The sequence below is a fragment of the Saccostrea cucullata genome, unplaced genomic scaffold, assembly GCF_032062105.1.
Source record: "Saccostrea cucullata isolate Sc308-1 unplaced genomic scaffold, CSIRO_AGI_Scuc_v1 ctg30, whole genome shotgun sequence".
Taxonomy (NCBI): Eukaryota; Metazoa; Mollusca; class Bivalvia; order Ostreida; family Ostreidae; genus Saccostrea; species Saccostrea cuccullata.
The window spans coordinates 6,334-78,422 of record NW_026930705.1 but is presented as its reverse complement, the minus strand read 5'-3'; the positions used below and the strand labels follow the sequence as shown (position 1 = coordinate 78,422).

At 32.7% G+C, this 72,089-nt stretch overlaps 3 protein-coding genes across 4 annotated transcripts; 2 read left to right on the top strand and 1 right to left on the bottom strand.

The window, feature by feature from the left end:
• Positions 1-16,562: 16,562 nt before the first annotated feature.
• Positions 16,563-40,293, top strand: LOC134229736 (uncharacterized). Its single transcript, XM_062711522.1, has 31 exons — positions 16,563-16,713; positions 22,139-22,847; positions 24,953-25,047; positions 26,396-26,512; positions 26,717-26,832; positions 27,072-27,136; positions 27,275-27,426; positions 27,603-27,875; positions 27,994-28,344; positions 28,454-28,561; positions 28,655-28,684; positions 29,275-29,390; positions 30,513-30,710; positions 30,809-30,874; positions 31,183-31,291; positions 31,449-31,532; positions 31,645-31,708; positions 33,424-33,535; positions 34,636-34,691; positions 34,814-34,937; positions 35,027-35,133; positions 35,564-35,666; positions 37,348-37,498; positions 37,830-37,905; positions 38,048-38,114; positions 38,352-38,437; positions 38,524-38,650; positions 38,756-38,797; positions 38,894-38,950; positions 39,062-39,086; positions 39,199-40,293. Exons 2-31 carry the CDS (start codon positions 22,189-22,191, stop codon positions 39,690-39,692), a joined length of 4,230 nt encoding a protein of 1,409 aa, XP_062567506.1. The 5' UTR covers positions 16,563-16,713; positions 22,139-22,188; the 3' UTR covers positions 39,693-40,293.
• A 245-nt stretch (positions 40,294-40,538) lies between these two features.
• On the bottom strand, positions 40,539-44,455 carry LOC134229707 (cysteine-rich secretory protein LCCL domain-containing 2-like). Of its 2 annotated transcripts, XM_062711478.1 has the most exons (6): positions 44,233-44,453; positions 43,847-44,071; positions 41,604-41,722; positions 41,394-41,491; positions 41,214-41,283; positions 40,539-40,702 (listed from the first exon to the last, which is right to left on the bottom strand). In XM_062711478.1, coding segments are annotated over exons 1-6 (666 nt in total). In that variant the 5' UTR covers positions 44,386-44,453; the 3' UTR covers positions 40,539-40,701. The 2 variants fall into 2 exon arrangements, with proteins under 2 accessions (XP_062567462.1, XP_062567461.1); XM_062711477.1 differs by lacking the exon at positions 40,539-40,702 and having other exon boundaries at positions 41,210-41,283; positions 44,233-44,455.
• An 11,158-nt stretch (positions 44,456-55,613) lies between these two features.
• Positions 55,614-68,319, top strand: LOC134229714 (neuroligin-4, Y-linked-like). Its single transcript, XM_062711487.1, has 11 exons — positions 55,614-56,007; positions 57,347-57,505; positions 62,799-62,943; positions 63,110-63,295; positions 63,558-63,769; positions 64,565-64,706; positions 65,136-65,249; positions 65,868-65,950; positions 66,079-66,211; positions 66,352-66,487; positions 67,395-68,319. The coding sequence occupies exons 1-11, from the start codon at positions 55,801-55,803 to the stop codon at positions 67,651-67,653; spliced, it is 1,776 nt and encodes a 591-aa protein (XP_062567471.1). The 5' UTR covers positions 55,614-55,800; the 3' UTR covers positions 67,654-68,319.
• The last annotated feature ends 3,770 nt before the right edge of the window (positions 68,320-72,089 follow it).

The following is a 72,089-nucleotide window of genomic DNA, read 5'->3' as shown; positions in this document are numbered from 1 at the left end:
CATGGTCATTGTACCGGCCATAGAACTTACGAAATCATGACTTTAAACGATACTGCTGATATTCTTGTTTCAGCAACTTGTTATGTCAATAATCATGTCAATAATCATTATAATGTCAGTAATCAACATGCTCCCGCGTATCGAGTCAACTGTATATAAACCCCGCATGCAGGTGGTGAAGGCATATTGCTGCATAAGTAAGGGCAGTTGGCGATTGAAAAGTTAAAATGGATGGTATAGATAATGACTTAAGATACAGTAAAGATAACAGATTTCGACAATCTCTTTTAAAGTCTGCAAAGTAAAGTCTATCGCCAATAACATGTCTTGTTAGCAAACCCAATCACTCGATTAGTTGAATGTTAACTTTCGTTTTTCATTCAATTTTTAGGTCATTGTTTTCATTCAGATTTACCTAAGTATTTTTTTCATTAGCCCGATCATGACAGGGAGCAAAAGAGGAGCGTAACCGGTAGTCAGGGAATGCTTTTTCTCTTGATCCCACCTCTGATGGCACTTGATCCCGGCTCTGATTTTTTTTTATAGATCTGCTCCCAATTTATACTGTCCTAATAGACGTTTGAGCTTGAATACTGTTCATTATCTTTATATATTATAGAATGTACTTGAGTCTTTTTATTTCATTTGTTTCTAAACATCCCTTATCTGAAGTTTTATATTATATATTTAAAAATGTAATTTCCTGAAATTTTTCACTTAATTAGGATACTGTGAAAAAAAAAGTTTGAATTTTTTCTCTATAATCTGCAAGGATTTTTCGATTTTATATTTAGAAAATATTTTATTAAAATCGATTACATATTTTGTTATTTCGAAAGTTTCAGTCGTGATTAGGATAAAGAGATAGTTCTCAGAACCTGAAGATCGATAACTTTCAGATTATCATAACTCTTCTATGTTTCAAAAATAGTATACTCTCCTCTCCTAAACAAAAATAATCAATATTTAATACTGTATCTGAACTTTAAAAGAACATAAAAGAATGATATTCTTCACTAACTTACTCTTTTGTTCTATGAAAATCCAGACTGACAAAAGCACCGAAAAGTTGGAAAGTCAAGAATGTAATGATTTTATAGAGTCTTAGAAAACAAGTGGTGAATAGTGGAGGGAAAATCCATATCAAATAACGGACCTCTGGAGAGTTTAGGAGTCAGTGAAGAGATGCATGGTATTACCTTTCCTCTCACACAAGAGAGGCTCCAATTCAGATTCACCAATCAGTTTCTGTGATGCATGTTTCTAGGAAATAATAATGCATTTTGTTCCAAATAATTTTTTATACCCAGGGATTATCTTTCGGATGAAACATATGGAGATAAAGAATAGTATTCAAGATGAAAAGTCCATAAAACAATACAAAATAGGAGCAGAGCAAATACAGGATAAAATATAAAACTGATTTAATATTCAAATCACAATGTATTTGATGGAAAACTGAATCACGCAAAATATCCCTTCATTTTTTTTGATTGATCAAAGAATTTGTTGGAAACATGTAGTCTCATAATTTCAAAGGTGTGTACAAAGTTAAACTAATTGAGTAACGCGCATTTGCGAATTATGATAATTTAATTGTTTGCATTCACTTTTTCAGATATAATTAATACAATATTTTCAAGAAGAAAAACAAATTATATTTACATTTTTTAACTCCCTGCCTTGTCTGCTATTCTGTCTGATGTTCGACACCCTGTCGGTGTATTTCAAACTGAAAAACCGTAAAAAAAACATCTAATCAATTCTCTTGTACCATTTATTTTGGAAAAAAAGTAATGCCCATCTTTCCCCCTCATTTTCTACTTAAATGTTTTTACAATAAGTCTTCGCAACCTAATTTCATTTGATAAATGATGGGCAATCAACATCTTTTTAAACATTCCATAATCTCCGTTAAGTTTATTCTGCTACAAGGATAGAAATTTTGGATGAAAAACTACAACCCTACTTTAATACCCCTTGTCTTTAGGTAACGAGAAGAGTATAAGATTAGACAACCAGAGACTTCGTCTCCATATAGTTGTAATGACTTCATCAGTAATGTAGAAAGTCTTTCAAACTCGCAATATAACAAATTTAATGTGAATAGACTTGTTAACAGTGCATTGAGATGTACGTGTGTTAGCGAAGTCAAGGACATGTTCAATATAGACGATTCCTTTGATTCGCAGCTTCCTGTCCTCAATAAACAATAAGGTCTGCTTGAAATTTACGTTAAACTTTAATTTGTTCCCTTGAAACTTTGAAATGGAGTCCATACGCAGATCTTTCAATACCAGAATACAGCAAAGTGTTAGTGACTTTGAAATATGACACAACAGAGGCATTTGAAAATAACCCACCAATGCGGAAGGTTATCATTCCGAATTAAACCGTCCATGAAATTTGCCAACGAAGATATATACTTGTAAATAATAGCAACATCCAATAAAATAAAATAGTCTTGTATTACAATTTATTTTAATCTTCTATACTTTGCATTTTCAATAGACATTCCTCAACTATTGCCTCAATCATTTTCAATAGATATTCCTCAACTATTGTCTCAATCATTTTCAACAAATATTCCTCAACTATTGTCTCAATCATTTTGAATAGATATTCTTCAAGAAGGATATGGAGATAACGAACAGAATTCAATCTCAAAGTCCAAAAAACAACACAAAATAGGAGCAGAGCAAACACGGACCTCCGAAACATCAGAGGTGGGATCAGGTGCCATGGAGGAGTGAGCATCCCCTGCTGATCGGTCACACCCGCCGTGTGCTCCTTGTCATGATCAGGTAATAATAATAACATAAATAACATAAAAATCCAATGTCAATTCAGTGTATAAATAATGGACTAACAATTAGTATGAAAAACGTCAGTCAGCATTTGACTCAAAGATAAATTGTATTTGCTGACAAGGTCATTGTATGGACCGTAGAACTTGCGAAATGATGACTTTAAACGAGTCTGTTGTTGTCTCAATTATTTTCAATAGATATTCCTCAACTATTGTCTCAATCATTTTCAACAGATATTCGTCAACTATTGTCTCAATTATTTTCAATAGATATTCATCAACTATTGCCTCAATCATTTTTAGTCTTCATCTTCACCATATCTAAAACAAGGTTCTCTTCAGTGTCCGTGTCTTTCCTCTTGTTTCAAACATATTCCAGATAGTCTATCACTATTTTGATGTAAACTTAAAATCTCCTTTATTCATTGAATCATTGCCATTATAGTAATATATGACAATAATACCCGGATATACAAATATTATCTAATATAAAAATGTGCGTGTATGAAATGAAAACTTGAGATATAACAATTTGAAATCCACAGAAAAATACATTATCTTATTTAGTAAAAACTTTTATTTACTATGGTAAATAATTTGATACTATAATGAAATTAAGTTTTATAAACTATGTAATGATAAACTATAATACTTTTCTGTAATGGTCTGTCATACTAGATAACGAAATATATGAACAACGCATACTTTGAAATTTTTTTAATTAAAACAAAGTAAAATGCGAAAAAATTATTTATCCTTTCCTTTTCAGACATTACAAAAGTGATTTATTGTATCCACACTGGATTCCTAGATTTCATAAAATTCCTTACAAACGAAGTTGATAGTTAAACAAATAATCATCCAGCCCTTGTTCTTGCCCCTAACTAAAATTTAAACCGATGTGAAGAAGAAGCTTCATACGTATTGTGCTACAACAGATTTAAGAAAAGACTGCAAAGAGCTTTTTGAAAATCTAAATCAACAAACAAAACTTAACTTAAATTAACCTAATTAAAAAAAAGGTTTTCCTTCTACTCTCTATATAACCAATCCTCACGACAAATTAAAATAGTTTTGGACTATTGCTTCCTCAATAAAAATGAATCTCCTAAATATTCATTTATTGTGCTTGGTGATATGCTTAATTTCATTGTTATAAGTCGTTCCGATTCTACACATGAGTGCTCTGACATTGAAAGTAAAATGATGCTGTAATTCCATTGAAAACATCTATGTAATCTTTGGTGACTTTCTATGGACAATAATTGTGCTCCTTTTTAAGATTCCTTTGAAGTTTCATTTAGTTTTATCAAGTAACAATTACTTATTAAGCTACGCTTATTGTTAGGTCATTATTTTCACACTGAATATATTGCCTAAGGATTTTTCTAAGCCGCGATTATCACTCCTGGAAGATTCGCATTATATAACGGACAAATATAAATGTTATAAAATTTAAAAAGGGGGTTTCCCTTCAAGTAAGTAAAAAAAACCAATTTATTACATTGCACATAATGCTCAATTCATGATTTTATTATTGACGTTTCTCTGATATATACGTTCTCTTTTCCAAAAATAATCAACATTTAAAAAAGGTTCTTTGTCCTAAGAGGAATAATGAGACAGAACTCAAAAGCAAAAGGTATCGTCAAAACTCTTTAAATATTCTTTTTCCAAAAATGAATACCTTTTTTGCTCATTTATTACTGGATTTCAAAGAAGTTGTTTTATCTTACCTTATGCAAATGTAAAAGAATCAAACTGCATTATTCACTTACTCCTTTCTCCTTTGAAAATCCAAAACAATCAAAAGCACCAAAAAAAGGGCAAAAATCAAGAATGCAAGAATGATTTTATAGGAAAAAGGTGGTGAAAAGTGTAGGCAAAATCCATATCAAAAGACAAACCTCGGGAGGGGTTGTTTGTGAGTTAAGAAGCCTGGTAGCTCTCGTCCAACACAGCAGGCGCTCCAATCCATACCCACAAATCATTGTCTAATGTCTTTGATATCGAGAAATGATCATGTTCATGATGTTTTAGTTCCAATAATTATACTTTTCTGCGACCTTTGGATTATTCTTCATATAAAGTAAAACAGCTGATTATTTCTTAGGATTATGGCTTTATTAAAAACAAAACTGATTCATGCAGAATTAAGAAATCTTCCTTTTTACTCATGGTAAGAGTAGAAATAGATTTGGTGAAATATTTGTCATGAAATTTAGGGATGTCAAAATATTTCAATAAGGTTGTTTCTATTCTGTCATATCAAAATTCACAAATACAGATATACTCTTGGAAAAACACTGAAAACAAAATGTACTGGTAAACTTAAACTGGACCTGTTATAAAAAATGGTTCTAAAAATGACTTTCTCCAGAATAATAGGTGAATATTAAACTTAGATATATCGACCTCGAAAGTATATATAATTATTTAAGATGGGTTGTATTAAACTATTTCTCATTATTTATACAACCACTGATTATTGTTCACAGATTATTTGTTTGTTTAAATCGTCTCTGTGAGAACTTTTAACTTTACGGAGATGCCACTACTTGCAGGTGAGGAACTTCGAATTTAAACAGTACTGGGCATTTACATTCTGTGAGAAGCGAAGAATCTTTTTCATGCCAGCATCTACTGCGACAGGGGACCTCGAGTTAAGGAATCAGATTCCGCGTCCTATTGTCGGATTTGAACATCCGACTTACGGACCAACTCCTTACTAAGTGACACTAGAGCAATCGCTCTAGCCACTGCGCCACGCGGGCGACTTTGGTAGATTTGTATTGTATGTAATTTTTTTAGATCGATCACTGTTATTTATTTTTATCCTTTTCCATTAAAGAAGACTATTAATACAATGAAGCGCATTGAAGTGGTAAAATTTTCCGTGTGGACCAAATGTTCTGAGTCATGTTTTGAACGTCAGTTACAACATAATGACACGCCCATATTTTTAGAAACGAGAAAAAAATATTCGTCGTAATGTTTTAGGACACCCCAATCTTTGCGACAAGCATATGAGTTACACTGTAAAATGGAGCTTTAAAAATTTGAAGAGAGAGTTTGAGACTCCCTGCTTCTGTAAAACTCAAATTGCAACGCATATGTACATATTTTTGAACTTATCATATCTATTGAAGTTACCAAAACACATGTTTCGGTCGAACACGTGTTTACTCGGTGTTTATTTAGACCGACAATTTCATTGGCTATTTTATTTATGGAAAACCTGTTCTACAGGTATTCGAATAAACAAATTGACAGTTTTATCCATTTGTAAAGAAATGGGCGTGTCATAAGATGACAACAAACGTTCTAAAGATAGCTCAAAACCTTTCATTCGAACGGAAAATTTTACCACTTCAATGCGCTTCATTGTAGCACCTCATGACAATGCATGGCTACAGAGCGACAGAAATAATGTTTGACGGAAATTAAATCTACTTTTGAACACTATTGAATACTAATCAGAATATCCATGAATCCATGTCAAACACGTTTAGCCGCTGGCTTTTCTCTCAGTCTATAGATGTAATATTGGTCTGTACGATAATAAAGGGATTTATTTGATGTTTTCTACTCTGACTTTAATGTCATAAAGCTGCACGCGGTATATTTTCGCTTTAATATTATTTTTGAATTGTGGAATTAAAAAAAAAACATTAAGTGTACAAAGTTCTTTATTTTCTCAAATTGTGTCATAAAATTTATATGGTGTTAAGTGGCAAATCATTGCTTGGCGTCTCTAAATGACCTTTTGCATTTTTAAAATTCAAGAGTCGTATTTCCCGAGAAAGCAGCGTGATAGAATTATAAATGATTTAGGATTGAAAGAATTCTCTCTGGTTTGCTTTGACAACATATATCTTTCTCTCAATGGCCAAGAAAATTGAACAATGAATGTATAACTAAATTTTAACTCCAAGCTAACTCAATGCAAAAGAAACCCCTATTGATTCAGTCAGCCTTTCCTTCTATGAAAATCAAAAGACTAGGCACTTAGGAAAGGGAATAGGAAATATAATGAATCTATAGAATGTCAGAAAACAAGTAGTATCTAGTGGAGGGAAAATCTATATCATATTATGGCGTATGGGACCTCCAGAGAGTTACGGATTGAGTGTAAGGTGTCCAAGCAATGCCTCTAGCTGAGGCGTCCAGAGGCCCTACTTTTCATCAGCAGATTTTTTTTTCTATTTTGTATTCCTTAGTTTTAAACTTTGATCTCTGTGTGGCCGCGCCCAGACCCTAGTTGTCACTATTTTTTCAATATAGATGTAATCCATCTACCCCTTAGTCGTGATTTGGACAAACTTGAATCTACACTACCTTCAGATACTTCTATATCAACTTGATCAAAAAGAGCTTTGCTGTTCTTGAGGAAAAAAAAAGATTGTTTGCGTTCTTTCCTTTGATTGTTTGTTTCTTATTTTGAGTCCCAATCGGGAATTTTTCACTCATATAAAGACGGCACCATATACCGGCGAAGGGCTTCAAATTTAGACCTTTCCTTGGAACTCAGGGTGGCAACTTTTACTTCAAAGTGCCAAACACTTGGCGAAGGAACAGTTGCTACGACTTAGGCTAGTCGCGACCGGGGCTCGAACACGACCTATTGATTGACGGAGCAAGCACTCTTCTATATAAGCTACAGAAATATCCTGATGTTAAACTCCGATAGTGCACTTTGTTCCCCTACCCTCTCCCCCGCCGGGGGGAGCTTTCTTGAAATGACAAGGACAACAAACAGTCTGTCTAAAATATACATGTAATAGAGAAGTGGTGTAAATTAGATGTGGATACGTATACTTAAAAATTCAAAGGAACTTCTTAATATTTTAAAATGATTTTTTTTTACCCAATTCAGCAACATAAAAACTTATGACTTTCAACTTCCCCAAGAAAAATTGAAGTCTGGACCTTTTGATATCACTGACAGCTGCTTTTTCAATAAAAATGGAACTCGTAAATTTACTAACCTAGTAATCAGTTATTTGCAAAATTATTAAAAAAAACCCATACTATTTGTACTCAGACGTTTACATTAAAAGATTCTTGAGTTTCTGATTGACAATAAAAAGTTTTTGGAACAGGTCTTCCAACAATTGTACTTCCCACCTTGTAATCACCCCTTATTTGCAAATTTTGTATTCATAAGAAGCAAATACTTACTGTGGCTGCAACTCGACATTAAGATTTATCGGCGACATATTGTCAATAAAAAAAATGGTTACTAGTATTTCCATTCTTATGCCAAAACGATATATCCCAGTGAGCTTGAGATAAAAGATACCACAGAGTCTGACACAATCGTTCCATATTGGATATTTTGCTTGAAATTGACGTTAATGGTAATCTAACAACCAAGCTCTATGATAAACATGATGTATTTAACTTTTCAATCATCAAATCCCTTAAATTATGGAGCAATATATCTTTATCACCTGCATAATTCGATACGCAAGAGCATGCTCTACATATGTACAATTTGTATAACGAGGTAAATTATTTACAAACAGATTGATGAAACAAGAACTTCAACAATTTCGTTTAAGGGCATCATTTCGTATGTTCAATGGTCGATACAATGACCTTGTCAGCAAATACAATTTATCATTGAGTCAAATGCTATATTACATTTTTAAAACTTATTGTAAGGCCATTATTTACACACTGAATTTTCGACGAATATTTCCGTTATTTCCCGATCATGACGAGGAGCAAAGGCCTGGTGGGACAGTTCGGCAGGGATGCTTACTCTTTCATGGCACTTTATCCAACCACTATTGTTTTGAAGGTCCGTGTTTGCTCTGCTTCTATTTCGTAATGTTTAATGAATTTGAATTTGAATACTGATCGTTATCTCCTATTTTTTTCATTATGCCATCGCCACTGTCTCCAATTTCTCAACAATCTTCAGACATTTTAAAAATTGTGACAAAAATCATAACTTCGTAGAGAACTCGACCAGGTAGAGAGCATTTAAAGGGGTTTGAAATCTTTATGGTAAAATTTAACATACGCCATAGCCTATTATAGAACCATAGACCCCTTCCATAATATTTTGTCACAGACATAACTTTAGCGAGAGTTTGATCACTGTCTACACCTGCAATATTAATTTTGATGACAACTTACTAATAAAAAATTCTTGTAATGAAAGCCAATTTTAGAAATTATAGGGAAGATTTCAAAAACGATAAATGAGTCTTAATTGGAAAACCTTTTATTTAAATGGATACATAGAATAGCACATGAATTCCACTCAGTATACACAGCCCTCTATAATATTTACTCTAATAAATAAAACTTCTTGTCTCCTTTGGGGTGGGTTAGGCTGTTGGCGTACCCCTGGTATTTCTTTTTAATAAAATTCAATTTTATCATTAAAAATGTACCATTTATTCTTTAAGATATCTCCTATTTTAAAATACATATCTTCGCCATTTTGAACAATTTTAACAATTTTAAAAAGCGTCTTAGGAAAAGTAACTCTTGTGAACGTGTTCTAATCGGATTAAATTTATTGACTTCCATATATAAATTTTATCCAGAGGTTATATCATAGCGCCTATAGACGACTCGTGTTTGTTAGAAAGAACACGCTTAGCACCCGATCTCAAAATATGTCTAACAAATTTCTTGTTAAATGATTCAACAAAATTGATTTAAGTTTTGATTTCATAGAAGATAGCAGATCATTCCTCAGTTACATTGTCTTTTCAATGCTTGAATAATCTGATCTATTGCTGATTTTGTAAAAAAATTTATCTTTAACTTGAAAAGGGCATTAATAGTAATCTAACAAACAAGCTTTATGACAAACGGGATGTTTTTTATTGCTCTTTCGTCAACCTCTCATACTTATGCAGCAATATACCTTCATCAGCTGCATGCGGGGTTTATATCTCTCAATTGATTCAATACGCATGAACATGCTCTACATATGAATAATTTCTAAAGAAGTAAGGTATTGACAAACAGGTTGATGAACCAAGAATATCAGCAGTCTCGTTTAAAGGCATCATTTCGTAAGTTCTATGGTCGATACAATGACCTTGTTAGCAAATACACTTTATTATTGTGTCAAATGCTGACTGAAGTTTTTCCTACTAATTGTTAAGCCATTACACACTGAATTGTCGATTTTCCATTATTTCCCCATCATGACAATGGACCACGGCGGGTGTGATTGGTCGGGAGGGGATGCTCTCTCCTCCATGGCACCTGATCCCACCTGTTATTTTGGAGGCTGTGTTTTTTCTCCTATTTTTTTTTATTGTTAAATGGACTTTTGAGCTATCTTTAAATACTCCCATTTCTTTTGAAAGGAAAAATCGGTCAAATGATTCAATTCGAATACCTGTATATTCCATAAATATAATAGCCATATTTTATTCACCTATACCTATAAACAGTGTACAAAATTCACTTATACAATTTAAAAATCTTCAATTCAGTGTAACTCGTGTTGCTTGTCGCAGAATGTGTACATTTCAAAGTTCATTATGTTATAATTGACGTTCAACCATAAATAACCGCGCTTCATTTATGTGTAGTACCTATAAAAGTCAAAGTTCACTTAACAATAAAAGATCATTTTACTTTTAATATACCCTTTTAGATGACAAATTAAAGTTTACTTCACCTTAAATATTCCATGGGATAAGTTTACCTCATCATCAAATGAACTATCCATGTCAAAGTTCAATTCATAACAAATTGACAGCTAATAACATCTTGTTGAGGAATTTCCATAAGTATTTGTATGAATGACATATAACTGCTAAACTGACATTGTCGGAGAAAGGGAACGTTTCATAAGATTTAAAGGTTTAAGTTTGAAAAAGAATAAATTATTTTTCTATTGTTATTTACATTCAATGAGGATACTGCATGTCAAATTTGCAATATTCGGTCTTTTTAATTTTATCATATGAATTTCCGTTTGTTTTCAACAATTTTGTTTTCATTTTCATTCTATATTTTTTCTATTTGTATTCTATAATTTTTTATTTGATTGTATTTTTTTGCATTAGTTTAAAAATTATGAAGTTACATAATACAAATGGAAAATTACTACATGTAAATTGAAAATTATACAATTAATGAGAAATAACAAACTACAAATACAAAAAATGAGGTAGAACAAATAGAAAACTAAACAATGTGAATACATACATATACAATATGAATTAAAATTGTTCAATTCAAATGTAAAATAAAATGGTAAATAATTAAATACAAATATATAAAATAATAAAATGTAGAGATAACGGTCGTTATTCAAGCCCATAGGTTTATTTAAACAACATGTATTACACAGATAAGAAACAATGCGAACATAGACCTCTTAAATATCCGAGGTGGGATCAGGTACCAAGGAGGAGTGAACATCCCCTGTCGACCGGTCACACCTGCCGTGTGCTCCTAGTCATGATCGGGAAATAATGGAAAAAGTGTATTAATAATGACCAAACAATCTGTATGAAAAAACGCCATTCTTAATTTAGTTTGTCTCAATAATAGGTTGTATTTGTTTACAAGGTCATTGCATATACCATAGAAATGATGATTTCAAATCAGACTGTTTATAACTTCTTTCATCAACTGTTTGTCATTGCGTGTCTTGTTCAAGATATTGCTGATACTAGAATATGTTCTTGCATATCGAGTCAACTGAATTACATTAACCCCATATGCAGGTTGTAAAGGTATATTACTACATATAAAGCTACATACATAGAAGTAAGGAAAGTTGAAGATTGAAAAATTGAATTCATCTGGTTTATCATAAATTTTTATTGTTAGGTTCACGTTTTTTTCTTCTAGTAAACTTATGAAAAAAAATCAACTTCAGAGCACTTGTGTGTACAATCAGAGAGTTTTTTAAAACTAAAAAAAGAAAAATATCTTGCGAGTGACCAATGACAAAGTAAGGAAAATTCAACTGTCAATGCTTTCAAAAAGCCTGAACATAATTAATTTATCGTGGGGGTGCATATAAGGTATTGAGAGGTCGAACGTTGTGATATTTTTGATGTTGCACAGGCACCTTACGCTACTTATTTTTCTTTCAATAAAATTATACCCCTCTACCTATAATAATTCAATTATTAGTCGGAGTGTATTTTTTTTATTAAAAGAAAAAATAAGTAAGGTCATGTGCCTGTGTGATTTTGGTAAAATTTTGTGATTTCGGTTTTTTAAACGTTCATTGAAAATTTTAAGTACCCACGTCTGATAAAAATCACTTCCTAAATTATTATTATTGTACACAGTACTCCTGAAGTTTCTCCTTCACTGCTGTTGATATTGGAATGAGAAATAAATGATATGAAAAATTACACCATACAAATCAAAAAAATATAATTAAAATTAAAAAAATATACAATACACATGGAAAAATATATTATAAGTATAAATGAAAATCCATACATAACAAATGGAAAAATCGAATACGGAAACGATTGACATGCCATGAAGCTCTCCCTCATCAGAAATCGATGTTTATATTATATCTAATTACAGTGTTCCTTCCCCTTTTCAGAAATTGATCCAACTTCTTATCTAATTACAGGGCCCTGCCATAGTTGATCTTCATACAAGCATGGTGTAAAAAGCTGAAGTGCCTGTGTGAGTCCTTTCTATACATACACATGTATATTCATGTAGTCAAAAGGTTAGACCATCAACTTATATAACAAAGCACAAATTATAGGTCGATTATTGTTCTACACTGGAATTCTTAAACATTGTTAAAAGAGTTCATAATTGTTCATAATTATTGTAATTTATTCCAAAATTTAAGGATATATGAAAAAAAAATTGACTTTAAACGGTATGAATAAAAATCATTAGGTAAAAAAAAATTACGATGTTATCACATTACTGCTTCTTGACGATTTATGACGTGATATTTATGCTAAAGACTTTTACTTTCTGCACATTTAGTTCTACATACGGTATAACTTTAAACTGAAGCGAGATCTATGTTTAAATCAAAGGAAACTCACACGTTTACATAAACAAACACCTCCCTGTAACTCTTACTGGGAATTAGCAGTCGAAGAATTCGCAGAACGTCTTTGTTAACATAAATGTATTTGCTTTGTAAAATACAATCATCTTATGCAAATGTATCCAGTATCCTTTCAAGAGAGAAGGGAAATTCTACAATTAAGTATCTGTTTATTCACATGAGGCAGAAATGGATTTCTGTTTCTTATATTTAGCACAGACTCTTGCTTCTTCTTGTTGATGTATCAGGCATATGTTGTGTTCTATTATCAGATGTATATTGCATTTATAATAATAATGCACTTGTTAACATCAAGTACACATGTATTTATTCAATATGCCATCATTAAATTATTACAACATATACCTACATATGAAATTGAAAAATAAATATTCTCAATCGCATTGTGTATTGTCTGTACCTAAATCTGTCGTAATCATTATGCCTGTTTCAAAATTTATAAAAACATAGAACCTAAAACTTCGAATGATATAATTCCTCATAAACCCCATAAAAAGCACAATAATATAACAAGGACTATAGTAAGTTAAAGTTTTCATCGTGATCACTATAGTGTCAAAGTTATCCTTATGGTTAATCAAAGTTTTGAAAGTGATCACTATAGTGTCATAGCAATAACTGTAGTTAATCAGTTTTCATAGTGATCACTACGATAAATCAGTTTTTATACTTATCACTATAGCAAATCCAAGTGTCAAAGTTATCACTGTAGTAAATCAAACTTTTCACACTGTCATCATTATAGTTAACTATAGTATATTTTGTTAGGGTTAAGTTGTTATCATTCTAGAGTAGCTTCTTATTGTACAACATAAGAAAGACAGTTCGTTTTTATTTGACGCATTTATATTGATTCTTATAAAAACGGTGTCATCAAAACGCGTTAAAATAATATATCATTGTACAGTTTTTTTCATCGAATTATTTAAATAAAATTTTATGAAAAATGTATTTAAACAATATTTTCAATCAGAAAAATCGAGCAAACGCATTAAAAAGAAATTTCAAATGTACAGTGTTTCTGTAGATTCTAGAGAAAAATTCCACTTTCCTATATACACTTTGGGCAGCTTTGGGCAGCTATCCATCAGATATATCGAAAACTAGGATTTCTGATATCACAGAAAACTGTGTCTTCAATAAAAACGGAACTTGAGGAATTTTTCGTATCTTTTAATTGGTCATCAAAAAAAATACTTTGTTAAAATCACACTGACTTTATACAAAGTACTCTTAAGCTGACGAAAAAAAGATGCTGGATTTCATCATTCACAAGATTTTGTCTTCGGAGATGACTTGGTCAAACAACAAACCGTTGAAATAGTGATGGATAAGCCGACTTATTTTTGATATTCTTATAGGGGACAATTTACTTAAAACATACCTGAGAAGAAGGAATCACTTTCTGTGGTCTTCATCTTGATATTCAAATAATTATATCGACGGCTTTTTAACAATTAAAACTAGTTATATTTCCATTCATTTGTCGAATCGATATGTTCCAGTGAACTTGAAATTAAGTTTTAAGGCACCACAGAGTCTGTCACATCTGTTAAATGCTTAGATGTTTAACTGACCATAGATAATAAAAGCCAGTCAACAACTACTGTATAGGGGATTAATTTCACGGGTTGTAATTTTCACGGTTTTCTCTCATCGGACACAATCGCGGTTTCTTGAATTCGCGGAATTCTTATGTTATTGAAGTTACCTCCCTTGTCTATATCCGTTTAATCCATAGCTACATGTAAACGGCATTCATAATTGTTATGTCTTTATTTCACGAACAACAGGGTAGGTTAATATAAAATAGTAAGACTTAATAAATTAATTAAAACAGGTGCAGTTATCAAAAGTCCTTGACTATAAACATCAAATAACTTTCCTACATTCTATTACGATGAGTGCATGTACACCCCAAGATCTTTAATACATCGCGACGAAAAACCACTGGACGGTAATAAATTTGTTCATGTATGTCGACGAAATAATTTCCTTTAAAATCTTGAGTAAGTTCGATAGTTATTTGAATGATTTTTTGAAATAAAAATGTCGATAAAAACTATATAATATGCATGATAATGCAGGTAATGCACACACCGTGCGTGTTAGCATTAGTTACGCACGGGTAATCAAATCTCATGGCCCACTGGTTTTGATTGATGAAACATGTAGCGTTGGCTATTAAAAAGCCTTTTAACAAATACAGGTTATTATCTGTTGACTTGAATTAATGTAAAGCGTGCTAATTAAAATAATTGAATGACGAGTTTAATTACTGAAATGACCATGCACTGTGGTACATGTATTTAAATAAAAAATTTCCAAATAAAACATGGAGATTATTGAAAAAAATATTCACTATTTCTTGAATTCACGGATTTATTATCACCGTGAATATAGCGAATATTAACACCGCGAGTTATTTTCCCCCTATACAGTAATTTGTATGACAATCGAGATGACTTCAGATTTTCCATCGTCAACTTTTCTTTTAAAGTCCGCTATCACCTGCATGTATGTTTATGTCTCACAACTCATTCGTTACTCAAGAGAAAGCCCTCAGTCCCATCAATTTTTAAACTAATAATAAGGCAGGCTACTCATACATTTGTTGATGTTGCAGGGATTTTAACAACCTCGTTAAAAATCAACATTTCGTAAATTCTATAATCATTACAATGAGCTTATTAGCAAATATAACCTATTACTGGCTCGACTTATTTCATAACAATTATTAAGCAAGTATTTAACTACGTATTGACCGTCTATACTTGATCGATACTTATACTCGGGGCGTGTGTGACCGGTCAGTAGGGGATGTTTTCTCTTCCAAGGCACCTGATCCCACCTCTGGAATTCCCGGGGGTCCGTGTTTTTATGCCCTGTTCACATATTTGTATTGTTTGAAGATCTTATGGGACCGATCAGTGTTATCTTCACCCTTTTTTGGTGATGTCTGATATTCCGGTTATTGTTTTTCTGTTTTCCTCTTGTACAAAATTTGTAAACCTTAGAAACCTAGTGCAAACGAGATCCAAACAAAACGTGCAAGGTACACCATGACCAAATACTTTTTTTTGTTGTTTGTATTATATAAATGTTGGAAAAACTCTTTTAACGAACTTGTACATGTAACCCATATGTGTCAAATGCTTAAACAGTTTTGCAAAATACGTTAACATATACTTTGGTATTCGTGCAAAACCGATACAATGTATGGCTTTGACGCATCACAGAAATATAACTTGCAATTTCAAGGATTATTTCACTTAATATATAATTTAGAAATCCACTAGATCAAGGTTATCAGTGACCAGAGTAAACAACAGATCAAGAGATCCAAGCAGGGTCAGACTTGCGGTCGTAAGTGCCACGGAACGTCCGAATCAATCACATCTGTGTGATGTAGCGGATGAGCTAAAATTAAAATCTGACATACGCGTAAGCCAGTATTAACAAATTACGGTAATAGCCGGGTCAAGAGTAACCCGCACCATTCTCCTGCCAGCCAGTTTATACCCGTTGTCCGTGGTGTTAATTTTAACACGCCATTAATAGCCACATAAACGACAGACCTTGTAAGTAGAATTTAATCTTTAAAGGAATGTTGCACAACAACCTTGAGTAATCAAACACACGGCATAAGCTGGCGGTCAGTATCGACCGACTCAGCGATAAGGGATGGTCAGTACATGTAAACACTTGGTAAACGCATGCGTTAACATTTACCAGCTCTCCCTAAGTGCATCTTCCTCCCTGTGATTCTACAGTAAACAATTAACGGTTATCCTCAGTTATTTGGATGGTTTTATGTGGAGCTGGCTGTCCTTTCCTGTCCGCTGACTCTCAGGTAAGTCTTTGATTGTCCCTCACCTGACTAAATGTCCCCTAGATACAGAATCACTGTCACAAGTCGTGAACCCCTCAAAATCAACCTCCCATCAACAACTCCAAAAAAATTTGAAATATATGCTATAATTTTCATTACTTGAAGATTTTACTTGTACTTTTGTTATAAAATATATCTTAAACAACAAATATTTATAAATATGATTAAGTAACCGCTTCTCCTTGAACTGTTGAGTTGAATTTTATTTTAAAGAACATCTTGACTGCATCACTCGACATTGAGTTTATCCTGAACATGAACCGTACATGTATATAATATATATTGATTCTTTTGAAGCATGAAATTAAATTGCTTAATACGATTTTGTTTTTTAGCCCTGAAAGGGTCTTAGAAAATAATCTGGATTAAATATACAAGAAGAAAACACGTACCTTTTGAATTTTCATTTAAATACAATAGGCAGGTGTTTATGGGTTTAGCAAACATGAGGATATTTCTGTGAACCAGGTAAATAAAAATGGTACATTTCGTGACATTGACCAATCGTTTTTTCAGTGAATATCTTCGTAATGTAATGTATAGATAATATATAAGATATTTGAAAAATAGGGTAAATATGTTTAAATATAGAAAAAAATTTGAAATTTATTTGTGAATATTAAATGAACCTTGGACAATAAATGGAAACTAATCAATAACTCTTCAGATGCTTAATTTTTTTTTATTGTTTTGTATAAATAATTTTAGATGAAACATTAATGCTCAATAAAAAATAGGAGGTAAAAAAATGTGATAAAATTATTTTCCAATTTTTTTTTTAAAGTTATAAGTAATATTTTGAATAACAGGTGTAGCTTTTCTCGAAAGCTCCCGAAGTATGGTTTTTGTCTTCGTTTCATCATTTTATCTTCATTTCATTTTAAGTGATAGTTTGCATATAATAAATTAAATAAATGAACATTTTTCATCATTTGATTTTGATAAATCAAATACAATAAAAAATGTTTTCGTTTCATTTTAGGACTTTCAAAATTCCAGACTATTGTCCTCTACAAAAATTTGAATTGAGAAAAAAAAACGCGAGGATTAAATTTTAGGGATAATCTTGTTTATGAACAAAATCTGAAATTAAATTTAAATACATAATTAATATGTATTTACAAATGGTGATATGAATATTCATCATACCAGAGTTGACTGTGCGTGTACTAGCAAATGCTGCGTTCCGACTTCGTTCTCGATAAAGGTTGTATATTGTCCTGTCACGACCTAGCAAAATCAACAAAGGTTATAAACGAGGGATTACAAACACCCTCAGCATTGTCCGATAAACTAGAACTTGGGTACGGAATCGAAGTTCAAAAATGTCACGATTAAATGTTTTTTTTTCTTAATATACCACAATTTTTTTCTTGAATATGTCACATGATCAATTTTCTTTGAACTATTTTTAATATTTCAAATTTGAAATTTAACTTATATTGGTTTGATATAAACAAAGGCAAAGTTGTGAACTTTTAGTGACAAAGTGAAAGATTTAAATGTGATATATCTACCTGTTATTTCTCACTTCTGTCGTCATAGGTTCTGTGATGAAGGTAATGTTTGTCATCAGGTGACGGAGTATGCTCTCAATATGCTCAATATCTGTTGCTTTACTAAAAAAAAAAAAGAAACACAACGTTTGAATCAATTGTGAATGGTATACTTATCATTGTTTGAAATTCCCCCATCTCTAATAAACGGCATTGATTGATTTCTTTTTGGTGTAAAAAAACGTCAAATTAATTAAAACCAAGAGTTTATTCGTTTTGTAAATGACTTAATATTTTTTTCTGTTTTAACAAAACGAAACATCCGATTCGGAGTCTTAGATTTATGGTTTTCCAAAGTATCGGAAAATTCCAATATCTGCCGCCATATCTCGGATTTACAACCTCTTATGTCGCAAAAACAAAATGTCGGACAGCTGGTGTAGTTAACATTGTATCGGTTGTAAAATGTGAGAGGTGATTAGTCAAGTTATTGAGATATTTCCCCCATACGCTGCTATCTGCCTATTTTGATTAGCTCGTATCTCTATACTTTGGTAATGTGCATCAATCCCTTCATCTTCTGTCATTGTATGTAAGGATTTTGTACATTAATTAAGTTTCCTCCTGGTCATTAATACTGTTTATTAAATATTAACATTGTTATTAATATAATTTCACCTGTTCATTAAACAAGCTTCTTGCGTCTAAACATTTCTGACTAGACTCATACATATTTTTCAATGAGGCAGCTATTTCAGATCTTGTTCATATTAACAGCTAGTCAACAGACGTTTCGGATTATCGTATTATAAAAGGATATTTTTTCGTATATCTGTTAGAACCTGTAGCGTACCTTTTTATTAGCTGGACCCCTTGCTGCCTTCGTTTGATTATTGCTCTTGAAGGGGGAAGCTGTGTTCATGATTTAGAGATGGATGTAGGAAGTATTGTAAGTTTGCTTTGAATTCTTTGTATCTACATTTGCTGGCTATTTTCTGTATATCTATTTGTCCATCAGGAAATTTTTCGTCATTGAGTTCCTTCATATTTTGAGCCATTCCGTTCATTGTCATTCAGTATTGGAAACATTTTTCTTCAGGCAAACATAAAAAAAGTTGGTGTACACAATGTAACATTCTTATGATTATCCAATAAGATTACAAACCCTCTTACCGAAACTGACTGTAATCTTTTAAAAGACCCATAGATGTCCTTTTCTTACCCAAAACAATCTGAGAACTCTGAGGACCGCTTCTACAATCTTAATTTTTAAACGACAGACTTTAGTTAGAAGCAAAACAAACGAAAATTTATACTATTTCTAGCAAAATGTAAAATTAACGAAATTAGTGAGAAAAAAAATTATGGAACACTGTATGTGGTTGCTTTAAAGCACTAAAGAATAGTAAATGTCTGTGACTCAACAATAAGACTATCGGCCTTTTTTATGAAAACTAAAATGATCAGAAGCAGTGAGAGGGAAAAATCGTACATCCCAATAACACCAGGATACAAAAAATACTGAGATTCTCTACAGGCCTGGAGATCCATGGTTCACCCGAATAGCCTCATACTTTATCTGTTGTTTATACAGAATAAATGGCTCCGAGTTGAAGGTCGGGTGAAGCTAATGACGCATTTTCTGACCATTTTCATATCTCGCCATTAAAGCTAGTATATTTAATAAGTAATCTCATTTTATTGCCTGTGTGCCGTTTTGGGTATTTTCGTTGACAACTTGGCCGTGGCTCTCGATAAGAAGGGTACCTGACCGACAGAGGGAAGTCCTCTTGTCACGAAGGCAGGCTGATAAGTTAGGCCACTAAAACAAAGTGACAGGCAATGGCGAACACTGAACTGGACATGAAGTGGACTTAGGTGTTTGTTGTAGAGTTAATCGTCCAGATTATCGATTTCCCTTCCCACAATCAGCATAGTTGTCTGTCTGTTTGAATCTCAGTTAGCTTTACTTCCTTCCGTCTTGTATTCTAGTATTCATTATCAATGTATCTAAATCTTAAATATTCCATCGTTTTTGAAAGCAGAAAGTTATGTCGCAGTATGTTTGGACAGTCACTCACGTGCGCTGATGCTAGTATCATATAAACTGGAAATAGAAATGTTCACGATATCTATATCGTCATCAGTCGGTATATATTCATTAGAAACAGGGATTATGAAGAAAATGTATGGAAAGAAAGGAATTATTTAATATGAGTGGGCGATTGTTTTTATTGAGTAGACGCCACAGAATGTAATAGGTATTAATTTAGTTGATGGTAAATGGCCAGTTATAACATTAACCAGTAATTGAATAGTAAATGCGAACTAGATTTAAAGGTATGAAAAATCTCGTCTCTTTGTTATTCAGGTATAGTTATTTACAATATGTGTACAAGGTAGAGAAATACCTGAGATAAATAAGTAAATAAAATCAACTGCGAGGGACAATGTTCCAGTTTGGACAAACATGTGTACAGTGTAATTGTTTGGATACCCAAGCAAAGTACCCGTATCCTTAAACAATTTAAAGCCCATCAAAATAACAAAAGACAGTTTTGATTTTTCTGAATTAAGAAAAAATACTTAATTTTCAAATTGATCATCTTCGTGTATAGTCATTCCATTGACTACTAGTACAACTTTTAAGAGATAAAGTTACTTATGACATCATTCTGTTACGTAAATAAAGGGAAAAAATAAGGTAACAAAATATCTATGATTCCTATGGTTAAACAAACAAAAAAGTGAAAACTTAAATCTAAATTAAAACAAAATTTTATTTGATATTTCAGTTAACATCCTTGTATATGGTTCTTGTAAATTCTCAACAATTTGCAAAAATCTCTCAGGGATTTTAATTATTGATGTATGAAATAAGAAGTTCTCACCAAAGACAATAAACATAAACATTTCATCAAATGATAACATATATTTTTGTCATATTTAAGTACCTTAAATTCACACTTTTTAATTTTTTGTTCTAGAAATATTTATTTGAAGTTGTGTTATTCCAGGGTAATTTTAAATACAACTCTATGTCGCTGTGTGATAAAGTGATGAACGTGCCATACTTTAAGAAAATGTTGATTCTCAGGAATTTTATGGAATGGGTTCATTACATATAAAATCCGTATAATTTTTTTTTAAACAAGAGTATAACTTTTCTCAGGAGAAGTTTTGTTGGTCATAATTTCTTACATTTTTTAAAATAATGAAACTGAACACTAAATACTTTGAAAAATTATCAAATTGGACATGATGTTGATGCATTTTGTGCTATTAATGGCATTTCCTTCACTCATCTTCTTTTCTTGTTGGTGTTTTCTCTTTGTATCTACATTTGTGTCTCAAAATGAATCATAAGATGATGACTATATTTGTTTCTGTCTTGTATCTTTATAAGAATTTGTACCCCGTTGATTCTACATTATTCTCTGAAAGCGATACATACATCTTTTAGAACGACTAAACAATAAATGATGAGTCTCAACTCTTTGCTTGTCTAAATTGCAAACATTATACTTCATTCATGTCTGAATGTTTATGGTGAGAACTTAAAATATTTGTAACTTGGACTAATGACCCTTTAATGATATTATTGATACAAGAAAAAGTTGGTTAACTCACATGTTATATAGCTATTGATCACTCTTTTTTCGTATACGACAATTTCTGTGTACTATGATTGTAAATGAACAGGAATCATGGGTGTTCTGCCGACTGTTTCTTTAAAATTATATCAAGGACTGTTCCGGCATGAACCTGTGATTTTATTCTTTCTACTAATTGAAAAATTCATGTATTATGTAATGTTAATAAGGGACTGAAAGAGAGATTTTGCTACGTAAATGTTCTCCTATATATGTAATTGTATCTTCATTTTTCAGGTTTAAATGTGATACCGTCAAGGCGAGATGAGGGCTTCCGGTGAAGAAGAATGGCGTCCGATAACCTTATGCACTTGCTGTGCTTACTTCTGATTAGCTACTGTACATACTGGGTACAGAGTGTTACAGTATACAAAGATTGTGGGGGACGATTTTCAGAAACAAAGGGTGTCATCCATTCTCCTAATTTCCCAAAAGAATTTCCTACTCCTATACGATGTGAGTGGGTAATATACAATCCTCAGACAAGAAATACAGCTATCTACCTAACTCAGTTCTACCTCAAGGGCTTTGTCAGTGTTTGGCAATTTGAGCATTACTCGAACCATAGAGAGTACATTGAGCCTAGGCAACTTGCAACACTGAATGCCAACAGTGAAATCAACCGTATTGTGTCCAATAAGCCATACACTGTGATTCGATTTGCTGTCTCGGAGATAAACGATATCAATGTCCGTGTGTTGGACCACATAGTAGACGTGTATGGATTTAACATAACGTATGAGTTCCTGGATCCATCCTCCGCCAATCTTAAGCGCACCTGCTCAGTCCAGGGATGTTCCTATCTCGGCAACTGTTATGCCAATGCCGACTTTTCGGCGTATAAGTGCCATTGTTTCGATGGATACCAGGGCAGTATCTGTCAGTATGGGGAGCATTGTGACCCCGCAAAGGGGATAAACCAGTGTAAAAATGGAGGAGAGTGTCGGTAAGTGCCCGACTCCTTATGTATTGTTGGGTGTTCTTTTGATAAGTTTATGTAACTTTTCAACACTATATATTACTTACCTCCACGACAAATTAAATGTTTAAGCGACTGAGGGGCAATATGAAAACCATCTATCCTTCTGTATTCAATGATCCAGAAGTGAAAAAAAAAGAATTAGATTGATTAGATGATCAGTACATACTGGTCCCTGCTGACAAAGCAGGTACATGTAACAACATTGTCTTCGTTTGTAAGGCTCATTATATAAATTGTATTTTAGAAGAACTTGGATTTAATTCTACAAATAGTAATCCGACTTATACTCATAGTTCCCTTTCTAAAGAAGTAATTCTCCAAAACCATATATATGTCAGTTTTGAATAGTTTTAATATCACAAAGAACCAAAATGAATTTGAACTACTTTATTATATGTTGGATTCCCAAACTTCAAAAGAATCCTTACAAAAATACATAGCAGGTTCCAGTAACCAACCAAGCCTCTTTCTTTGATATTAACAGTAGTGAAGGAGAAACTGCAACAGTACTGTGCAACAATATACAATGGATTCAAGAAATGGTGTAAATCTGATGTGGATACTTAAAAATTCCAAGGAACTTTTTCAAAATTCGAAATCACAAGATTTTACCAAAATCAACAGCTTAAAAAGTAACGACTTTTCAACTTAATATACAACTATCCTCCACGATAAATTAAAGTCTAGGCACATCATTGACAGCTACTTTTTCAATGAAAATGGAAGTCGTATTTACTTACCTTGTCATTGGTCATTTGCAAAATAATTCGGTTAAAATCATTCAGATTGTTCAAACAAGTTCACTGATGTTGATATTAAAAGGATATTTGAGTTTTCTGAATTTTCTGCAAAATAATTTAGTTGAAATCATTCTGATTGTACACACAAGTTCTCTGATGTTGATATTTAAAAGATACTTGAATCTCTGATTGACAATATCTTTATGGTTTTTGGAGATCAGGTCTTCCAACAATCCCCGTTGTTACCAATAGCGCCCTGTTGTAAGCAGACCTATTTTTGTATTGATATGATGTAGAGTTTATTCAAAATCTCTTACATGAGAATAAAAGAAAACACTTGATGTGACCGTCAACTCAACATTTAGATATGTCGACGCCGCACTATTAATTTACACTAGTTATTTCCATTCATATGCATAATATATTTCAGTGATCTTGAAATTAAAGACACCACAGAGTGGTACACATCTGTGACATCTGTGACATCTGTGACATACATATTTTACTAAAAAAGGGCATTAATGGTAACTTAACAACAAAGCTCTATGATAAACTTGATGATTTTAACTTTTCAATTGTTAATTGTCCTCACTTGTGAAGCAATATACCCTTACCACCGACAAACGGGGTTTATATCCATCAGTAAATAAATTCGATACACAAGAGCATTCTCTTAATATGAGCAATTCTAAAATGAGGTTAGGTATTGACAAACAAGGTGATGAAACAAGAATATTAACAATCTCGTTTACAGTCATCGTTTTCTATGTTCTGTGGTCGAAAAAAAAATGACCTTATCAGCAAAAATCAGCAAGTACAATCTATCATTTAGTCAAATGCTGATTGATGTTTTTAATGGAAGTGTAAGGACATTATTTACACACTGACTTTTCGTTATTTCCCGACAATAGCAAGTAGCACAGGGCAGGCGTGACCAATCGGCAGATGATGCTCACTCCCCCAAGCCACTTAATTCCACCTCTCATGTTTTAGAGGCCCATGGATGCTCTGCTTCTAATGTGCTTTGGTTGAATGAAATTTGAGCTTGAATACTGTTTATTATCTCAAATATTTCATTCAGAAAAATTTCATGGTATGGGCCTGTACATAAACAATGCTTGTAACAGGTATCAAGTCGTGAATAAAACGAAATAGGGGAATATAATTAACTATATTATAAATTTGTGAAAAACGAGTTCAAAATGTTGTAATTATATATATATATATTTAAATTTGTTACAGTGATAATAAGTGGATTTCTAATCTATATTGTAAAAAGTAATCATAACTACTTTCTGTCCTGGTAACTAATCGATATCAAAATTTTAGGTACTTTTATGGGACAAATGTGAACATCTGTAATTGTACCAAAGGCTTTACTGGGAACATGTGTGAGGTTCCTTTGTCGGACTATCTACCAGACGGTAAGAAAATATTGGTGTTCAAAGTTTTAAAAAGAAATACAATTTGAAAGAGCCAATATTACCAATATGCAATGCAGCAGGTGAAATGGTCTTCCATGACGTTATTTTAGTGCATGAGCAAAAATTGCAGTTAGTATTTGTTGTAAAGTTAATTTTTTTTGCAGAAAATTGTCCTACCATAAATTTTAAGATTAAGATACAGATGATGTTAATTAGATCTCATGGTAAAGGATTCTTATTTAGATTATAAAGGTGCTCTCCGTCTATTTCGCTAGATGTCTTTAACGTATTATCAAGTGTTGAAATATGCTTGATTCAGTCAAATTCATATTTTTTTAAATTCTGTTCAGTGTTTTACACGTTTGGGGTTTATTTTATTTACCAATACATGTAGTGACAAGCGTATCGTTCAATAAAGTATTGACAAGTACACCATCTTTTTTAATAATTGAGACGTACTGCTTCTGTCTTAGTTATTGGTCACCGTCTCAGTTACTGGAAATGTTCAGCATCTGTTTTAGTGTTAAGTTACCAGCATTGATATATTGACATTTGAGTAAACTATGTCTTTTTATACTCCCCGCTTAAAATATACCCTGGGAGGGTATAAAGTGATCGGGATGTCCGTCCGTATGTTACGCTTTGGGTTACTCATCTCATATCCGCAACTTTTTTTTATACCACTGAAAGAATTATAATGAGACTATCACAGAATATTTCTTACGTGGTATCATCATGGACCTCCTATTTTACTTTTTGACCAGACACATATTTTGGATTTCACATGGCTAAACATGGACACTGCCATTCTTTCTATAATATTGAAGGGTATACCAATCTCTTATCCGCAACTCCTCCTATACCACTGAATAAATTTTAGGATACTATAACAGATTCTTATTATTACATGTACATAATGCCATTGTGCACCTCCTATTTTACTTTTTGAACCGAACCTTATTTCGGGTATCCATTATGCCATTATAACCATATGGGAGGCGGGGGGTATCATTTAGTGAGCTCAGTGGTCAGAGTACCTCTAGTTTTAATTTATTGTCATTTGCAGTGTTTGTATATATTTATTGATATTTACAGTATACACTTTAGTTTTTGACTGGCATTACATCTCTTTTATTCATTCAGACATACAGTCTCTCTTTAGGTATTGACATATAAGCCATTTTTACTTTTTGACATGTTTAGTTTTGTTTTAGGAAATGAAACTTTTTTTAGTGTTTGTCATGTTTGGATTAGTCCTATATTTCCTATATTTACATACAATTTCTCTTTGGCTGTTGGCATGTCAATGTAAATGTTAACCACTGACATGTACAATTCCTGTTTTCAGCCTGTGCCTACCTAGGTTGTGGGCAGACATGTATTTCTGACTTACACGGTAATAAACAGTGTGCATGCTACAAGGACTACAGGTTGAACGCCGACAAAAGAACCTGCTCACATATAGGTAAGTCACCTAGCTGACCAGGGTCACAAAGTATTTAATAACAAACAATGTGATAAAATTAATGGCCGACCAGAACAACGTTATCAAAATATTTATTCATTCAGAAAAGTAAATTGTAATCAAAAAGACGGGTCGGTGATCTCTGTGGACTTTTTCAATAGAATGAATGGCGCATGTTTCCAATAACTGTTTATTCATTTGTAGATCGCAATCGAATCATTGTTACCATGCAACCAACAGAGAGCTACCTCAAGACAATTTCTCAAACCGGAAATAACCTTACTTTCAGCGATTCACAAATAACCAAAGTTCGCCAGGATGTAAGATCTTCATGAAATATACTGAATTATAATGTTCACCTGCACGTCTTTCAATATTCTTGTTGTAAATATTATATGACTTACGACTACAAAATAAAATCATTAAATAAATTAATATAATAAAAAAAAAATAAAAAAAGATAAAGAAAGAAAAATTATAGAACCTTGAACAAAGTAAGATGTTAAATCTTTATTTTTTTTGACTACTTCCAAGGTTATTTTGTTTTGCTTTTTATTAGGTTGAACTCAGTTTAAAGAACATTGACATCCAAACAATGACGCAATTTAGCTTCATTGGAATAAAGTAAGAGTCATACTTCAATATTAATCAGACTGACTTCAATAAGTTGTTTTTCATGAAGTTATAATTACGATATATCGTAAATAAATAAACTGATTTAACAAACAATGTTCCATGACATTCTTTTATTTTAAATTCAAGTCAACCAACATCCAAAATATGTGAATTTCGCTTCATCATCGAGGCTTCTGACGAGCACAAGATAAAGGAATTCAAGAGAACTCTTTTGAGAAGAGGCTATGTTGGTGAAATTCCATTCCATAACACATCATTGTCAATCAAAAGCATTCCAGGTAAAAAACTAATGAAACAGTTGCTGGACTTCAAAAGTCAAAAAGATTTTACTATTATTCTTTTTTACGATACCTATTTCTAATGTTTTTAAACAAGTATTTGTAATGCTTCACTATGCATGGTACCTTGTAATGCTTCGCTATGTATGTGACAATCTGATTTTCCCGGGTTGCAGTGCTCCATCTGATAGAGGTCGTGACGACAGAGGAGTCCCACGATTCCTTCTGGGGTGACGATTACATCAGCTACACCATTGAAGGCAAGTTCCTGACCATTTCCTGTCTCGTGCGGGGCTCGGAGAACACTTCTTTCCGATGGTTTAAGGACGGAATGCTGATTGACATGAATCTGGCCGCCAGACAGGGATACCAGACTGTCATTAACTCAAAACTGGACGGGACCATCCGATCTATACTGTACTATGGAAGCGTCAAAGCATCAGACAGAGGTTTGGCTACAAAAAGCAATCATTAATTTAAAACCGCCTTAATGATTTTAGCATACATATATATCGTTGAAAAGGTATTATCTCAAATGATAGATTATCGAATCTGAAAAATCTTTAGGTGAATATACCTGTGAGGCAAGGGACTATGGGATTGCTCAGAATAAATCAGACCTGGTGGATGTGATCACGACGCCGATGGTGGATATTGATCCAATGTCGGATTATGTTCCGTTCAACCGATCCATCCGGATCCGATGTCTATCCTTTGACCAGGATGCCCTCCAGTATAATTGGTATGTTAACAACGTGCTAATCAAAAGAGGGCGCTCTGACATGATTCCGGAAACATTACAGCCGGCCGGTTCTCAGCTTTACGTACGCAGCCTCCAGAAACGTGCCATATTTACCTGTAAGGTCACTAACGCTGCCGGTGCTCAGAACGTCACTGCTGATATATATGTACAGACAGGTAAGCTTTTATAATCCTTACCTTGTCACGTGAACAAATCCTCTTTCGAGGTACTTGTCTGCTTTTTATGTATATCGATTTATGAATTGTAAATTTTCTTCATGAAAAGCCTCCCAGGCGAACGACACTTGTCCCCAGCAGTGGTATAAAAGTATCTTGTGGGCGGAAATGGCAGGGGGTCATTACAGGAAAGAAAGATGTCCGGCGGAAGCTGGAGGTTAGAAATCGATATGTTCTTCATTAATTCTTTAACATCATTAACTACAGATGGGTTGATCAAGTGTATGATATATGACCGTCCTTTGTACAGATTTTGAAAATTATATTCCAATAGACACGGGTAAGTGTTTCATGATAAGGTTTGTGTAAACCCCTGAGAATAGTGTATTCTTTCAGTTGACGTGTTTTTCCCGTTTAATACCGGTGTGGAGGGTGTCGTCACATTCTGTACTCACTGTTTCTGCACAATAAGTTATTTATTGATATAATTTATCTTTACATCATACTGTTGTCATATTCTATTGATGGAAACTTTGTAACTATACATGTAGATCCCTATATACTATGTAGGAAATCTTTATATGAAACAGCACTCTTTGGAATGAAAACGGGTATATGGATATCTAATACATGTACAATATCCTCAAGATATTCGAAATTATTCTTGCAAATTAGAGAATAGAATCTTATGAAAACCAAAATTATAGTTATGTATTCAACAAATATATATGTTTGAGATGGTGCACTCTTTCACTTTTGGCAGTGATTGTTTGATTTTCTATAACGCATTTATTTCACTGTCCACTTCGGAAAAAAAATTATGAAAATTCTGTAACATGAGTCTTTCATAAATACTGACTACTTAACTATAAAACCTTTTATCTTTATTAATCAAACTGATGATCTTTCATTTTCTTTTAACTATCATAGGATTTGTGACGAGAAAATGTGTTTGTAAAAACGAAGGAAACAGACGTGTCTGTTCCTGGAAGGAACCCAACTTTTCCATGTGCCAGTCAGTTAGTCTTGTTCGAATTTACGACGAGGTAAATATATTATTAACCCCCCCCCCCCCCCCTTTAGAGAATATTCAACTTTGTAAATAAAAAAATGATGTATTTGTCTATACATGTTTTATATATAAAGGTATGGTCCTTGGTTGGTGAGGTAATTGCTTATAATTGTTTTGGGGCTCAGAGCCGAAGGTTTGAATTTCCAAAGCTTTGGGTATTTGTGCAGTGTACTTTTGGAATATATTGGTCATATCTCAGGATCCATCGGTCAAATGTCACATTCATCAAAGAATATCATTGGACTAATGGCAGTTGAAGCATTCTAGATAAGCAGAGTTAAAGTCAGTCACAGTGAATTATTTTTTGGATTTCATAGGTAGTAGCTCATTTGATGCATCTTGGGTCATTAGAGGGCTCCAAAATTTGGTCAACAGCGGTTTGGTGTTTTTACAATTTTCTCAATATCTTGGTGAAGAAGAGATATATATTTACCAAATCAGATGTGGTGTGATTTATGACATCAGATGTGGTGTGATGGATGACATAAGATTTGGCAGGAGGAATGACATAAGATGTGGCATGACGTAAAAAACCGCAGTGAAGTACATGTATACTTTTGAAATTTCATAAAAGTTTCTCAATGTAAAGGAAATAAGACGTTTGGGATCATCAAACGTTGAAAGTTGACTCATTTGGGTCGAATTATGTCAACTAAAAAGTATAGGAAACCGTGATCTCCTTTGGTAATATCAAGGGTATTTCTAATGAATAAAAATCATTTCGGAGAATACGTAAGAGGATTGGAATCACCCATCTTTGTCAGTTTCATCTTGGAATCTTGGAGTGTGTTAGCTAAAAGGACGACCAGGGTAGGGTGATCAGCTTTTGTAAAACCAAGACTTTATCTGAATATTTCGGATAAAAAGAGGCTTAAAATAATAGATATTTATCAGCATCTTGGGACCTTTGGGTCTCAGAATATGTTAACCAAACTACTGGACACAATGACTTCTGGAATTTCTTGACTTTTTTGAATGTTAATGATCCTAGGAGGCTTATTATAGAAGTGATGGAGTTGTATAGGTTATTAACAGAAGAGCGATTCTAGGTCCATTACCTTTTTGTACTTTATTACCTTTTTTCAATCTTTGTAAGATGGAGATTATCCGACTTGGATACCGCTCGTCTTCTCTAAAGTACGTGTTCGATCATCTCTACCGCTATGCCTCAAATCATCAGAATAGAATGTACTCCGGGGATGTAGAAATCGCCGCCAATGTCTTACTGAAACTCCTCCAGCACCTGGCTAGGTTCCCATCTCTCTCAGAAGGTGGATCTAAAATTTCCTTCGTGGTACGTATGTCATTCACATAATATTATTGATATGATTATTTTTCTCTTCGGAGTTCATGGGCCACGTGTCAGAAAGTTAAATTAAATTTTTTTCTTAGAATATCGTTTACTTACTGGACCAGTTGCTGACAGCTATTTCAAATTCAACTAAGGAAGAAAAAGAGGTTAGTCACCTATGTACTTATCATGTGTAATACGATAACATGCACATGCATTTGCTTTTATGGTATGTTACAATATAGGAAATAAGGGCTATTATCATTGCAAATCTTTCAAAATCTACTTTCACCTACAGTTTTTGTTTGATTTCTATTTAAAAAAAACACCAGAATAAGTGAATAATTGTGAATCTTAACTAAAATATTTTTCAAGTTCAATCAGGTGTAAATTTTTCGCTTGTACAAGTGTAAGCTTGTACAAGTGTAAAAACGAATAGACTTAAAGTCTCATTCAGGACTTATTATTGCCACAGGCTGTGAGTTTTGGGAGCAATATGGTTGGCATCTTGGACTCCTTGATATCTAATATGTCTGGATATCTGGAATTTTCTCCCCACACGGATGTTCTCTCAGACAATATTGGTAGGTTAACATTTATTATGTAAACTATAAACTTTGATGATTCATCATTGTGATATAAAAGAGAGAAAAAAGACAAAAAACAACTAAGAAAGAAGGAAGCCTTAGATATATAAGTAATTTCTAGTGACAAATGTACGTTTCTGGCGATGTTTTACAGATGTTAGTATTCGAAGCAGCTCGGTCAGTCTTGTAACATTATACAGGCGAAATCAAGAGGGGGAACTAACAGTAGAAAACAAAGGTAGTAACTATATATGCTGTGTGACGTGTCTTTTGAATTTTCTCGTTAAAAACCTAGGATACGTACAAATCCATTCATCTTTCTCGCCTTTAATGAATTTGTCCAATTGCAGAATACCCAGTTATATCTATTGTACTGCGAAGCTTGACTGAAATGTTTCCAGAAAATATTGAAAGGTAATTAAAACACAATATGCTATACAATATTCTTTCTCTTCACTGATAATAATTTCTCAGTTTATGGGACCCTCAACGTATTGTGAAACATATACTAGTATGTAACTACGTTTGGGGAAATTAAAGTTGCATTTGGTCTGCGGTTGAAAATCGAGGAGCAAGGTACAATGAAATATATTGAGATAACGAACAGTATTCAAGCTCAAAGGTCCATTAAATAATACAAAATTGGAGCAGAGCAAACACAAACTCCAAAACATCAGAGGTGCCATGGAGTGAACATACCCTGTTGACCGGTCACATCCGCCGTATGCTCCTTGTCATGATCGGGAAGTAATGGAAAAATCCGCTGACAATTCAATGTGTATATAATGTCCTAACAGTTGGTATGAAAAACGTCAGTCAGCATTTGACTCAATGATAAATTGTATTTACTGACAAGGTCATTAGATCGATCATAGAACTTACGAAATGATGACTTGAAACGAGACTGCTAAAATTCTTTTTTTATTAACTTGTTTGTCAATAATGTACCTCATTTTAGAAATTGTACATACTTAGAGCATGCTCTTGCGTATCGAATCAACTGAGAGATATAAACCCGTATGCGGGTGACGAAGGTATATTGCTGCATAAGTAAAGGAGGGTGACAACTGAAAAGTTAAAAGTCATCAGGTTTACAAAAAGTTTTGTTGTTTAATAACTATTAACGTCTTTTTCTAGTAAATTATTTAAATGTGAAAATAAGACTCTGTGGTATCTCATATTTAAAGCTCACCGGGATATATCGTGTCGACACAAGAATGGATTAATAATTATTGTTAATTGAAATACATGTACACCATCGATATATCTAAATGTCGAACTGAAGGCGGAAGCGTTTTCTTCTTTTCACGTTAAAGATTTTGAAAAAATTCTGCTTCATATAAATACAAAAATATGTCTGCTAATAACGGGACGCAATTGGTATCCAACGTCTTGGCTAGAGCTTTCCTACTGTAAAGTTTAATAATAATTTCATTCAAGTTTAAACTAAAACTGAGTAAACAGTAAACTGTCCTAGCATCGTTTTGATTTAACAATAAATTATTCAAGATAAAAGTCGCAAATGTTAATTTTATTTCTACATATAATAACCGTATTGTGTAGCATAGGATATTCCTCTTCATGCAATGTATTTTCTTTGATTTGATACACCTTTGTTGCATTACAAGACGACCAAAATGTACGTTCCGCTGGTAGTAGAGAACTACATGCAATATCAATGTATACGGGCTAGAGACGATGTGTTCACTCGAGGTGCATTTGACATTTTTTCAAAAAAATAGATAAATAAATAAATAAATAAATATGGACTAGGTTTGAGGACGACATTGATTATATTATATTGCATAACAATCTACCTTAATTCCCACCATAATTTCCTTGCACTGAAACACCTTAACTGTGAAAGGAGCCAAAAACAGCTGTAAACATAGTCATATTTTCATATTGTTACGCGGAATCATTAATTAACCCAGGAATAATATTTCATTAGACACTTTCTATTTTAGTTTCAAGTTAATTCACGAGTACATTGTATTAGTATTTAGAGTTTCTGTAAAGTATCTTAGAGATTGTATTATTACTTTTTATTTTTCAATAGCTTTCAATATCTTGTGCACGGAGTGTTCTTTTAATTTACAACTAATAAAATCAAATTCATATTTCCACAGGAAACTGAACCAGAGGTCTGTGACGGATATGTATGATGTCAGTCTGTTTCCAAGGGATAGCTTCTCAGCAGAGCGCGTTATTGGAGAGATCAAAATACCACTTCTGGCCTTTGTACGTAGAATATAAAAAATAAAGAATATGATACGTGCGGATGTCTTAAATTCTGCTTTATTATCTACTTAAAAGTTTGTTTTATTTTATATGTCCAAATCTATGAGTTTGCTTTATTTGTCTAGATATCTATAAGTTTGCTTTGTTTTATCTGTCTAGATATTTATAAGTTTGCTTTATTATATCTGTCCAGATATCTATAAATTTATTTTATCATTCTGGATATCTATAAGCTATGTTCAGATATAACGTTATATCTGTTATTCTGCTTTCTTTTAATTTTCCAGGAATCTGTCCAACTGTGTGCTTTAATTTATCGTCTAGATATCTATCTTTTTTTCTGTTTTCTTTTATCTTTCTATATATCTATAAGTTTGCTTAATTAATCTGTCAAGATGTCTTCTTGTATACTGCTTTCATTTATCTTTCCAGATATCGATCAATCAGTCTGTCCAGATATCTCTTAAGTTTGCTTAATTTTAACTGACTATATATCTATTTATTCTGCTTCATTTTATCTCTCTTGATATCCATAAGTGTGCATTATTCTATTTATTTAGAGATCTATCTATTATTCTGCTTTATTTTATCTCTACAGATATCTTAAAGTTTGATTTATTTCAATTGTCCGGATTCTGCTTTATTTTACCTCTCCAAATATCTATAAATTTGTTTTATTTTATCTGTCTAGATATCTATAACTTTGCTTTGTTTTAACTCTCTAGATATCTACCTCTCAGTCTGCTTTTTCAAATCTGTCCTGATATCTATCTTTTTATGAGTTTGCTCAGTTTATTTTGTCTGTCCAGATTCTGTAAGTTTGCTTTATTTCAATTGTAATGTTAGTAATATTTATCTATCAGTTTGCTTTTTCTATCAAGATATTTATTGGTTTGCTTTATTTTATCTATTGGGATATCGATATTAGTATGTTTTATTTCACTAATTTAATATATATCCTTCAGTCTGCTTTATTTCATGCAACTGTCTGCTTTATCCAGAGTTGTATTTCTTCGTCCTCATAATTGAAGTTTTAAAAAAAGAATAAGTGATATGAAAATATTTTGAACATTAAGTTTCAATGGCAACAATTTTTACAGGTTTTTGCAGAGGATTATTCGGAATTTATATGTCTCTCTCTGGAAAAGAATTCAAGGTACAAAAATCAATTGAGAAAACACATATCACTCGTATAATGTATAATGCATATTTATAAGTGTGACATGTTCTAAATTTTTTAATTTACCAGGAATAAATATGAAACTTGAATTTGTACAGATATACAAAGCACGAATGGAAAGAGGGAAACTGCGAGTTTGTGTCAAGTGATGAAACCTACATCACGTGCCAATGTGCACTTCCTGTTAAACTACAGGTGGTGGGCATCAAACAAAACGAAACGGTAAAATACAATTATTTACGCGGAAACTGTTGGTAGACAGCACAGACTTTTTTCAATGGTATTGCGTACTTTATATTGTGCCGTTTCAGGTTATAATTCCTTCCACGGAAGAAAACAACGATCTCCTACTGATGGGCTGCATTGTTGCTATGTCTGGCCTAGCCGCCATATTCATCGTCTTTCTTCTTTGTTGGAGGTAAAATCGTCACTCAAAATAATGTCTTAATTGCTTTAAAATGTAAAAACTTATAAATGTTTACATAAATAAACATTTAAAGACAGACGAGACGTTCCTTAATAATAGATAAATTTTTCTAAGAGTTTGTTATTGAAGTATTTCTACTAAAACATATTTACTCACAAAAAATTGAGGTACATTACCAGGCTTTTCTGCAAGATACCAGGGGTAGTTTTTCTTATATAATCCTTTAAGGAAGAAAAATAACTTTCCAATTTCAAATGTTTAAGTGTTTGGATTTTTAAAAAAACTTTTAGAAACTGGATTAGAAATCAGAATGTTATTAAAATTTTGAATATTTTTATACATTACGAAGATATACCAAACAGACCTTAATAGGGTTCCTTGCAACTAAAATAGAACCAATGATGCTTGTTCTCTTTTACAGAAAATTATCTGGGGAGGTGTACATTATACAACTGAACTTTGTCTTCGTGTTAAGTTGTGTGAATGGTGTGTTTATCCTTTGTCTCTACCAGTCCCATTCCGAGGTAAATCTTATTATATCTTAAGCTTGTCAGTTTTACTCTGAAATTAGAATGTACAATGTAGTTTAGATGAAATCTATCAATATTGTGTATGTATCGAGAGTTTATGATTTGGTATGTCATAAAATCCTATTAAGACGGAATTATATACGGTAGAAGATTGATCAGCTCGACATTTAGACATATTGGGGACGTATTACCAATTAAAATATTTACATCCATTCATTTATAAACTTGATATAACCCAATGAGCTTAAAATAAAAGATACAACAGAGTCTAACACATCTGTTTCATATTTGGATATTTTATTGGTAAAGATGCTAATGGTAACCCAACAACAATGATTAATTGATTGATTGTTGTTTAACGCCCTTCTCGAGAGTTTTCCACTCTTATGGAGACGCATCCAAAAGCAACAATCATTATGGTTTATGATAAACGTGACGATTTCAACTTTTCAATCGTCAACATCCCTTACTTATATATAGCAATATATCCTTATCACCTGTATATGAGGTTTATATCTCTCAAATGATTCGATATGCAAGAGCATGCTCTTTTCATACGAACAATTTCTTAAACAGGAAAAACAAGTTGTTGAAACTGGGATATAGTAGTAATTAGTCTCGTATGAAGTAATCATTTCGACAGTTTTTGGTCGATACAATAACCTTGTTAGCAAATTGGCTACGTTTTTTTCCCTTTTTTCCCGATCATGACAATGAGCACACGGCGGATGTGACTTGTCGACAGGGATGCTCACTTCTCCATGGCACCTGAATATCCATATGTTTGCTTTATTTTATCTGCCTAGATTGATATATATTATTCTGCTTTATTTTTTTCTTTCCAGATATCTATAAGTTTGCTTTATTCTATTTATCAAGATATGTATGTAAAATTCTGCGAATTGTGATGATTTAAACTTTTCGATCGTCAACGTCCCTTACGTATATGCAGCAATATATCCTTATTTCCTGTATATGGGGTTTATCTCTCTCAGTTGATTCGATATGAAAGAGCATGCTTTTCGTACGAACAATTTCCAAGTTGATGAAACAAGGATATACTAGTACACTGTACTTATTAGTCTTAGTTACTTTGAACCTGCAACAGCCATTTATGACTTGACAATAAACTTGTTAGGTGATAAACTGCTATGTGAAAAACATTTGTTAACTCTAACACACAGATTTTCCTGCTATGACAGACTTGTTTACAAAAAGAATAATAATGTTCTCTTTAGAGAAATGCCATGTTTGCTGACTCTTAATACCGAAGTCCATTGTTGGAGAATGAAACCAAATGAACGTTTTGATTAGGCTTATAACATAGAAAAGTATAGACGAAGTCTTATGTGTTGTTCTGTCGAGAATGCGAAGTTTTAAGTTTTATATAAGGTTAAGAAAATCTACCTAACTTTGTTCTAGGTGATATCATAATTTCGTTTGCTGTAGTATTACATGAACATCATTGTTTGTCTTTGGGGTTATATCAAGTTGTAAGTTGTTGTGGAGCAATAGTAAAGTCTAGATTGCTTGGTAAGAAACATTTTCTCGATCACATGTACAGTAAGTTAAGACCAAAATAATTGTTTTGCCGTATGTTTAAAGTCTCATGCGACATCAGAGTTCATTATAGATCTAATAAGAGATGCAGATTTATCGATTTTTTTTACATTAGATTATATGCAGAGTGGGGAGAATTTTGGCCTTTTTCCTGTACTCAGCAGCCTTTTCCTTCCTTCTGGTTGAGAGTTTTCATCACTTTTACACCATTTACAAAAAAGGCCAAGTTGGAAAAAATCGTTTTAAGTACTTGGCTGTTGGATGGGGTAAGGATCAAAAACTCAAATATAAGTAGTCTTTTGCATACACATGCAAATTGTTCATTATTTTGAAAAAAGTTTTAAAGAAATTCAGTGCGTTCAAAATAAAAATAAATATTTCCACAGAATTATTATGCTATAATCCTTTAAAAAAAAGCCAAAGAGATTAATAGAATTATGAATTACGTCCCTTCTTACAGTGTTCATACGTCGTAAAGAATTCAGCTCTAAAATTGAAGCCATCGATTATACAAGTTTCCTTCTTTATGTATACGGTATTGTACAGTAGATACAATATTGAAAATTATCATCTGGTTATGTAATTCTCTTTATTTAGGGTTTCCATTGGTGATTGCAATATTTTATACTGTTGCATCGGAAATGTTTGGTTTTCCAATCAAAGGTTCATTCAAGTATGTATGAATTGTCAAAAAAAAATCTTAATATCAACTCTATTTTCTGAGATTTTGTAGAAACATTAAGTTTAAATCACAACAAAAGTATTCTGTAAGAACAAAACAAATTAAAGTTTATCTGACTCTTGTAATATTTCAGATGCTGGTTACAGAAAAGTCATTGGTCATTTTATTTATTTGCCATTCCAGTCGCCAGCATATCATGTGTATGTAAACCATTCTACTCGTCTATTTCATATCCTAACTACGTTTTATCACGAAGCTAATTGTAATTTAGGAATTGACATAAATTCGATAATAGATTTGGCATTTTTTGTTATTAATGCTGATAAAACAAGACTTTTAATATTTCTATAAATTTCAGAACACACCACACCTTCAATGATTACCACACCTGTTCATTACTAAATATTCAAAGATTTATTTGTATTTTGTATTTTCAGGTGATATTTGTATTTAGTGCATTAGTCCTTCATTCCAAAACCGCAAAAACTGATGAGACAGCCCAGGGACAGAAAAAGAAAATGTTGTATGTGAAGGGGATATATCAGTTAACACTCTTTAATTTATAATAAACTTTTACATCTTGTATAATCTTGGAATCCTTATTTACAGCTGTAACTGCACTAAAACCATTGTTTTGCTGTTCGCGGTTGTCGTTGATGCTTTCCTTTCCATGGATATACCGTCTCATCAAGATTCAATGCAGCTCATCTTTTTACTTATCTGCAAAACTGCGATGGTATATACGTCTATTGCTTATAAACAATTATACAGAAATTAACAATGATTTATAACAAGACTTCAATTTTAACATTTGATGTAATTTGTATTTCTCGTCTCATAGGTGATATCAGTCTTCCTGGTCAGAGTTGTGTTTGACAAACAGGTGAGATGTCATATAAAATGAACTTCAAATTAAGGCGAATGTTACCTTATTTCCATCTTCTTTCAAAAAGGCAATAAAATGTCTATTATTTTTCAGGTGTCAAAAGTATGGAAGTGTTTTTCCCAGAAGACTAACAAATCTACCGAAAGTTCAGTAAGTTTGCGTCCTAATTAAAAGTGCATGTAATAAAATCGATTTTGGCAAGCGTTTCCTTTTCTTTTCTTTTTTTTTTTCATTGCTTAATGGATTTCGTATCATTTTCAGGATGAAGCTGAACAGATGTGCAAAGGTAACAGTTTAAATTATAACTTAAGATCACATCTTAAACAACACTAACCGAATTTTTCTGTGTAACACAAATCTTTATTACAGACACAATGTACATTTATTTTACTACATAGGTTTCTGCAATTGTTTCAATCACCCCACGCGGGAACAGGAGAAAGCGAACAAATATTATGCTGAAGTGAACAGAGCAAAATACACTGCCGAACGAAAGCGGCAATTATCTTCCCTCCTTGGAAGTTCTGCCGCTCACGAACTTCCGCTCAATAGTCCAGACACAAGCAGTTCTACAGGATCGAACAAAGAAGCGAAAGACGTAGCAAAAGATAGATCTAGTCAAAATACAGGTCGGCATCTGTATATTCATTCAAACGGCAGCAAAGGTGTCACGTTTGTCTCGGAAAAACAACCGCCATTAATTCAAAATGGCGGAATTGTAAGTGGACAAGGGAGTGACAGACAAGGTGTCAATTTAACAAACACTCAGGCCCGGAAGAATGGCTATAAAAGAGTGTCCGTTCAGAATACCCAGATTGAAGCTGAGGAAGAATTAACTGCTTTAATACATTCCAGTGCAGAAGGAAATATTCAGCGAAAACAATTACTATAACTTCATTCCATCCATATGTACAGAAATCTGTTTTTATTTATTTTGTATGTCTCATTGAATCCCGATGTTTGATAAACAGTTCGAGGTCTTTCAATTTGAGAAGCTGTATTTCTTGTTAAATCAAATTTTTATGCAAAATCTAGTATAAATATGAAGTGCTTTATAAAAGATGTGTACAATTCCTATTTATTGTTTTTGATATATACATATTTTCCTCTTTTTTTTAAAATGTTTACTATATTTTTGTCCCCTTATTTTATTGTCTGTTCGTCTCTGTACATATAATCTTTACATCTCAGTATTTATTTTCTAAAATACATGTTATAGAAATCCAATTAAATATGTGCAATCTTCTGGACGTAGTCAATGTTTTGTTTGAATTAAGATGAGAGACCAAAGTATATCGGGAAGTTTCTATCTTTACAAAAAAAAAACCCACAATTTATTAACCTCTGGATAAAGAAATCCCAAAGATAAGTTTATGAATGAATTTTGTTCTTCGCTAAATTGGGCAATTTTAGAATTTGTTAATGAAAATATACACGTAAAGCTAAATAAATACTGTTCATAGATTTAAAACTTTCAAAATTTGTGTCTCAAAGAAAAATAAAGAAACATATTTAGAAATTGAGTTAAGCAATAAAATGGATTCTGACCTGTTTCTCCCATCTTTTAGGAACATATAAGCAAAAACCATATATATCATACCTGAGAAACATAAGGATAAAGAAATTTGGGGAGTGGGATATGTTACGTTTCTATTGATTCCATACCCTGAGTCTTGAAATTAATAAATTGTCTTTTTTGTCGTTAGGGTGTACATTTACTCAGGAGGGGGTCTTGATTCAACGAAATACAATGTTTATGCTTCTGTATATCTCATGAAAAGACACTGGGTATACGTATAACACGAACTGTAAAGCGTTTATTTCAGATACTTTATATATAAATTGTTTATTCAGCAGCAAAATCCTTCTGAGACCTGATATCACATGCATGTTTAGGATTGTCTGAAATGATGAAAAGTACATTGCATTATACTACATTGATTAAGCATTGTTTTGAGGTTGAATATTTATCGGTTCAATACTACTAGATAGCTGAAATACGCCCCGCTGCCAGATAAAACTCTAATCAAAGATGCCAAAGAGAGGCTGATATTGTAACTCTACAATTATCCTCTATACTTATCTCTATATACAAAAAAAGCAATTTAATTTCATTTTTTTCTTGAAGTTTCTGTAAGTCTTATATGAATCTGTTTGACACTTTAAATTTAATTCTATGTTTTTATCGCACCAACTTCTAGATAACTTGACAAAATACTATAGTAGTTCAGATGTTGCATAGGAGCGAAGCTGTTTTGAAATTTTACAGATAGAATTATTACTGACATAACATTTACACATATATGAATACCTGTTCAATTATATTCATATGACAACGAGATAATTAAAATATAAGGCAAGAAAACACAAGTAAATACACAAATGTTGATTTTGGTTTAAAATTTGAACTTACCAGACGTCTGATTTTGTCATGGTGGATTTATAAGTTGCTGCGACACTCCTCCTTCTTCTTCCTCTGAAATCTGGAAAGGAAGTTACCCAGGGGTTAGTCATTAGAAATAAAGTAAATGATTAGAATCTTCAAAATTAGATGAAAATTATGGAATTGCACAGTATTAAAATATGTACTGACCAGGACCGTAGCAAAGACCCTGAAAACAGCTGTTTCCTGGTGGGCATCTCGAACACGCAGGACCAGGGGTGAAAGGGGGCTGTCCGATGTAGTTACCCCTGTGAAACATTACATTCCAGAAAGTTAAACATCTTTTTTTTTTTAAACGAGCGTTTCAAAAGACAATAGTATGCAGTAACAGTCAACTGATTTCTAGGATTCGACACTTACTGAGGTGAATAGAAGCAGACGAAGTACTGAGCGTTACGATATACGCGCCCTCTACCGTCGGATAGTGCGTTACAGTAACTCATGGCACAACCAAGCCTGGAAGTCTGAGCCCAAACCATCTGTATATAAAACAAAATATAGACCGCTGTTAAACTGTTTCAGGGATAGGATCATACAGACAAATGAAAAAGAAACCCTGCTGTTAAAAGGGACCAGGGTAAAATGTATAAAAAAATGACCTAACTTCATAAATCTATTTTATACAGCATCATTTATACCCCCTTCTTATTAATCTTTTTGCAGTTTCCTCTCGTTTTCAAGCTTATACCCCGGTATATATTAAACTACCATTATTACTTTTTAATCCAAGTACCAAAAAAAATGCGCCGAGGTTTCTTTTCAACATTTTGCGATTTCAGACCTAAAAAATAATGATACTACTGAAAGGAACATTAATCTAGTTTTCAGTTTATCTCGAGCTGCTTGATACGAGATAACTGAAGAATAAATGGACATTTTAGACTAACAAATATCCATGCCATTTTGTTACCTTTTTACTGGCTTTCTAATATAAAGTTAGCTTCCGTATAGGAAGAATAAATGTTTTTGTTTACATGAACAATAGTACGAATTTTGTGATGTTTCCTTGTAATTAATCTTACTAATGTAGTATATGTTCATCACAACTTGATGTCAAATGGAAACATATAACAGGGCATGTTAACTGACCAAAACTGGTGATTAATACAAGAAACCGATATATCGGAAGTGTTTATGTAGATAAATTGTCATTTATATCATCAATAAGAGCAACGATGATTTCATTTATCAATAAGAGATAAAATCTAAAGAAAGCCTCTAAACAGACTAATTTCATGCAAATAGTCTTTCGGAATGTCCATGGTTGAGGAATCCTATTTAAAATCTGAGGAAACAATTGTTTAATGGCTTGTTAAAGGGTTTTTATCATGCATCATGATTTTTTGATATAACAAAGTTTATATGCTATTAAAACCCTCCATCAATTTTTTTTTGTTAGAAAATCAATATTTTCGGTGTTTCAGTGATTCAAAGTTTAAATTTCTCAATATGCATATTTTGATCGCCGATGTTGAGCGCCATTGCTCTGACGTCATAGGTGTCAGTCCTGGTCAAGCGAAGTACTCAAAACGGCTTTATATCAGAAATTAAATAAATGATAATCGGTTAATTGATAGATAATTATATATAATTTGTGGCGTTTGGATGAAAAATCAGCACAGGAAAGGTTTTATGAAGTTTTCTTTACCTGCCAGGGACTTGGTCGGTGCGTGGATTTGTTTCCATTCAGAGCATTCGTTAATGTACGATCACAATTTTTCTGTATTATATAAAATATCTATTTAATGGAAATAGTATTTTTCAAAAATATTAATTTATCAATAGGCATTTTAAAAGTCCGGCACACACATCATGTACTAAGTGTTGTGAAGTTCGTAATGGCGCACGACGCCATTGACGATCGAAGTGCCCTTTCTGTCAAATGATGTTCATTGCTGAAACAGATAGAAGATACAGATCTGTTTATGTATAATTTATTAAAATAACAAAGAAAGAAAACGTATAACGACCATTTTTATAATTATTTAAAAAGTCAAACGTTAATAATTCGATCTATTCAGTCGAAGCCAGGAGTTGTCATTAATGGCTTCGTCTTCAATGCCCTGTCCTCCTTTGACGGTATGTTTTTTGTTTATTTTTTTGTTGTAGAAGTTAATACATATAACATCCATAATACATATAGCATCTATGGCCAAAGTTTTATTTTCAATATCAAAATTTCTTCCAACCTTGTGGTGTATTCTTTTTAATTCATGCAAGTATCTATACGGTAGATGTTTTCTTACGATACGCTTTACGAGGTCTAATTGCCCATTGACACCTATGACGTTTCAGTACCACGTGACCCCTATCTAATTAGTGGAGATTTTCAATCTGAAGACCTTACATTACGGACGTATTATGGCTTAAATACGACAGTTTAAAACATTATTTTATAATTAAACGATAATTATATGTTCCAAGAATATATTAGTGTTTAATTTTAAAGAAATTTCGATGCATGATAAAAACCCTTTAACATGTTTACAAGCATTAACCTATGTCTCCACAAACTATTTTCATCTTCCGCGTCAATTCTGAAAACTCAATTTATATCAAAATATGATTCCTACTGAGTGATGCACAGTATACATTATATTTACCTGGGTGTAATGGCAAGCTGCTCCACAAGAGGCGCTGCCGAACCTATATAGAGGGCGCTCGTTATACCACTGTCGGATGGATTCGTCGATAACATAGCCGCGGAATGGAGTGGGTCCAGTGCTTGAGAGAAACGCGAGATTCTCCCCATATCCTCGCATCTGATGTTCAAACACGCACCTGTCAGCCCATCTTTGAGCGGCTCGCTCCAGTGATAGGTCGTATGACTGAAAACATTTGATACCAACATTATTAAATGCATTAATTAATACAGTATCTAAATAATTTGACGAAGCTTTTGAAATCTAGCGGTTTTTAACATTTAATTTTCTTTCTTGAGCCTCGTGGATTACTTTGCTGGATGAGTTTGATGGTAGAAGCACCTTACCATGTACTTCATGTCCGCAGCACCTTCCTGAGACCTGTAGTTGTTATGCCTTCGCTGTATATATCCCCTGTATTCCCTAATATCTACATACACAGCATCAAGTCCAAGAAACTGCACCACAGCCAATAAAACGATCAGCACCACTGAATGCATCTTGCTGGAATCCTACAGGAGAGATAAGTGTGTTGATCCCACGAAGTCCGAGAAGACAATGGTACCACTGGACTGTGGAGGACATTATTAAGTAACTGGTGTTTAGAATCATTCGTCACACGTGTCGTTAAGCGATATTTCGTGTCATGTTACATCTTTTTTTGTGTGTTTACCATTTGTTCTCGTGTAAACAAAGTGAGAGGACATTGGAGAGTTCCTAGCGATCAGGAGGGTGACTTGATTCTACGTCAGACCCCTGTGTCGCCGGGCGACGAAATTTGTCGCGCGCCAATGTCCAACCTCATGCTTACCAAGTCTGCAGAGCGAGGTTTCGAAATTTAACTTCTTCGAATCAATGTCTCCTACTGATGTTGACAACACAACTCTTGTCAACATGCTTTGAAGAATCGAAGACTTTGGAACGAAAAGTTTCTGCTCTGCAGACACTCAGACTGTTAACATCTTTAGAAACTAATTTTCTTTGCAAAGCACTTTGTAAATTACACAACCCGGAGGTTCCAAGATCATCAAGCCATTTGAATTAGTATATTTCACATTTCGTATCATAGAAAATGATTTTATATAACAATCATTTTCTCTTATAAGTCTAGGGTGTCTTACTTTAATTTTAGATTAAGATGAACTGTTTCAATGTTTCACAATTATTTAGTTTTTTTTTTTACAGAAAGGATGTCGATGTCGCATATCTTCAATCATTAACAATTTTGCAAAGAAATTTGAATTCCTTAGAAAAATTCATCGGTTCAATTTTGTTACGAATTTTAAATTACTTACGCTATATATGCTGATTGCTTGGAGTTTGATTTTTGTCCACTATCTGGGGGTCTTTATATAGAGAGCAAGGATGAGCTAGGCGGAACCCTATCAATCTTCGGCACATTGTCCCTACATATGTACTGATTGGTTGTAATGACATCCCCGACTAATTAATTGATTAGCTGATAGGTAATTAAAAAAGATTGGGATGAATAAATGTTTGTTCGATCTACAACTGATCGACAAAACACCCTGCATGCATGTCCTTTTCACTTTTAGTTGTTAACAACTTATCAAGACATTACGCGAACCTCCACTGCTTAAAAAATCAGAATGCTGTGGGTCTAAAAGGTCGCACTTTTACAGGCATGAGTAATGAGTGACATACCTGATTTTTTTTTTTATACCTGATTCTCGTGTTAATTACAGAGACAGGTTCTATGATATACTTTCATACATCCGCAGTGAACTTTCTGAGGACTTTGGTGTCAAAGTTTGGAATAACAGGTTGAGTACAGTAAAAGAAGACAAGACTTTATCCCTATCCAGATATATAATTTTAGATAAGCCTCTATAAAAATATTTTTCTATTGGATTGTTTTGCAGTCACTAAAATGATGCATTTTGTTCACAGTTTAGTAAAAAATGAATACTGCTGGGTCGGAAACTCAAAATGTTAATTTGGCATGTATGTCATTGGTACATAATTACAATAAAACATAATATGATACAATATAAGGTACTGCTCATAATTTCAAATTATATATATTGTTATTTCCTTCATATTACTCACCTGTGGTTTTATCATTTACCTATAGTTGCTTAAATATTTCAGCGGTCTTCTTAGACCTGGAATAGATCACATCGTAACCATATTGTCCATTCTGGGGATGCATGTCTTCTGAAAAAATGTGTTTCACATTTGTATAATTTGTGTATATATTTTACCTCACGCAAATAATATGATATATAAGTTAAATTTTCTAAGTTTTACCTGTTTATCTAATATTAATTTTTTTTCTAAAATTACTCTGTTGGATATTTAATAATTTATGTTTATATAAATTTTGCAAGGAATTAATGCTGGTCATTACCCCTTTAATGTAAAAAATCACTACGCCCTTACAATTTTGCTTTTCAAATTTTCTCCTTTTTTTCTCTCTCTATTTTTCGTTTCCTCTTTTTTCTTCTTCTTTACATGAAAGTGTATGTGTGTATATTTATACGTGAGTATTATGTACATGTATATGTACGTATGAACTCTAAATATGGTATTTATGATATTCAAATAAGTGAGTGAAGTTATATATATAAATATACTAGCTTTATATGCTTAATTGGTATAAATGTGAAAGTTTTAATGATGTGTACACATTTATCAAAATGAATCTAAGGAGTATATAAATGGTATTAGTAAATATGATTTTAGAATACAAAATACCAACGAAATTTTGATACATGGATTGATATAATTTTTAAACTAATTTTGAATGGATATGACATAAATACTCAATCCCTTAAATATAAGAAATCGTAAGTTTTCTGTGGTGCTTAGATATGTGACTTAATATCTTTTACTATGAAATATATGGAGATAACGAACATAATTGAATCTCAAAAGTCCATTAAACAATACAAAATACGAGCAGATCAAAACAAGGACCCCCAAAACATCAGAGGTGGGATAAGGTGCAATGGAGGAGTGAGCATCCCCTGCCAGCCGATCACACCGCCATGTGTTCACGATCGGAAAAAATCCGTTGACAATTCAGTGTGTATAAAATGGCCTAATGAAAAACGTCAGACAGCATTTAATTGACTTAGTATTAAATGGTCTTTAGATCAATTAGATCTTACGAAATTATGGCATTCAATGAGACTGCTATGGTTAGTATTCTTTTTTCAGCAACTTGTTTGTCAATAACTTCCCTCGTTTAAAAAAATTGTTTATATATAGAGCATGTTCTTGCGTATCGAATCAACTGAGAGATATAAACCCCGTATGCAGGTGATAAAGCCTATATATGTATATTATGACAGGATAGGTGTTAGAGAACTGAGATAGCCTACCTTGTTAAGGTGGCAGATGAACACCTCATATCACTGCTTTGTTTAGATCATACTGTATATCTAGTCCTTTCAATGGCCAAAATTTTGTTGCATAATAATTTTACTAGTCAGTCCATTTCTCAGGATACAAATGTGTGATAGTTTTGTAGTATTTTGTGTACATATATGGTTTTTTGATTTATTGTCATTTATTGAAGGAGTGTTGGATTTTTTGTACTATGTGTAACGTCTTTGATGATTTTTTATATGCTATTATGTATTGTGAACTTCTTATGATTTGTACTCCTTAATAAATGACCATTTTTATTCTTTATATGGTAGTTGTCTCTTCTTCTTATACGGAATTTGGGCAGGCAGGCATAAAGGTATATTGCTGCATAAGTAAGGGAAGTTGACGATTGAAAAGTTAATGTTGTCTTGTTTGTTCAAATGTTTGGTTGTTAGATTACCATTAACATCTTTTTCAAGTAAAATATCCAAATATGAAACAGATGTGTCAGACTCTGAGGTGTCTTTTATTTCAAGCTCACCAGGATATACTGTATAAGTAGAATTTTTAGCGAGGATTTAATTTTGGCATTATTAGCGAGGGTGCTGACATCGCTAAAATTGAATATCGCTAAAACTTAATTGCGTATTATTTGCAATAGTTTCTTTAGTTGGCATTTTAAAATCGCTAGATTTACTTCTCGCTAAATAAAAATACCATATTTCAGGTAGAAATCGTTAAATTTGCATCTCGCTAAAATTTCCACTTACACTGTATCTTATCGACATAAGAATGGAAATAACCATTGTTAATTGCAATCCGTCGTCAACTCAAATAAATGTTGGGTGTTTTTTTTTCTTTTCAAGTTTTTTAAAGATTTTGGACAATGTCTGCTTCAAATGAATACAAATATAGGTCTGCTAATAGGGCGCAATAAAAATACCGATAAATTGTTGGAAAACTTGGTCTCCAAAAGACCAAATACATTTTAGATATTGTCAATCAGAAACTCAAGCATTTGGTTTAATTTCAGCTTCAGAGTATTTGAATGTACGACCAGGATGTTTGTTTACAAAATAATTTTGCAAATGACCAATGACAAGGAAAGTAAATTTAAGTGTTCCATTTTTGTTGAAAAAGCAGCTGTCTCTAATATAAAAAAACCCGGACTTTCATTTATCCTTGGGAAATGTTGTATATTAAGTTAAAAAAAGTTTTAATGCTGTTGATTTTGGCAAATGTTATTTCAAATTTTCCTAAAGTTCCTTAGAATTTTTTAGTATCCAAATCTGATTTACACCACTTCTTGAATACATTGATTCACAGTACAAGAAAATATTTCACAATTTTTCTTTTACATTGTGACAAAATCTTGTAAGATTCTCACACTTTGCTTGTAAATTAATAATGTTACCTATTTGAACAATAATCTATGAGATATGTTGATATTTGAAAAAAATGTTTGCTTTATTTATCCATTGAAAAAATTTAAAGGATTACAAAACGTACTTTAGAGGTTATATTCTTCAGAAGATATCGGCGATAAGTTGCGGTTTGCTTGCACCAGATTTTTTATCTCAATCTTTAAAGAAAAAGTATTTCCGTTATTCTAACATTTGATATATTTAATGAATGACAAATCATAATTGATAGCTCACTGAGGAATAAATCGGTCGGATAACAAATGTTACAGAAATAAACTCATGTTAGAATTTAGGTTGATGCCATTTTGAACAAATGAAATATTATTTAGTTCCCTCCTTGTGTTAAATACTCACACTAAAAGAGCTAAACATTTTTAAGGATGACGTTTACTCTGATGACAAAAAATTCCCTTGAAAAAATGAAAACCCACTTATTGTAAATTGTAACCTTTGCTTCTTGTGTAAAATTTCACCTTCAAATAACTAGGACAATGACTTAATTTTTTAATGCTACTACTTTTTCTCAAAAAAGACTTCTTTACTCGCAAAATATTACAAGCCACAGAAATCTTTAGAAAACTTAATATTTTCAGAGTGAAATGGTTTTGTTACATATAAATCAACAATTCGCCGTTTTAATCATTGCAGTCCTATTTTAAAATTAGCTTTAGCCTCAATTTACCTTTACCCTTATTTTGCTTACATTAAAATCATATAAGTAAAACGATCAAATTATGAAGATACTTTTTCTGGAATGATTTTTGTTCATGGTATTTTTTTAAATTCTTCATTGCATGTCATTCAATTACTACTATTTGAAATAATACATGAGCTTTAGCATGAATGTTATCTGCAATATGATGATTTCAAACACACAGAATTTTAACTTTGTGAAAGAGAAAAAATTATATGAAAAAAAAAATACTAGTTCATGTAGTCGGTTTCTCCGCTTCAACACCATACGTTAAGTTTTTTGTTCTTGCATATTCCTTTACATAATATAATATGAAACCTTAAAATTGATGTCAGGTTTTAACTTGGTTATTTTGGCCATTTAAAATAATTTTTATTTCATTTATTGTACTTTAATTATATATATCATTTTGTTTCTGTTATCAAAAACTCTGAGTAAACGTCATTCTTTAAGTGTTATATAATTGTTGAATTATTTGCCTTTTATAATTTTATCAATTTGTTATTATGCATGTATACTGTCAGTCGCATTGAGGTAACACATGTCCACGCGTACTTAGTGACAAAAAGAATTGTGTGGTCTACCGCACATGATACCATTATTGCGATAATTGTTCTGTGTCCAAATTCTGACAGGACCAAGACATTATACAAAATTATGTGAGATTACCGCACACGGACTTTTAACCTCGAAGTGCAATCTACCTTATCAATAAGCGGAAAATAAATAGTTTTTTGATAGTCGAAAATGATAATGAATGTCAAAGTGATAGATCTGTGCAAGCCACTACAAATGTATAATGTACTTGTAAGATTTAGTTTCATAACTTTATTTTTGTTTATGATCAAAAGTGATTATGATGTGTATTCTTATGAGTATTACTTAGTATTTTTTTTTAAATGGATAATATGCTTGATGTAAGAATATGACTCTTTTCAGATTATCCTAAGCAAAGACACGTTTGTCGTCATGTGTCATGCAATAAACCAGCATATTTTTAAAGGTTTCATGAATATTAAGAATCTACTTACTACAAGAAACTATAGTTCTGCACCATGTTTCTGTTTTTAAAGAAGTTTTAAAGATATATAATATTAATGGCCCCCAAAACGCATCTACAAGAATTCGAAGTACTTGTTTTCTTTCAAATGAAATACACTGTGTAAATCATCATAATCAGAAGTGATATTGTTAGACAATTAAGTTGCTAGTTGACCATTGTCGTCTATAGACAGTAAAACACCCAAATTTGGAAAAGATTTGAGAGACTCTGTGATGTTTTATTTTTATTTCAAGTTCACTGGGATATATCGTATAAACATATTAATGGAAGTTACTATTGTTAATTGATAAAACTCAACGATAAATCTGAATCACAGGCTCTTAGGGTATGGAACCCCCCCTTTCTATTTTTTTCTTTTAAAATTTGGGGTCGATCACCTTTTTCCTATCTTGGTATTCTAATATTCACTATATGTTATCAAAAATGTGACTCTTTTTCTCTATAAGCTGTTTTTAAATATACTCACCGTCACGGGCACTGGAAGTTAATGTAAATATATAGTATGTGTATGTATAAAAAAAAGAAGGGTAGGACACTCTTTTTGAGGCAAATTCGGGTTTGGGGTATTCTAGGCCTTTCTCAGAAAACTTGACGCGATTAATCGTTCAGATATAACTTACTTTAAATATATTTACTATTTCGTTCCGCTTCAATGCCGTCCCTTCGAAGGAAAAGATTTTTTATACCCCCAAGTGCCTAAGAATTTTTTTACTTCCGCTTTAAAATTAAAAAGGTAAGTTCTGATTGGTCAATGTCATACACATATTTTATATACTTTAATATTCTTCATTATTCTTAGAAATTATTTGTGAAAAGGCTAAAATATATAAACTGCAATATCTTCAACATACCATGACAAATTAATTGTTTCTCGCTTCATGTATATCCATCTGTCTAAATGTTATTTTATTATTGACTAATCAGAACTTACCTTTTTATTCAGTTTGGATAAAGCGGAAGTAAGGCAGTCTAGCGAAATTCTTTGGCACTTGGGGGTATAAAAACATCTTTTCCTTCGAAGGGACGGCATTGAAGCGGAACGAAATAGTAAATATATTTAAAGTAAGTTATATCTGAACGATTAATCGCGTCAAGTTTTCTGAGAAAGGCCTAGATACCCCAAACCCGAATTTGCCTGTTTTTCTTTTTTTTATACATACACATACTATATATTTACACTAACTTCCAGTGCCCGTGCTCACCGTCAATGAAAACGCAACACTCTAATTTTAGGGTGAAAAATTATATACGGGATATAACTATGTACCAAACAAGTTAGGACATCTTTTACTTTGCCAAATCAGTTCTTTAATGGTTGAATGGTTTTCATTCCATTAACGAAAGTTGATTTTTAGCCCCCTTAAAAGATAACATTTAAATAAAACACCCCCCTTCCGACCATTTAATCAAAACATGCTAGTCCGCCATGTACAACATACATGTACGCAGTCCGATTTCTACCATGCATTAGTTTATCAATGTCTTTATCTGAGCGAAATAAATATTCTTGGGCATTTTTAATTGCCTGTTGTTCAGATACTGCAGTCGAATTTTCTCTAACTTGGCGTAGTGTAGTAACTGTTGGACTTCCGGTCAAGAAACTGTTATTTATGCTATTGAAATACATGAGCCTGATGAGTCGTTAAATAGTGTACATTTGCATCTGCAGCTCTTTTTTTCTTTATTTTGAGAATCTCCAGCATTAGCAATGAAAATCAGTCATTCTGAGGAAATATAGGCATCACATCCGGTAAAGAAAGAAGGATATTTTCCCTGGATTTTAGTACAATACTTATGATAAACAGCTACAAAACCTTGAAAACCCAAAATATTGTTAAAAATTTATTAAAAATGCAAAAATTTGATTTCTGTTAAGAGGGCTAAAAAGCAACTTCAAGTAGAGGAAAGAAATTCATTCAACCGTTACATAACTGATTTGGCAAAGTAAAAGATGTCCTAACTTCTTTGGTACATAGTTATAACCCGTATATACTTTTCACTCTAAAATTAGAGTGTTGCGTTTTCATTGACGACTGATACATAAAAAAGAGAGTTTTTATGTATCGGTCGAAAACGCTATAATTAAAACAGCTTAAAGAGACAAAAGAGTGCCTGTGATCTGAAGTGTTTTATTTTGAGGGTTTTTTTTTAAATAAAATAATTCTTCTTCATAGGAATATGAATTATAAAAAAGGCTGGCTAATAAAAGAACACAAGTGGATAATTACCGCATATCAAATTTCAAAGAACAACTTGTCTTTAAAGACTCTACATATCGAGACAGGCGACAATAATTTCTAAAGCTAAGGTGTTGCTTGTCATTCTCTACATAGGTACAGGCGTCAATACCTTCTTAAGATAAGGTGTTGCTTACTACATATCATACAGGCGTCAATACTCTCTAAAGCTAATGTTCTGCCTGTGTCTAGTGTCATTCTACATATCATACAGGCTTTCCTAAGCTAAGGTACTGCCTGTCATTCTACATACAAAAAAGGTTGGCTTACAAATTAGCACAAGTGGACAATTGCTGCAAATCAAAATTCAAAGAACTCTTTGTCTTTAAAGGCTCTTCATATCATACAGGCGTCAATACTCTCTTAATGTAAGGTGCTGCCTGTCATTCTACTTATAATACAGGCTTTCTTAAGCTAATATGCTGCCTATTATTCTACATTTCATACAGGGGTTAATACTTTCTTAATCTAAGGTGCTGCCTAGCATTATACGTATCAAACAGGTGTCAATACTTTCTTAAGCTAAGGTGCTGTCTGTCATTCTACAATCATACAGGCGTCAATGATTTCTAAAGCTAAGATGCAGCCTATCACTTTCCACATACATGTAACATATATAATGAGGTGTCAGTACTACTTAAAACTAAAGTGTTCGTGCTTATTTCATTATGAAATGGTTCTTGTGCATTATATGTTGTGTTTATTTCAATAAGAATATATCTATAACATACAGCATAAATCCTTACAAACAAAGATACATTGCGGGTTCCAGTAAATGTTCAACAAGCTTCTTTCGTTACTCCTCACTAAGATATGACAGTAGTGAAGGAAAAACTTCAAGAGTACTGTGCAACAATATATTCAAGAAGCGGTGTGAATCAGATGTGGATACTCAAAAAATTCTAAAGAACTTTTGGACAATTTGAAATCACAAGATCTTACCAAATTCAACAGCTTAAAAACTTACGACTTTTCAACTTTATACACAACCATTCCCCACGATAAATTAAAGTCCAGGCTTTTTGATATCATTGTCAGCTGCTTTTTCAATAAAAATGGAACTCGTAAATTTACTTACCTGGTCATTGGTCATTTGCAAAATTATTTTGTTAAAACACATTCTGATTGCACACACAAGTACTCTGAAGTTGACATCAAAGAGATGTTTGAGTTTCTTATTGACAATCTCTATGTTGCTTTTGGAGACCAAGTATTCCAACAATCTATTGGAATTCCCAAAGGTGCCAATTGCGCTCCATTATTAGCAGACCTATTTTTACATTCATATGAAGCAGAATTTGTGCAAAATCTTATGCGTGAAAAGAAGAAAACACTTGCTGTGGCCTTCAACTCGACATTTAGATATAACGACGACGTATTGTCAATTAACAATGGTAATTTCCATTCCTACGACGAAACGATATATCCTGGTGAGCTTGAGATAAAAGATACCAAAGAGTCTGACACATCTGTTTCATACTTTGATATTTTACTTGAAAAAGACTTTAATGGTAATCTAAAAACCAAGCTACATGACAAACGTGATGACTTTTAACTTTTCTATCGTCAACTTCCCTTACTTATGCAGCAATATATCTTCATCACCTGCATACGGAGTATATATACCTCAGTTGATTCGATACGCAAGAGCATGCTCTACATATGAACAATTAATTTCTAAAACGAGGTAAATTATTGACAAGCAAGTTGATGAAACAAGAATATCAGCAGTCTCATTTAAAGTCATCATTTTGTAAGTTCTATGGTCGATACAATGACCTTTGAGTCAAATGCTGACTGCCGTTTTTCATACTAATTGTTAGTCCATTATTTATACACTGAATTGACGACGGATTTTTCCATTATTTCCCGATCATGACAAGCAGCACACGACAAATGTTCACTTCTACATGGCACTGATCCCACCTCTATGTTTCGGAGGTCCGTGTTTGCTCTGCTCCTATTTTGTATTGTTTAATGGACTTTGAGATTGAACAATGTTCGTTATCTCCATATCCTTATATTAAAGAATTGTAAGAATTTTTTTAATTGAACTAATTACTATCATTTCTACGCTTATAGAGACTAATGATTTATTATACCCCCGCTTGAAAAGCAAGGGGTGTATAGTAATCGAGATGTCCGTCCGTCTGTTACGCTTTGGGGTACCCATCTCTTATCCCATAATGAAACTTTCACAGAATCTTTGTAACATATTGCCACTGTGCTCCTCCTATATTACTTTTTGATCGGACACATATTTCAGGTTTCCCTAACAAAACATGGACACTGTCATTCTCTCTATGATATTGAAGGGTATCCATCTCTTATCCGCAACTTCTCCATGACAACTGAATAAAATTTGATGATACTTTCACAGATTCTTTATAATATAATGCTATTTTACTTTTTGAAGTGACACTTATTTGGGTTTCCCAGAGCAAAACATGGATTTTGCCACTATAATCGTATGGGAGGCGGGGGTATCATCTAGTGAGCTCATTACTCACAGTACCTCTAGTTTTTACTTAGAATATCAAACATATGTCAGATTTAACTAAAAAAAAAACTTTGGAAATGTCAATTCTCAAATTGACCACTTTATAAGTACAAGGCAAATTTCAATTAATTTATCACTTGAGAGAGAATTGTTAATCAAATGACACAGATTTTCCACACAGTGATGAAAAATGAAATCCGAGATATGAAATGTCGATAGGTCGCTTTTCAATCACTTTATTCCTCAGATTTTTTAAATTGAATAAATACTGGAAACGTATTATTTTCAGAGTCAGCACCCTTACATACCAGACGAAGGTATTCTGTCCTAATGAGTGATATATATCTTCATTCAGTAACAAAGACATTACCAGATTATTTCAAAACAAATAGCCCTTTACACTGCTTGTTGGCTTTCGTCATAATGACCTTTTTATTGTACTAAAAGTGAGTAGATCTACAAGCAGCGTCAGCATCGGTGCCTTCTGTCGGGGTAAACAGAGGCAATGCGCATACCACTTAACAATATACACCACCAGCGTGCACTCTGCTACTATTAGCGACAGTGATTAGACATCTGGGTTTTCCTTGAACTCATTCTGTACCATCACCATTGGATTACAAGTCATCTACCCAAGGAGCTACAATCTGGATAGTGTGTAATGGCGGGTATCATCCCAGACTGTTTTTACTGGATGCTTTTTGTAGGGGTAGTGTGTTCCTTGAAGGTGCCGGAGAAATCCTCAATTAAGGAAACAGAATATGGAAAGGTTCAGGGGGTCGTGACAGAACCTTTACCCAGGAGGAAAGTCGCCAATTTTCTGGGAATTCCTTATGCGAAACCTCCAATTGGAAATCTCAGATTTGTGGTAAGAAAATTGCATTTACTAATTTTCGCTAATTGTTGAGAGAGAGAGAGAGAGAGAGAGAGAGATAGAGATCTGTTACATAATGAGAACACACTGATGATTCCTGCAATTCGGTTAAACAATCCATTGAAGAATTAAAGTATATATTTAAGACAGCTGTCTTATTGTTTTTAAGCATCTGCTGCTATATACAGAACATCGTTAAATACGATTTCTACAACACGAGTTAAGATGATATACTTTCCTGTCTTTTATCTTCTGTTTCATTAATCATTTATTAACATTATACATAAATAGGACCTTTGTTTTCTTTTAATTCTTAATATTTCACCCACTTGAAGAAACAATCATCTAACCTGCATCAATCAGCAGACTGCAACCCTTAGGAAATTTCGGCAGAGGTATAACAACATGCTAGTCCGTGTCAATGAAATACTGGTTTTCTCAGCATTTTGTTGTGTTGTTTGATAGCTTATCACTTGATGCCCTCATTAATCTATTCTGTATAACTTCATCATGTTCACAACTTATCGTCCTCAAGATAAAGTTATTGCTTTGAAAAGTAGCCGAAGAATGAAAAAAGAGCTTAAGATGAAAGAATTTGATTTTTTCGACAAGTCTTAGTGATTAAACATGATAAAACCAAACTAAAAAATCTAAAGTTCTGCGACCCAGATTTTGGATGCAGGGGAAATCTTTTTGTGTCATGATAAGAGTGAAATCTTTTTGTGCCATGATAAGATAATATTGGAAAATAATTCCTAGGAATCGTGTGTTTTGGTTAGAACTGGAGGTGGGTTTATCAAAGCCAGAGTCTGTTTGACTTTAAACATGTATCGCCTTTACATTACATCGTCTGCCTCATCAGTCATCTTCATATCGCGATAACTATCCAAGATCTTTTCATTAAGCCAAATATACCTACTGAATTACGGAGCTACAACTCTTTTATACAAACGCCGATTGAATGAACACGTGTTTCATGTAAACAATACCCAATCAGTACTGTTTATACAATTAGCATTCTGGCATCTTGGTGGTACATGTCTTCCAGCAGCTGATTGGTCGTGTGTATTACAACCAAGCTGATAACAATTTTGTAATTAGTGCATAATGTAATAACACCTTTTTACCCCATTAATTATTAATGTACACACAAAAAGCTATTCTGACCTTACTTCACATCAAGCATTACTTACATAATGCCTACGATACAATCCCTATTTATAAATAATAACATAATAGATTCACAGCATTCATTCGATATAGCGGCCTGGAAAAATAAAGCATGCTGGAAATAAGTGTACGCTGCATCTATCATTATTTGACTTATTTTTAGAGGACGCAGCGACCTGACCCCTGGGGTGCAGTGAAGTATGCCGGGGAGCTTCCTCCAGCCTGTCCCCAGACCCCCGACATGTCATATGTTAACCTGCACAGCCCCGGGTTTAACAGGGAGGACGAAGATTGTCTATACATCAACGTGTACGTCCCTCAGGTAATGGCAAACGTGTACGTCCCTCAAGTAATGACAACGTGTACGTCCCTCAAGTAATGACGACGTGTACGTCCCTCAGGTAATGACGACGTGTACATCCCTCAGGTAATGACAACGTGTACGTCCCTCAGGTAATGGCAACGTGTACGTCCCTCAGGTAATCACAACGTGTACCTATCTAAGGTAATGACAACGTGTACGTCCCAAAGGTAATCACATGGTGTGCTTGTACTCTGTCATCAATCTAGTTCTTTTTATAGCATTATGGTGAAAACATAATGCAGGTGCTCGGATATTTTGATTCTGTTATAGAATCTTGGCAATCTTGTATCAAAATTCTATTTATAAGATGGATGAATAAAAATCATTATTCTATCCCAAATTGCAAGAGCTTTTATCACATTTTACAATTTCAAAAATGTACCAATTAATAGACAGATATTCATTTTTAATAAATTCATCAATTCAATTATCGATCTTCCTTAAATTTTTTTTTTAAATCAGCAAAATAAAATTTAAAAAGTTCACAATATATATACTAGTATTTGGAAAACAACAGCCGTCATTTAGAACATTTCTAGGTAGTTGGAATGATATAGGAAAATAACAAAAAGCAACCAAGCTCATAAGACCTTTGAAACATTACTAATGAGGAGCAGAACAAACATGGACCTCTTAAATATCAGGGATGGAAGAATTGGGCATCTCATGCTGACTGGTCAAACGCGCAGTGTTCTACTTGCCACAATCGAGAAAAAAGAATTTTAAAATCGTAGTAGACAATTGTAAATAATAGTATAACAATAAGTGTGAAAAAGTCGGCCAGCAATCGACGAAATGTTAGACTGTATTTGCTGACAAGGTCATTGTATCAATCATAGAACTTTTTAAATGATGATGATTTTAAACGAGAGTACTTATGTTCTTGTTTTATTAACTTGTTTTATTGATTCTCAATAGCGTTGCCTACTTTTAAAAGTCGTTCATACGTAGATCATGCTTCTTGAGTATAGAATCAACTGGGAGAGAAACCCCATATACAGCAGAAGAGTAATTATGGCTATATAAGAAAAGTTGACGTTAGAAAAGTTGATGATACTATGTTTCTCATTAAACTTTGGTGCTAGCTAGGCAACCATGGCCATCTTTTTTTCTAGTCAGACATCCAAATGCAAAACAGGTGTGTCGATTTCTGTGATATCTATCATTTTAAGTTCACTAGCATGATCGCGTAGAGAGTGATTGGAAGTAACTATCGTAATTTTATAAAAAGTCGTCGATAAATCTAAATGTTGGGTGGAAGGCCACGGTAAGAGTTTTTCTTCTTCTCATATATTAGTTTTTTAAATACATTCTTTTTCATTTGAATGCTACAAAATATGTATGCTTATACATTTTTATTTTATTATTATTATTTTTTTTTTGCAGTAGGAAATAATAATTTGGAATATGATATGTGTGTAGTTGATTTGCGATACGACTGTATGATTCAATTGTACTGGCACGGAGGCCAATCAGGAAAATGGAATTTTGCAACGCCCTTGTTTTTACATAAATGCCTTCTTCTTAAACTAACTTTTAAACGAAAAAATGTATTCTTCAATATTTATTCTAGCTTTACACTGGCCATAAGTTTACTATTAGAAGTATATGGGCTAATAAACCATACGATTATTAAATAAAACGTTTGGCGAAGCAACGGTCAATTTTATGTTTTCATGCTTAGATTTAGCACAGCGAATTGAATACCGTATGAATAAAAATGGGCCTCGTCAATTTACTTACTTAAGTACCTTGTCATGGATCATTCGCGAAATTATTTTTTTAAAAACATTCTGACTGTACACAAGTACTCTGAAGTTGATATTTAAAAGATTCTTGAGTTTCTGATTCAAAATATATAAAATGTAATTTTTGGAGACCATGTCTTTCAACAATCTATTGGAATTCCCGTGGGTACCAATTGCACCCAATTATTAGCAGACCTATTTTTGTACTGATTTGAAGCAGAATTTATCCAAAATCTTATATTTGAAAAAATAAAAAAATATGATGTGGCCTTTACCTAGACATTAAGATATATAGACTACGTATTGTTAATTAACAATGGTTATAACCATTCTTATGTCGATACGATATATTCTGGTGAGTTTGAAATACTAGTCTAGTAAAAAGAAATATAACATAAAGTCTAATAATCTGTTTCATGTTTAGATATTTTACTTCAAAAAGACGTCAATGGTAATCTAACAACCAAGCTTTAAGATGAACGTGATTACTTTTTTTTGCATTAGTCAACTTCCCTTACTTATGCTGCAATATACCTTCATCACCTGCATACGGGGTTTATAACTTTCAGTAAATTTGTTACGCGAGAGCATGTTCTACAAATGAACAATTTCTAAAAGGAAGCAAATTATAGGAAGAAAGTTGCTGAAACAAGAATCTCAGCAGTCTCATTTAAAGTCATCATTTCGTAAGTTCTATGGTCGATACAATGATGACCTTGTCAGCAAATACAATTTATAATTAAGTCAAATGTTGACTGACTGTTTTCATGCTAATTGTTAGGCCATTATTATAATAATGATTATATGCACACTGAATTGACGACGAAATTTTCCGTTATTTCCCGATCATGACAAGGAGCACATGGCGGGTTTAACGGGTAGGCAGGGGATGTTCACTTCGACATGACACCTGATGCTATCTCTGATATTCTGAGGTCCATGTTTGCTCTGCTCCTGTTTTGTATTGTTTAATGGACTTTTTATTTTGAATACTTTTCGTTTTTTTTTCATATTTTCATCTATTACGTAGCCATATGGTCGTCACACGGAAGTACGAGGGGTGATCAAAAAGTTCGCGAACTATCTCTATATCTACAAAACCACAATTCAGATTGGAATGAAATTCGGTACACACATAGCCATACACAAGAAATATAAATAGCATATGCTGAATAAAGTTTTTCTCCTTGTTTGTGACGTCACAATGTGAAAATGACGTCACTACGTAGGTCACTTGTGACGAAAAATGGTTGTCTCAGTCGAACTCGTTCAACAAACGACTTTACAGTTTACTGTATATCTTAGAAATCCCTCTGCAGTAACATATAATAATTTGCACACAGTTTATTGAGGTAAATGAGTTCCTATAAATTCAATTAATGATTGGATTGATCGTTTTAGTGAAGGAAGGCAGATGGTTAAAAATGATACTTGTCATCTTGCCCAGTGAAAGCAAGTTTGAAAAGATATGTATTTTTAATTAAGCAATTTGCTATCAAAGACCTCCAATTAACACTTTGAAAAATAGTTGAATATTTGAACAATAATATAAGTATTAAATACCTAAGATATCGTTTACTTTAGATTTTAAACATATTAGATATATTAAAAACGAGGCAACCATTCTCTATCCACCTTGAATAAAGGTCTCTCCCGAGACAGAAGATTTGTGTTTTAATGGTCGCCATGCATATTTTTGGAAAGGATATTCTTATCCACCCATTCTGTTGCCGAGATATGACAATTTCTGACAATTGAACTGTTCTTGTCATAAAGATTAACTCACATGGAAAGAAATATAAAACTCAGAAAAATCTTTCAACTTTTGTGACAGAACGCTACGGAGGGGGTCACGTGACCGCCAATATCACGTGATTCACGCATGCGCAGAACGGTGGTTGATGTGCATTAAAATCGGGGAGGATTAATTTTAAATATAATCAACAATAAAAACAAATACTATTTCTTTTATGGAAGTTATTCAATTAGTTCGCGAACTTTTTAATCACCCCTCGTACACTTATGCGGAACAAGTACATATATTGTTACAGTTTATACCCATTTTTTTTAATTCTTGCTGGATGATTTTAAAAAAATAATGAGAAAAATCTAAGAATCATTCAATATATTTCGCTTATGTCATCATATTGTGCATGAGTTCTAGTTTAAATTTCTAAAGTGGCAACAAAATAGACAGTTTCTTTTAAGGAATTTGATTTTTTATGAGTGAATTTATAGGAGGGGGATAAATATGACTACAAATGTACGTCCACAGAGACATGGTTACGAGATTGTGCAATATTCACATTATTTCATGGGTAAAACGTATAAAAGTATTTAAACTTTGCTTTATAACTAAAATTATTCCCTATACATGTTTTAAAAACTAGCTACAAATATTTATATGATAAAAGTACATTTTATAATATATATTCCTTCACAAGACAAATCATTCTACTCATTGATTTGTTCTTTATATACTTATTTATATTTTATCAGCAATAATTATATTATTGGATGCATTCCTGACCAAGATGCAAGTCTTAAAGTACAATTTGTGAAGCATAAAGAATATGACGTCATAAATATGGGGCATTTTTTAGTTATTAGCAGAAAAGCCTCAAAATGACTTATTTCTGTAGTTATTTTCCTCTAGAAAATAGTGTCCACAACCCTCGCCCACTTCAATTTTTTGATATAAAGTGTAAAATGCTTTTAAAAATCACAAATATAAAAATCTGTGTGGACGATACATGTGCTGTATGTTTTCTGGGAAAAAATCCAGTGAAAATTGATGTCTTCTACAACTTTTTAAGAAAATACGGGAAAATGCACAAGTTCATGACATCACAATCACTATTTAGGAGGGCATATAAGAAAAACGACTTATAGGTTTTTTACAGCACAGAATTTCAATAATTCAGAAAAAGATGAATTTTGATTTCTTACATTACTTCCATTTTTAATAAAAATACAGGGCTAAATTTGAATTAATACAGGGCTAAATTTGAATTGAACAGTTGAAACCATACTTTGTTCTAATATTTGAATATATTCTGTTGTTTCAGTAAAATTTAAGTGGAATTATTTGAGGACATCCTGAAAAATTTAATTAATGTTTTATTTGATATTTAATTAATCTTTATAATTAATATACATGTACAAAAATCAAATAAATGAATTACTCTTAATTTATAAAATGGCAAGTTACCAAAATATGGCTGAAAAATTTGCTGACTCGGTGTAAAAAAGAACAATCAATCAATGATTTCAAAATCGTTAAATGCAACAGGAATACTCAATCTATCATACTCTTTAACATAGTGGATGGGTAAATTTTCAAAATTATATAAAATATCAAATAAAATTTCTTTGATATGAAAGGTTAATTAGAACTCGGAACATCTAGACTAAATTTGATCCATTCTCAACTTTTGACGACGTAGCTCTTTTAACAGTCGTGACGTCGCGACGATTTAATACTAACTACTCTTTATTTACAGCGAGTCTCTCAGAACATCCCTGTATTTCTGTATGTGCACGGCGGCTCTAACAGAGTAGGAATGGGGGCAATGTTACGAGGAGATATCTTGGCGGCGTTTGGAGACATCATCGTTGTCAATTTTAATTACCGCCTTGGTTCTCTAGGTAGTTACCCTTAATTTCCTCTTACGAGATAGCTTTGTGAAGGTCAACTTTGGTGTTTTTTATCCTGCTGATTCCTAAAAGAATGTAAGATTATGTAATATCGGTGTATAACCTTGACTGCTTTCATCTCACCTACTATCTGATTACAAGCAATTTAATATTTTAGGGTTTTATGCAGCTAGAAAGGAGGGATTGACTGGAAATTACGGATTCTTTGATCAGGTGATGGCGCTTCACTGGGTAAAAGACAACATAGCTAAGTTTGGTGGAGACCCAGAAATGGTCACCATTGCTGGACATAGCGCAGGGGCGGCTGACGTAGGGTTTCATGTGATCTCTCCTTTAAGCAAAGGTATAATACTCTTTTGTTGTACATTGGAATATTTTGATAAAGAACAATAATCAAGCTCAAAGACAATTGAATCAAAACAATTCGGGATCAGAGCGAACACGGATCTCTAAAATTTATTATATATCAGACGTTGAATCAGGTGCCATTTGACAGGTAAGTGATGCACCTCTTTCATAACAGCTAACATCTATGATAAGATAAAGACTGTTCATATTTTTAGTTGGTTATAACATCATTTACATTTTTGTTTCTTTTATTATAGGATTATTCCGTCGCGCCATGATAATGAGTGGTTCCCCAATTGCTTTCTGGGGATTAGCGGCGCCCCACTGGAAGCCGGGATACAACATCGCTGAACACTGCGACAGAGATCTCTGTCCCAGAAACCGAGACCCTAAAGAATTCAAGAATTATTTAATGCAACTGCCGTGGAAAAAGTTCACGAACCGCAATATCACACCCATACCCACAGATGTGAGTTATATACATTTATTAACAAAGAATCCCATATTCACAAACCTGACATGTTTCATACATTCACACAAGCATACCTGTACATATCCACGCCATTTTGCAAGTTCTTGTCCATACATTGCCCTTTGCAGCAAATACAATCTTTGAATTGATCGTTAATTCGTGTGCTGACTGATATTTTTTCATACTCAATTGAAGGACATTTTGTACATAATAAATTGTCTATGAATTTTCTCCGTTTTTTTTTTCAATCAGCACAGGGCGGGTGTAATTAACAAACATGGGATGCTTACTCCTCCATGGCACCTGATCTCTTATCTGATGTTATAGAGCTTCCTGATTGCTATGCAGCCGATTTGTGTTTTTTAAAACAGAATTTTGGTCTTGATTAATGTTAGTAACTCCATGTTTCATCTAATTAAACAAGCTCAAAACGGAGCCCTTACCTTTGAATGTCTTTAATATTTCTACCTTTCATTAACACATACTAAAAAGGTATTATACAGATACGATATCTAACATACATGCATATCAATAATCTACCAATACCTTTGCACCTTATTTAAATATTTCATTAGGACAAATAGAAAATACAATTAATATATTGACAATTCCTATAGGTGTGCTACTTTAAACGAGAATTATACTTAAAACGCATTCATGTACTTATTTATATAGCTTTATTTATTTTGATAAAGCGAGAAAAAACTATTTTTCTAATAAAGAAATTCATGTTAAAAACTGAAGCTTCTACTTAGTAAAATTACTTATTGCTTCTTTTTACTGTTATTTTAGTATCAACAAGTTTTAACGTTTCCGGTGTCCATCGTTGATGAAGAATTCATCACAGAACGACCAGAAACAGCCATACAAGCTAAAAAGATGAACTGTGAATCCTTCGTCTTCTCCATTACAAGGGACGAGGGATCTGTAGATGGTATGTTTAATGTCACGACCTCAGTGTTTTCACAAATATCCGTCATTCTCTAGTTCTTTTCTTCCGTAATACAACTCACTTTTGGTTATGCTTGCAACTATTTTGCCAAATTTTAGTGTGTGATCCCTTAAGAAGTAACAGATCAGTAGTGGGTTTTTATCTTCATTGATCTTCAAATATCGTAAACAAATCTTTCTACTAAGCTTGTCTGATTTTCAAGTTCCTGATTGTTAAGTTAGAATTTCAATCAGCATTGACGTTATTATCAAGCTGGGAACCCTTTTTCTTTTCAACATTAGTAGTGATAATCTGATGATCCAAACGGAAAAATCGGACGTCGATTCAGTGTATAAATAATGGACTTACAAGTATGAAAAACGTCAGTCAGCATTTAACTCAATGATAAATTGTATTATTGTGTTATTTCAGTCATGTATGTGCACGACAATGTGAAGGGTAAAACAGGCAAATTTGATCAGGAGACATTTCGCCAGGTTCTGGATTGGTACAAACCTATCTACCCCAAAGTCCCCAATCTCGATGGTAAGTATAATGAAACACGTTAGCACCCAAAAAACAAGAGAAAACAAACAGCACTCAAGCTGAAAACTCCATTTAACAATACAAATTTGGAGCAGAACAATCACAGACCTCCACTTCAATGACATAAAACTGTTTAGTCAACTGGATGATAGGACTGTCTCTTTTTTCACAAAACTCAGAGAATCATGAAAGGGGTGACGTATCTTCTCATTATTTGTAAATGTATTTATTTATAACAATCAGGGCTGTGCACTCAACTCTGAAAACAAATATTCATTTTAATTAAGACAGTTAGGAAATAATTAGAAACTATGAAGGGTCTTTCAAACATTACAGGGAGGATGAAAATGTAATGACGATAAAGAATGAATTCAGAGCGTATCAAGATGAAGCTGCTATTCATGTAAAGGAATTTTGTGTCAAATTGTTTGTTATACATGGATGATGGTGGCATTTCCTTTTGCTTCTTTGTCAAAGATTTTTTTAAAGAGGAATGTGTAGATTTCACCAATCTTCCTTTACTGAGGTCGTGAGTCTAGCTTCACCTAGGATCTTTTGGGAAATATAAGAGATTTTGAAAAATTCACTTAGTAAATAAAACCTTTTTTTTATTTTTAGATCTGATTATGCATGAATACGGTGGTTGGGAGAATTTTACCAATCGCAATGAGGAGGTCAATATTCTAGAACGATACACACAGGTAGGTATGAACATAACGTTTTTGTTAAGTTACGCTAAATGGCAAAATATATGATAATTAATCGAGTACAGACCCAATTTTTACACATACTCGTATATGTATACATATATTTTTTCTTATTTTACAAGATGGAGAGTGACATAGTATTTGTGGCTCCCATGGTCAAGTTAGCCGACCTTCTGACGTCAGCGGGGGTCAATGACATCACGTTTTTCAGTTTTGAATATATTTCAGCGAATAATAAATTAAGGGACTGGGAAGGTAATCCTAGTAATATTATATTCTACTGAGATTTCTTTGTCCCTTAAACAATTCAACAACTGTAAAGAACATAAAAACAAGCTGTTGTGTGATACAGTAGTACAAATAAAGTGTTCTTGACATACACAATATTTCTACAGGGATCCCACATGGCGCTGATCTGTTTTACATCTTTGGTTTACCTCACGTCGGACACCCCCAGTTTACCTTTGACGACAGAGATAGGGAGGCCAGTACGATGACAATGACGATGTGGACCAACTTTGTCAAAACGGGGTATGTCTTTTCTTATTTGTATATTATTTGAGTATCTTCCTCTTAAGTATTAAATTTTAACAGCGTGATTAAATGTTTTATATTTTTAAAAATGTAACAAATGGTACAATCAGTATATATTTCACATGATACAAGTTTCAAAGATTTTAATTTAATTTTTTTTAAACAAATTTATGATTCTAAATAGTTTCGTCAATATTTCAGCCCTTTTTATATATCGGCGCTAACCTGCTTTTTAATATTAACTTTTTAAACCTCTATTCAGAGAGACTAATATTTTATTAGAATCATCATGAGTTTATATTGAAGAAAAAAAAATCACTTGATTGAGTTTTCTTCTGTCAAACAAAAATTAATTAAGAATATCACGCTGAACACTTTATTTGACTTTCTTTTATTGTATCTTGTAAACTCATTCAACGTAATACTTTCGTTTGCAGTAATTATAAACAAAAACATACCTCATTCACTTTGTTCAGTGATATTTTTTAATAACTTAATTTTATTGTCACATTTTTTTTTCATTTTCTATTGTATGTCTTTGAAGCCATCGTGCATTGTTTATTGATTTAGATTTTTAAAGAGAAGGAATTGCCCTCATGCACTACAGCTGACGTCATGTTTGCTAACAAGCTCAATTTGCAATATATAAGAAATAAAATCGAAAGTTTTATGCCTAAAAGCATGATTAAAAGACACTTAAGTGCTATAAAATTCGACTGCAAGCTTAAGCTAAATAGATTTGGATAAAGATATCATAAAATTGTATTTTTCAAATAAAATAGGTACGTTAACTTCAATTTTCGTCGTCGATAAATATTTTATAAGAGCTAAATTACATAAAACGATAATAAAACTATATAGAATAGAAAAATATGCCTTTTTTGATTGAATGAATTGTTTTCAGGGTGTTTTCTGTTGGTTCCAAACCTTTCCAAAAGTACTCACCATCAAGATCCTACAACCGACTTCATGTGAGTAATGGCTCTCTGGTCGTTAGTGCTGAGGACACATATCATCCCCGGAGGATGGAATTTTGGAACTCTTTACTGCCATCATTAAGTACATCAGCCCGAAGCTCATCAAGTGGGCAGCATCTTGCACCAACATTAGCGCTTACCAGTATATCGTTTTTCATATTCCATACATGGAGTGTATTTTTATGATATTTAGAATAATCATTGTAGAACGAGTGTAGAGAAATTGGTTCATAGTAAGAAAATAATTGATTAAAGAATCTGCCTCATATTGTGATAATTTAGGTGAGAGAGAGAGGGAGGGAGGGAGAGAGAGAGTGGGAGGGAGGGAGCAATTGGATAAACCATCTGTCTAGAAACCTAATGACCTTGTTTTCGTTTTGACTAAATTATTTCTTTTAATTCACTCACTTACATGTAGACATTCTTTTTTGGTAAAAACATATTTTTGAAGTGCAATATTTGAAGTGATATATACCGAGTTTAATTTTTTCAACTCCTATTTCTTTGCAAAAATTAATGTAGTCGGGGCTTCATTGACTTCCAAATTTAAGATTAAAGTTCTATTTCCTCTGTAAGTTGCAAACGACTACGTATCAAATCAAGATGAATGTAATGGATGAAGGTGTTTCTAATTTGTATTTTATGTGTTGCCCTTTTTTAAGTAACTGTGAGCATACTTTAACATTGTAAAGTTCAGCCATAATGCCATATTAAAATTTCTATCAGCACTATCCAAGTTCCTACAATGTTTGTCCCAAGGAGCACCTTGTGATCAACACGTGTATAAACATCATTGTAAATATGTATACCAGAAACATATCGTACTCTGATAATAAAAATTATATATTTATACTTTTTGTCTTATAATCTTTTATGTATTTGGAAGCTGAAACAGGTTTCAAATGACTTCTGACGGCTATAAGCAATCAGGAATATCTTTGATTTCTTCCTCATGAAAATATGGTGTACAGCGTCAGTGCATTATATTTTTGGACACAAACTTTGACTGACGACGTCAAATATTTTTTTCATTTTTTCAAAGCTCTTTCGAGAAACTAGAAAATATCACTAAACTGGGGTTCTGTTTTTCCTTACTTTTCAATATCTTTAAACAATTGTTTGGGATTTGTAACAAAATGGCATTTCCATTGAATATTATAAATATTCCTCTATACAACAGGCAAAAATTGAGTAAAATTCACGTTTGTTTATGATAATTGATAATATACATGTATATCATAATTGTAACAAACGTGATTGTATGGCAGACTGGTTACATACATGAACTACATTCTCAATTTTCCCACTGTGCTATCGTTGAAAATAATGAAAATCGAGAAGAAAATAGTGATAGGAGATCATATTTAAGACATTTGATAAAATGGACATTATAAAACCTACAGGGTTTCTGAAAACAACCAGCAAGTCACTGAGAAGCAATGTAGAAACCCGGTCACAACATTAATAAAGATTTACTTACAAAATAAAACTGCACTGCGGTGTCTTAAGATAATATTATCATTTTTTATTTTACCATTGCCTAGTATATTTTTTTCTCTTTTATCTTAACATAATTTTTTTCATGTAGTTTACACTATTAAAGATAACACTTCCGAATTTCTCTGGCAGCATTTTATAAGAATTTGAAATGAAGGGAATCTTTAATACCACATTATTTGACATTTTTTAACAGGATTCTTGATATCTAGAATTTTGTATACTAAATGAAAATAATCAAAATCTCGATACAAATTTCATACTATCTGAAATGTAACTGACACACTCAGAGTAGATATGTATATTGTACAGATAAGGCGGCGGGTCAATTACATTAATTTAAACACATTTATTTCTGTTGCTTAAAACATCCTTTTATTGTACTTAGCTTCCCATCGCTCATAGAAAAATCACTTTCATTTAACTTAATTAAAAATAACAAGAGTATATATGTTTTGCATTCATTACAAAGTGATGTTAATATGTATACAGCTGTATGCATTTATGTGAGTAGGTAATTTTTAAAAAAAATCTCCAAGGAGAGGTGCTAACATCGCTCACTTAAAATGATTCATTCGTATAGCTTAAACTTCATGATCATAAAAATTTGAATCACTGTATGAAAGATATGGAGATAACGGACAGTTTTCAATATCAAAGTCCATAAAACAATACAAAATAGGAGCAGAGCAAACACGGACCTCTAGAACACCAGAGAAGGGATCAGGTGCTATCAAGGAGTGAGCATCCACTGCGGACCGGTCACACCCGCCGTGTGCTCCTTGTCATGATTGCGAAATAAAGGAAAAATATGTCGACATTTCCGGGTATAAATAATGGACTAACAATCATAGTATGAAAAACGTCAGTCAGCATTTGACTTAATGATAAATTTATTTGCTGACAAGGTCATTTTATCGACCATAGAACTGACAAAATGATGACTTTAAATGAGACTGCTGATATTCTTGTTTCATCAATTTGTTTGTCAATAATTTACCTCGTTTTAGAAATTGTTCATACTAGAACATGCTCTTGCGTTTCCAATCAACTGAGACATATTAACTCCGTTTGCATGTGATGAAGGTATATTGCTGCATAAGTAAGGGAAGTTGACAATAGAAAAGTTAACGTAATCACGTTTATCATAGAGCTTGCTTGTTAGATTACCATTAACGTGTATTTCAAGTAAAATATCCAAGTATGAAACAGATGTATCAGACTCCGAGGTAACTTTTATCTCAAGCTCCCCAGGATAAATCGCATCGACATAGGAGTGGAAGTTACCATTGTTAATTGACCATACGTCGTCGATATATCTAAATGTCGAGTTGAAATCCACAGCAAGTGTTTTCTTCTTTTCAAACATAAGATTTTTCATAAATTCTGCTTCATGTGGATACAAAAATTGGTCTGCTAATAACGGGGCGCAATTGGTATCCGTGGGAATTCCAATAGATTGTTGGAAGATCTGGTCTCCAAAAACAACATAGATATTGTCCATCAGAAACTCTAGCATCTCTTCGATGTCAACTTCAGAGTACGTGTGTGTGTATAATCAGATTTTTTTAACAAAAAAATTTTGCAAATGACCAATGACGAGGTAAGTAAATTCACAAGTTCCAATTTTTTTTATTTAAAAGCAACTGTCAATGAAATAAAAAAAGACTGGACTTAATGTATCATAGGGAATTGTTGTGCACAAAGTTGAGAAGTCGTAAGTTTTTTAGCTGTTGATTTTGGTAAAATCTTGTGCTTTCAAATTGTCCAAAAGATCCCTGGAATTTTTGAGTATCCACATCTAATTTACACCATTTCTTGAATATATTATTGCACTGTACTCTTGAAGTTTCTCCTTCACTACTGTTAATATCTTAGTGAGGAGTAAAGAAAAAAGGTTGGTTGAACATTTACTAGAACCCGCTTTATATCTTTTTTGAAACGATTTTATGAAAGTTCTGTATCCAGTATAGATATGGTAGTTCAAATTCATTTTGGTTCTTTGGGATATTAAAAATATTCAAAACTGACAAATAATTTTGAAAAATCTCTTCCTTAGAAAGGGAACTATGAGTCTAAGTTGGATTACTACTTGAAGAATTAAATTTCAAATTATTCTAAATTACAATTTATAAGATCAACCTTACTAACGAAGACGACTCTTTTGTTAGTAGAATGCTAAGGTTTCAAAAATTTTATTTTTCTTCATGCATGCTCTTGAATAAATTTAAGACAAACACCATAAGCAGGTGATAGCAGAATATTACTGATAAGAAAGAAAACAAAATGATATTGGAAAAAGATGTCATCGTTTGTTATGAGTTGTTATTTTGATCTTACCGTTTTCAGTCAGGATATAAAATACAAAGATAGGAAATGGGTGCTGAGCCGTTATGTCTTTTGCATGAAAATGTTAAATTTTCATTGTACACTCAATTGGCCAAAATATGTAGGACTTTAAAATGTTTAATATATAGGGTTTATGTTCATTTTATTTTAAGCACTAAAAATAAGTGCAAATAAACGCACATGGCATTGTAAAATGAAACTTTATTCAATATTTAGAAAATTACCTCCTTTTAGCTTTGATCTCGGGATCTTTATATCTAGTTCTTAGATTCTTAATATTTTTCTTAAAATGTCCTTTTAACCTCCATTTTTAATAGAATTTTATCGTACTGCAATCAAAGCTGAATTCCAATGTACGATTTTATCTTTTATTTTCCAATATATGTCCTGTAGACGATAGTATTGAGATTTTTCACTTATTAGTAACTAGTTAAAACAAATTACTGAAAACGACATGTGCTCACTTTAGTTATCTTCAACGTGTGGCTTTATGTATATTTAAATTTAACAATTTTGATAAAACCCGTGATTCTTACATGGAAGCTATTAAATGACGTTTATATGACTAGATTTCGATGACCTTGATTGATTCTATCGCTAACATATAGTAAGCAGAGAGATAAAATGGCTTCTGGGAGGGAAATGTATAGATACGAACGCGTACTGAGCATCAACGCGACTAAATCAATCAAATATGTATTGGTAACATCCAATTTTCCCCCATCACGCGAAATGTGTATAAAGTGATCTGCAAGTCCGTCCGTCCGTTACGCTCT

Excerpts from the sequence above, each read along its gene's own strand:
- LOC134229736 (XM_062711522.1), top strand. The coding sequence starts at position 22,189 with ATGGCGTCCGATAACCTTATGCACTTGCTGTGCTTACTTCTGATTAGC. Across the intron at positions 31,533-31,644 it reads ACTAACAGTAGAAAACAAAG|AATACCCAGTTATATCTATT; the intron begins GTAGTAACTATA and ends GTCCAATTGCAG. Across the intron at positions 39,087-39,198 it reads AGCTGAACAGATGTGCAAAG|GTTTCTGCAATTGTTTCAAT; the intron begins GTAACAGTTTAA and ends TTTACTACATAG.
- LOC134229714 (XM_062711487.1), top strand. The coding sequence starts at position 55,801 with ATGGCGGGTATCATCCCAGACTGTTTTTACTGGATGCTTTTTGTAGGG. Across the intron at positions 65,250-65,867 it reads CAAAGTCCCCAATCTCGATG|ATCTGATTATGCATGAATAC; the intron begins GTAAGTATAATG and ends TTTTATTTTTAG. Across the intron at positions 65,951-66,078 it reads TTCTAGAACGATACACACAG|ATGGAGAGTGACATAGTATT; the intron begins GTAGGTATGAAC and ends TTATTTTACAAG.
- LOC134229707 (XM_062711477.1), bottom strand. The coding sequence starts at position 44,385 with ATGCATTCAGTGGTGCTGATCGTTTTATTGGCTGTGGTGCAGTTTCTT. Across the intron at positions 44,072-44,232 it reads CTGCGGACATGAAGTACATG|TCATACGACCTATCACTGGA; the intron begins GTAAGGTGCTTC and ends AAATGTTTTCAG. Across the intron at positions 41,723-43,846 it reads CAGCTTGCCATTACACCCAG|ATGGTTTGGGCTCAGACTTC; the intron begins GTAAATATAATG and ends TTTTATATACAG.